Raw genomic sequence first — 72089 nt, 5'->3', positions numbered from 1 at the left:
GGGAACTTCGACACTAGGAATCCGGAAGAAGCTATGGGACTAATTGAGAACTTGGTGTCTAGCAATAGCACTAAGAACACTGATTTTGAGAGAAGAAAATCGGCTACACGAGGAAAGGAGGAGTCGAACAATGTTAAGACCAAGCTGGACAGTGTTCAAAAGCTTCTCAAGAAGCAAGTTAACTTTGCAGAATATATGGAAGCTGTAGAGATCAACAGTGATGGAGATCTAGAAGAAGATGTGAACTTCATCAGTGGTATAAGCTTTCAGAATCAAAGGCCTGGGAATCAAAGTGGATATAGAAACTCCTATGGGAATGGACAGAGGAGTAACTTCAACCAGAATTCACAATTCCAGAAACCATACAGCAACAACTTCAACAACAACATCAACAAAAACTATGGAAATTCTTCCTATCAGAACGTGCCACTGCAGACTTGAGAGAGCAAGATAGAAGCAATGATTGACCAAGTTCTTGAGGGTCAGCAAAAGCTTATGGTGAATTTCAATGGGAAGATAGATACTCTCTACACTGAGCTTAATTCAAAGTTTGAGACTTTGAACACACATATGAAGAAGTTAGAGACACAAGTGGTTCAGACAGGACAAGCTGTTAAGAAACAAAAAACTTTCATCAAAGGTAATGAAGCACTGAAGTACCACGTCAATGCTATCATATAATATGATTTATGGCACGTGTCCAAAGAGGAGAAGCTTCAGGAGAAAGACTTTGATGTTAAAAGCTCCATGAGCTTCGGCGGTTCACATTGGTGTCGACCGACACCAAGCGATGAACATCAATCGATGGATTGGAATGAACACCGATCGACATCTGATGTTCAACATCGATCGACAGAGTCAGTTGCATTATGCGAGATGGTTAGAATCATGACCCATGACGAGTTCGCAGCTAAGCACCCTCATCCACCCAAACCATTTCATGTCAACATCAATCGAAAAAAGTGAGCAAACTGCCGATCGACAGAGAGAATTAACCGCCGATTAACAGCCAACCTTAGTCCTCGATAGACGAGCACCTCTTTGCTACCTAGTGCAACTACCCAAGATAAATTTAGCACGACTATATGCACTCAGAAATCCATCTCAACCTTCAGAGACACCTACAGACAACATCAGTGAGCAATCTAAAGATGCACCAGAGCCTATGCAAGTTGATCATGCTACTGTGGGAAGAACCTTTAGGAAGAGGTTCCCAAGCCTCTGAAGAGAGGAGCTAATAATGATAAGGAGATGGAGAGTTTCAGAAAGAGGATTCTAATTCATCTCTTTCACCACAAAAAACACAGCCTTGTGTAACTCTCCAACTTCGCATCCTTACTCTTGTTGAAAGTCTGTCCAATATTGCCAACCAAGAGATAGAAGCAAATCAAGGAACTCCCTGAGGAAACCAAATGATTTTGTCCCATTCAACCTTATTTTTAGGCTGGCGAACCTGATTCCAAGTTCTTACTGCTGAAAAACTTGATAGGGACTTATCATGTCGTGCTTCCAGAGAAAGATATCATTTCCATCTGCAAGGGTTGGAGGTTTGATAGTCATAATGCGGTCATAGAGATCACTGTGGAGGCGACGCCTGCGATGACCAAATTTCCAATTACCATTGACAACTGCATCACAGACATTAGCATCCATAGACAAGCCCATGTAGTGTGTACCTGCAGTCCATATTAACTCCCTTAATTTACCCAGCCCTAACCAGTCAACGGACCAGAAAAAAACGCAGGAGCCACTTTCAATCTCCGCTCTCAAGAAGCAATAGGCCGAGGCCTCAACTTGAGAAGCTTGCGCCATATCCAAAATCCCATGTTATTTTCCTTGATCTCCCAAAAAGAACAATGGCAAAGAAGATTGCTCCGAGTCCATACTACCCATAGAGAGCTTGGGGAAGAGAATAAACACAAGATGAGTTTGAGTGCAAAAACTGTATTGGTATCTTTGAATCTCCTGAAACCAAGTCCACCTTCAGCTTTAGGGGTGCATATATCTGCCCAAGCCACCTTCACTTTATGAGTATTGTTGGGAGAGCCAGACCATAAAAATGCATTGCAAAGACACTATATTTACTCAAGACAGCCTCGAGGTAGGATGAAAGCAGAACTCCTGAAATTCACAATGCCCGAAATCACAGATTTTAATAGCTGAAACGACAAGCATAAGATAAAGCTTTATGAGTCCCTGAGAGAAGCCTCTTGCGAACCTCGTCGAGAAGAGGTTCATAGTCAAGCTTTGTAAGATCTTGAGTAGTAAGAGGAAGCCGGAGGTATCTTATAGGCAAATGTCCTACGGGTAAGCCCAACTCTGAAGTTGTATCTTGGATCGCTAGAACCCACTATCATCAGCATAGATAGAAGATTTTGCAGTGTTGATGTAGAGACCAGATATGATAGTGAACATGTCCATTACGTCCAGCACTCCCTTAAGAGAATGAGGGTGTCCATCTATAAACACAAGGATGTCGTCTGCAAAACTAAGGTGAGTGAGGTTTATAGCCTGACAAGAGGGATGATACCCAAACTCTCCAGCAGAGGCAGCAGCATTAAGCATTTTAGAGAGGATATTTTTCAGAATAACGTAGAGATAAATAGAGAGAGAGAACAGCTCTGGCGAATACCTCTTGCACTGGTGAAGAAACTTCCAGCTCACCATTAATTAACACTGATAAAGATGTTGTGGAAATGCAAATTCACTACCAGTTAGACTGAGACAATGAAGGACCAATTGATAGTATCAAAATCTTTTAATATATCAAATTTTATTATGCTCCTACCAGTTGAGTCAGCTTTGTGATACCCATTAACTAGATCTGAAGCTAAAATGACATTTTCAAGAAGGAGGCAGTCCTTAATGAAGGCAGACTAGTTCATCTCTATTGCCTCTGCAGGGATGACTGTTTTTAAGCGATGAGCTAAGACTTTGGAGATTATCTTATAGAGAAGATTGCAGCACGCAATCGGTCAGTAATCCTTCATGGTTTGTGCTGTCTCATTTTTTGGTATAAGAATAGTCGATCAAATTTTATATTTTTAGACTATCTATTGCCGGATCTAAGACCACAACTGTCGCTTGTTGGTCCTGAGAAAATGTTGATCGATTCCAACAGCATGGTGTCGATCGATACACCTTTTAGCCCGTCGTTCGATACAACTAATGAGTTGCCGATCGATGAACCTTCCAGGGAGCGTTATCGCACCGGTTTGACTTGTTCACTAGTTTTAACTAAATCAGCTTCCGCTTGTTTCTAGAAATCCTAGCATAATCTAAACTAATTCAGACAAAGAACCGAGCTTCCGCTTGCGCCCTAATATATATAGGCAAGGTCCAAGTTAGCTACTTTAGAACACAGACATTAAGAACAGTTTAGTTGATTCATATCCTAACACTTAGCAATTCTATATTTTTGGCTAATCCCTCATGAATATCTAAACCTTAAATGCAACAAAGAGAACTATTCAGACATGACTAAGAAATTAATAACAACAAGATATAAAAACTGCATAAATAGAATAGAGTAGAAAACTGGAGTTCCAATTACAAATCTCTGAAGGAGTTCGTGGATCTTCTCTCCAAACCTAAGACTCTAAGTGTTTTGCTGTATGAAAGTACGAAAGTAGAAAAGTGTGTGTTGCCTAGAATAATGGCAGAGCACATAAATATTAGGTTAAAACTCGTCAGGGGTAATCTGGTATTTCTTGTGGGACTTGGGCTTAAAGTCTGCTGGAACCATTCTGGCCTCTGCGCGCTTCGCTGTCGATCGACAACACAGAGTGTGTGTCGATCGATTATCATCCTTGCTCATCGATCGCTAGGCTGCTCGATGGTCAACCACGGGTCTTTATCATTTTATCTCCAAAATGCACCGAAATCACCACTTTCCTCTAAATCACTCCAAAACCTGAAAATATACTAAAAGGACTCCAAAACAACTAATATGTATTTACCATGGCTAAGATGAGTAAAATCCATGGTATATCAATTTTACCCATTTTCAGCCATGGTATATCGGTGTTTTAGGAACTATCTATGTTGTTTTAGAATCTTTTTAGCACTTTTATAGGTTCATAGATGATTTGAGTGCATTTTGGAGATAAAATGAGAGGAAGCTCGAAGCTGACCATCAAACAAGTTCAAGGTTGACATTCAGAGTCTACCATCGATCGATGCACAATTTGTGCTGTCGATCGTCGGTGAAGCGCGCAAAGCCCAGTCGAATAACTACCTTGTTCACCACTGCAATTTACAATTTACTTAATTAACCTGACTTAAATCATAAATTGTTTTAAGAACTTTTGTGCGTCCCAGCTCCTTGTGGATTCGATCCCTAGGTACTACATTTCAACCTCTTATTTGAGAGAGTATAAATCATTTAGGGTAATTTGAGTGATATCAAATACCTTATAAAAGTAGAAACTGCATTTGGAAAAAAATTAGCTAACTTTACAAGAATTCGCATTCACTATATTCAGAAGTTTAATTAAAAGTAGATTGTTCGTTTAAAAAAAAATGTAAATGAACTTGTTTAATCTGCAATTTAATTTCTACTAACTCATTTTCCGTAGAAGACAAAATCTACTTTAGTAGAACGGAATTTAAAATTTTAGTTTATGAAGTTTTTCAACCAAAATATACCAGTTTGTGTATATGAGTGATTTATTAATTGTTTCTATTTTTTAAAAAATTTTGATTCATAAGACTAATTATTTCATTAAGTTTTAGAAATATAAAGGATAAAAGAGACAAAAATGGACAAAAAAAATTATACCAAAAGGACAACCATGCTGTTTTTTTTCAGTTTTGACAAATTTTCCTAACTAATTTCACTTGTTTAGCTTTTAGTTTGTTGTAACTTTCAACTTATAATCCATGATTGTTAATTTATAATTGATCAACTTATATTTGTTGGGTTATAACTTAGTTTGGACTATCAGCTATGGGCTGTTGAATAAATTATTCAATAGCTTAAACCAACGTAAGGTAGATGTTGAATTGAAAAAATCATATGTGAATTTACAAGTGTTAAAAAATTTCAAATAGCTGAAAACAAATAAATTGGGCTCCACCCTTACACTGTTACACATCTTCTATTATTATTGGTTATCTAGTTTTTGTTCTTTTTTTAGTTTTCACTCAATAATTTAAACTTAATTAATTCATAGTAAAACACTTTCTTTAAAAATAAAAATTATACCAAAAATTAACATTTTTAATGATCTATAAATAAAGACTAGTTTCATTTCAATTGGATATAGAATAAAAATGTCAATTTTTCTTATAATTTCTATTTTTTACTAATATTAATTTTCTGAATTCTATTATGTCATTGTATATTTTTTTGAAAAATATTATTTTAATACTATTTTCTGAAAATGGTAAAGAATATAAATAAAAATAAAATATATTTAAACTATGTCATTTTTAATTATTTACTTTAGTTACAATCAATTTTTAATTAATATGTGGCTATTAAGTTATATAAATTAGAACATAATTAGGGTGTTGAATGTTTTACACAAAACCATTGAAGAGATAAAATTTGTATATGTGTTGAATTAATAGGTTGAAGAAGAAAAATACGACGTGGATTGTGAAAATATGTAAATTAAAGTGTTAGAATTCATGTACATGGTCTTACCGAGTAAACTCCGTAGACCACTAAAACACATAATAGACTCCCTAGAGTGTTAAATTATTAATTATTATATAATATATATACATATAATTGAATAATCCATCTTCCGAGGAAGTTAATTAAGTAATGCACTAAACAAATTGACGTAGCATTACAATCTTTAATATTTTAAAACTTCTTCCACATTTTCTAATATTTTATTATTTAGATCAAATATATTAAAACAATATCTAATAATTTACATATTTAAAATAAAAGATGCATTTTGAACCCAACTTAATTTTAGATATCAACTTTCCCACAAAAACTTATAGTATAACTCACAAAATACATTAAATTGAAGAATAAATAGAGAAAATTCATACAATAAGTATGAGAATCCATTTGAAATTTTGCGTCTTTCTCACTTCTCATCAGAAAGATGTCAAAAAGCAGTTTGAGAAAAATTTCCATTTTTGAAACATCAAACTCAAAAATTGACATAAAATGATGGACACTTCCACCCCCTATGTATTAATAGAGAATCATTTAAAAAGTTGTAATCTTAAGTTTGTATTAATTAAAAAAAAAATTTGCTTAGGTGTCACTTAATTAAGATGTCAATTTGACCTATGTGGCAATCTAAAAATCAATTGAAAAATTAGTAAGTCCAAAATCTAACTGCTAGGAAATTTATATTATCCCAAACATATATGAAAAAATATCATACTCGACAAAACTATGGTAACGCATCTATTTAAAAACAAATATTTTATTTTCTGTATAAAATTAAACTGATTATTTTCATGTACTCATAGTGCAAAAACTATATATGTTACGTCATAGATGTTAGAATTATTTCATATTCTGTAGAACCACTAACGAAGTAAAACAAGTATGCTCTGTCTGTATAAAGTTAAACTGATTATTTTCATCTCATTGTACAAAAATTATAGATGATACATCATATATATGTGATCAAAATTCCCGATAGTTTACAAGATCTCAATATCAGTTGCAACTATAAAAAATATCATACTTGACACTCTCGAAGTACTTCAACAACTATGATCAAATTATTAAAACAGAAAAATTACATTAGACCTAACTGTTGTTTTGTAAGTTCTTAAATTTAATACACCCTTTACGTGGGATTGCGTGTAGTAAAAACACAAAATAATAAAATGTAGGTATTAGAAATGGCCCAACTTTCATATTGAAATAATTTTAATATAGCCTACTAAATACAATACACTGCCATTTTACTCAAATAATTGGCCCAAACAGATCAATGCTATTAACAATATTAATTAATACCAAACATCTTTAAATTAGGTAAGAAAGATAGATTATATAAATAAATCACAATGCACATAAATATATAAAAATTAAAAATACCATAATATAATGTTATTATATATGTTAGCCAGAAATAAAATATTAGTTAAATTATTAATAGCAGAATTATTTATTTAAATTTTAAAAATTATTAATAACTTGATACATATTCCCGCATGATCGTGCGGGTCAAGATCTAGTAACTGTTTATAATTAAGGACTAAATACAAACAAGAAATTATTCTAATAATAAACCTATAGTAGAAAAGAAAAGAGAAACTAAGGACACAAAATATGTTTTTACGAGATTGCTATTGCAAAATAAATGATATATAAACATTAAAAACAATATTAACTAAAGGTATATCAAACAAGTAATAAAAAGGGGATATGAACCTCAGTTAGGCCATCCACGTCAGCTTGGAAAATCGTCCAATAAGGAGTTTGCTTTTTGCCACATCAGCATATGTGGGTCGCACTCAATAAAATCTGATTTTATTAATGAGCTTTGTGATTTATAGCCAACTCTATGTTTTGTAAAAACATTGGGCCTAAATATTTTCAAACCTTACTCTATCCTATTTTCATTTTAATATAAAATAAAATGATAACCCAAAAACTCAAAAAAAAAAAAACAGCCCACAGAAAAGTTTGTCGACATAGAAAAAGGATCGCCAGTGCTCACTATTCTTTGTATTCTTCCACTTTCCTCAATCGTATCGTAGCCATTGAAAGCAAAAGAAGCTCAGACACTGAAAAGCCAAAAGACCAACGTTTCCTCTACAGCTTAAAAAATCGTTTTCAATCCAAAACTTCTTATTCAATTCCAAATCATTTACCTCACTATTTATCATCACTGTAATTCCCACTCCGGTCGTTTCATGTTTATATCAACTTCCTTTATAAATTTAGGGTTAGAAACTCGAACCACACCCCATCATAAAAAAACTGCACTCATCAAATACAGCCCTCTATTAGTCACCGTTCCTGCTTCTGCGCCTTACGTCACTTTAGACAATCTGCATCTCAGACGGTCTTCCCAACAGATTTTTAAGCCACGCATTTGTTTCTGATATTCTCTGTTTTTGTTATCTTTCTTCTCGTTTTGCAGCTGTAGAGTTAATGATCGCAATCTGAGTTTATGTTCTTTTAATCTAATTTTTTTGATGTATTATGTCAAATATGTTTGTCTTGGTAATGAATTTAAATTTAGTTTGAGCAAAATCTTACTCAATTCGAAATGAGAAAGTCGTAGGATTTTTCCACATGTCATGTGATTCCCTTTGTATAGGCCATAGGGTAGTGGTGATCTTTCAATAGTGCAAGAAACTCTGCTGTATATGAAGAACTCATGGATGGAAAACTGAGGTATGAATGATGGTTCTTTTTACTGACTTTTGGCAGGTGAATTTTCGGAATCTAAAGATGGCGTGGTGAGTCTCGCGACTTTCCCTGATATCCACCCCGATTCTAGAGAAGGTAGGCCAGTACTTATATTGTTCTCTTCAATACTCCAAGTCTATTATCTATCTCACTCTCTCACCTTGTGCTCTACAACATGGCTTTGTAGCATGTTGACTCATAACAACGATTTGTAGATACCATTTTTTTAATGTAATGATTTACTAACTCTCAACTAATCTCTCACTCCACTGTTCTGAACAGAGCTCTTTGGTCAACGTATTCATCCAAGCTGCATGAGCCAACCACTATCGGCATATCTTAGAAGAAGGTCTCAACTTCAACATTGGATCACAGAGTTTTCAAAGTCTTCCGATGACAAAACTCTACAAAATCATCAACCACTCTTTCATCATCTGATTCATCCCTTCCAGAACAACCACCAGCTTGACTACCTTCAAGCACCGGAACACCTAATCAGCGATAAGGTGAGGTTGCATATATGACAACTGACAAGGACAATGTGGAGACTGACGAAAAATAGTTCTTAATGAAAATAGGTAAAGAATATTATTATCTTTTTTTTTTTGAGAAAACAATATTATTGTATCTATGATTTATAATTAACCGATTAATGTGCAGACAGTATAATAATAGTCAAAAGACTACCAAAAAAATAAATGAAATCTAGGGAACACTGCCATACCACTACGCGAAAGCCATAGACCCTCACTCGAACCTTTAAAATCGCAATGGAAAAAAGAAGATGGACATACCAAGATTTTCAAATTAGAGATGTCTATGTGTTATGACTTTCTCACAGGTTCTTTTACAACGGAGGCTGTGGTAGAGTCGAGAGACACAAGGGATGGTGTTCAACATGAGAATGAAATTACCTCTAACGTTCAGGACATGTGATATGTTTTACCTATCTAATAGCCATGGAATATATATGTACGATCAACATAAGAACACATTACATTTATGAGGGGAATCAACTGTGAAACTCAAATACATTGGAAAATATCACAATGTTTTACTAGAGTGAAAGAAGGAAGGAAAAAAACAAATATGTCTAGACAAGAATAAAATGTGATGATTTTGGGAGTTGGTGGAATTGATGGTCAAGGGAAAATTGTGGTAAGAGAACAAATTGGCAAAAACAAATGATCAGGGGGCACAACAACAAAATTGAAGAACTGTAACAGTTGGTTTAGAAAGTTGAGTTATCACAAGAATCACTCAAACTCTTAGCAAAGATAAAAAAAATATTAATGTTTAGGCTAAACAAAACAATAAAACCCAGAAAAACATGTTATTGTTATAAAAAAACTAGAATTTTATTGTATCGAAGAAATTTAAATAAGGGCAAAATTTTATACCCGTATGAGAAGATAACACTGATAGCAAGAGAGGATGTGTTATTAGAAGAAGAAGGAATGGTGTGTTTATAAACGATCGAAACGATCGTTTATATAGAAGAGAAATTAACTGTGCAAATAGTGCAACGGGCCCCACATCCTTTATAATTTTCAACATATGCGGCTCATAACACTCCCCCTTGGGGACCGGTGTCACTATCCACTCTCGCTTAACGTCTTCGTTGCCTCGTTAAAAACCTTTCTAGGAAAACCCAATGGGAAAAACCATAGTAAGGTAAAAAGAGTACAACTACGTAAGCTCCCCCTCGAATGAGCAGTCATAAATCCTTCTGATGATGCATTCCAATGTTACGAACATGTTTTCTGAATATCGAAGTCGGAAGTGATTTTGTGAAGAGATCAGCTGCATTGTCGCATGATTGGACATATCTTACTTCAATCTCTTTCTTCTTCACGAGCTCTTGAGTGTATGAGAAGAACTTCGGATGTATATGCTTCGTTCTATCGCTTTTGATATATCCGTCCTTTGTTTGAGCAACACATGCTGCATTATCTTCATATAAAATAGTTGGCTCCGTATTTTCGCCAATCCCGCTGCTTGAACAGATGTGTCGGCTCATTGATCTCAGCCATACACATTCTCTACTTGCTTCATGGAGTGCAATGATCTCAGCATGATTTGAAGAAGTAGCCACGAGCGTTTGTTTCTGGGAACGCCAAGATATAGCAGTGCCTCCGATCGTAAAAACGTATCCTGTTTGCGATCGGGCTTTGTGTGGATCTGAAAGATATCCTGCATCTGCAAAACCAACCATTTGACCTTTTGAACTTTTAGGATAAAATAAGCCTAAATCAATGGTCCCTTGGAGGTAACGAAAAACATGTTTGATCCCATTCCAATGTCTTCGGGTTGGAGATGGGCTGAATCTTGCCAAAAGATTCACAGCAAATGATATATCAGGCCGTGTACAATTTGCAAGGTACATCAGCGCTCCAATTGCACTTAGATATGGTACTTCCGGACCAAGTATCTCTTCTTTCTCCTCAGGTGGTCTAAATGGATCACTTTCAATATTAAGTGACCTAACGACCATCGGGGTGCTAAGAGGAGTTGATTTATCCATGTTAAATCGTTTCAACACTCTTTTAGTGTATGTGGATTGATGCACAAATATACCATTTTGTGAATGTTCTATTTGTAGGCCAAGACAATATTGTGTCTGTCCAAGATCTTTCATCTCAAATTCTCCTTTGAGATAGTCTGATGCCTTTTGTATTTCTTTTTGAGTTCCGATAATGTTAAGATCATCAACATATACCGCGATTATTACAAATCCGGATATTGTTTTCTTGATGAAAACACATGGGCATATAGGATCATTCACATATCCTTCTTTTGTTAAATGATCACTGAGACGATTATACCACATACGTCCAGATTGCTTTAACCCATATAATGATCTTTGCAATTTTATTGCACATAACTCTTTAGGTTTGGAACTTAATGCTTCTGGCATTTTAAATCCATCAGGAACTTTCATGTAGATATCAGTATCTAATGATCCATATAGATAAGCTGTAACAACATCCATGAGACGCATCTCTAGATTTTTATCAGCTGCTAGACTCATCAGGAATCTAAATGTAATGGCATCCATAACTGGAGAATACGTTTCTTCATAATCGATTCCAGGTCTTTGAGAAAAACCTTGAGCCACTAGACGAGCTTTGTATCTCGTAATCTCATTTTTCTCATTTCGCTTTCGAACGAAAACCCATTTGTACCCAACTGGTCTCACATCTGCAGGTGTGAGCACAATAGATCCAAATACTTTTCGTTTATTAAGCGAATCAAGTTCAGCTTGTATTGCATTTTTCCATTGTTCCCAATCATGTCTCTTTTGACATTCATAGACAGATTTTGGTTCTGGATCATCGATTTCTTCATTTATTTCACTTGACACAATATATGAGAAAGCATCATCAAGGTCATTTTGTTCATTTCTATTCCATATCCTTTTATTATGGATGTAATTAATAGAAATCTCATGATTATCTTTCGATTCATGATGCTCTGATTCATGATGCTCTGATTCATCAGAATCCTTATCATTTATTTCTTCCAAAATATTTTCTGCTATTTTGGGTGCATCATATATTTCAGCTTTCTTTTGTTTCCTAGGATTCTTATCCTTAGAACCAACAGGTCTACCACGCTTCAGGCGTGTTTTTGGCTCTCGTGTGTCATCCTCCTTTTCTTGTTCATTTGGCATTTTGATACGAGCAGGAGCATTTGCAGCTGGTATATGAGATTTAGTTACCGTCTTGGTATCTACAAATGCATCAGGTAGCTGGTTAGCTATACTCTGTAAATGCATAATTCGTCGAACTTCTAGTTCTGACTCTTTAGTAGGAGGATCAAGATATAACAATGATGGTACACTCCATTTTATATCACTTCCAACATTTTTGTTTTCTCCCCCTAGAACTGGGAATACATTTTCGTCAAAATGACAATCAGCAAAACGTGCTGTAAAGACGTCACCAGTCTGTGGTTCTAGGTATCTTATAATTGATGGGGAATCAAAACCAACATATATTCCCAATCTTCTTTGTGGTCCCATCTTTGTACGTTGTGGTGGTGCTACAGGCACATATACCGCACAACCAAAGATTCTAAAGTGGGAAATGTTTGGTTCTCGACCAAACGCTAATTGTAGTGGGGAATACTTATGGTATGCACTTGGTCTGATCCGAATGAGTGCTTCTGCATGCAAAATGGCATGTCCCCATACAGAGGTTGGAAGTTTTGATCTCATGATCAATGGTCTTGCAATCAATTGCAGACGCTTAATTAAAGATTCAGCCAAACCATTTTGCGTATGAACATGAGCAACCGAATGTTCAACTTCAATTCCCATTACCATACAATAGTCATTGAATGCTTGGGATGTGAATTCACCAGCGTTGTCTAGTCTAACTCTTTTAATAGTATAATCAGGAAACTGTGCTCGCAGTTTGATTATTTGAGTTAGAAATCTCGCAAATGCCATGTTTCGAGATGATAATAGACAAACGTGTGACCATCTACTGGATGCGTCAATTAATACCATAAAATAGTGGAATGGTCCACATGGTGGATGTATCGGTCCACATATATCACCTTGAATTCTTTCAAGGAACTTTGGTGATTCTTTATCGATTTTGGTTGGCGATGGTCTTACGATCAATTTTCCTAGAGAACATGCAACACATGTCATTTTATTCCCTTGAGAAATCTCCTGGATTTTCAGTGAATGACCATGTGAACTTTCTATGATTTTACGCATCATTGTAGTGCCTGGATGGCCAAGGCGATCATGCCATAATGTGAACTCTTCTGGGTTCTGTTTTACTAAAAGATTTGATTCGATCTCATCGATATAAGTATGATGTAACCCCGAAGGAAGTTCTGGAAACTTTTCCAATATGTGTTTTCTGCCACATTTCTCAGAAGTTACATACATGTATTTCTTTCCATCCTCAGTTGCAGACTGAGTATCATATCCGTGAAGATATATGTCTTTAAAACTCAACAAATTCCTTTTAGAACTTGGAGAATATAGAGCATTATTTATGGAAAATTTTGTTCCATTCGGTAAAGTAAAATTTGCTTTACCAGTTCCTTCAATCACGTCTGCAGGACCTGATATTGTATTGACGACAATTCTTGTCGGTTTTATATCAGAGAAATATCTCTTTTGTCTCAGAATAGTGTGCGTTGTTCCACTATCTGGTATGCATATTTCACGAATCCGTTTCTTGGATTTTGCTTCATTAGCATTCTGATCCATTTCTGAAATTGTCATAAATATAAATAAAAGAAAAACATAAAATTCATTCATATAAGGAAACACATAATAATTATACAATAAGATGATGTTAAAAACATCATTATTTGTTTAAAACATGAAATATAATAATTATACATGGTAATACTGAAAACTATTCAATACTCTTATCATAGGCATAGCGATTCTCTTCAGGAGTAATCTAGTCCAGCTCATTAGCGAAGTCGGAGGATTCAAGGTATGAAGTCCCTTCAACATTTTCTGTGAGGTTCACCTCTTTAGCCTTTCCTTTTATGGACTCTTGATATAACTTGCACAAATGTGGGGGAGTACGACAGGTACGGGACCAATGTCCTTTACATCCACATCTGTAACATACAGTCTCACTTTTCTTTGTGGTATCCTCTTCGGTTTCTTTCCTTTAGGAGGTTGTTCAGATCTAACCCATTTGTTAGATCTAATACTTTTAGGATAGTAAGGCTTTCCACGTTTGTTGTTGAAACGCCGACCACGACCTCGGTTGGTCTGGTTTCTCCTTCCCGAATATTCTACCGCCGTAGCATTCACTTCGGGAAATGCCTTGGCTCCCGTAGGTCGGGAATTATGGTTTTTGATTAGTAACTCATCGTTCTTTTCAGCCAACATGAGTGTTACCATCAATTCAGAAAATTTGGTGTACCCACATTTTCTGTAAATTCGGGATAAGACGTTGTGTTCTTTGTGGAAAGTATTATATGTCTTGTCAAGCATTTCTGCTTCGGTGACAGGGTTACCACAATATTTTAATTGTGCAACTATCCTCAAGATAGTGGAATTGTAATCTCTAACCCTTTGGAAATCCTGAAACCTCAGGGTTTTCCACTCTTCAAGAGCGTGAGGGAGATTGATTTCCTTTTGATTATCGAACCTATCTTTCAAGGCTTGCCATAGTACGGCTGGGTCCTCAACGTCTCCATAGTCGTGAGTTAGATTCTCATCTAAATGCTTCTTCAGGAAGATAATCGCTTCGGCTATATGCTCGGGTGGCGATTTGTTACCGACTTCTATCGTTTCAGTTATCTTTTTTATTACAAGATAAGGTTTCACATTTGTGACCCATCTGACATAATTTTCGCCGGTTACTTTCAGAGCCGGGAACTGGAGTTTCTCGATGTTTGCCATTTGAATTTCTAAAACACAAAATAATAATTTTATTAGAACTTCATAATTTAAAAACCGTTTACATTAATCATACAAGCAATTACAAGGAGAAGCGATGTAAAGAAAATTAAACCGATATTCATCTTAAATTCACTCGGAGTAAATTCTCCAACGAATAAACCATAAATAGAAACACAAATAAAAATGGCACATAAAAACAAAAGTGCTCGAATCATCTTTCTTGAAATGAAAAATCGGAGGAGAGCGATATGAAATTTTTTTTTTTTTGAGAGAAGATGAAATGTTTTGGATGATGAAATGGAGTGAAAATGAGTTGTATTTATAGATGAAAAACACTGTTCATAACCGTTGGAGAAAGGGGAAATTTTTGAAAAAAAATCTTTGTGACCGTTGGGGTTAAATCGAGTGCACTAAAAACCAGTCTGAAAATATCGCATTAAACGGTCAATCAAATCTATAAAATTTCATAAAAGTAAAAAAATATGACAATAAAATCATGCGACGGCTCAGCCGATCAATGCAGAGTAATAAATAAATTATACGGCGGCTCGGCCGACCAATTAATAATAAACACAATATAAGGCGGCTCGGCCGACCAATAAATAACAAACACAATATAAGGCGGCTCGGCCGACCAATAAATAAATTAAATTAATAGTAAATAATATAGGCGGTATTCCGGCCATTATAACATGATATAAATAATAGTAGAGGCGGTATACCGACCATTATAACAGGGTATAAATGATACAAATAAATTTTACCGAATCGCAGAGTGATCGTGCTGATAACGTGTTATAAAAAAACTAGAATTTTATTGTATCGAAGAAATTTAAATAAGGGCAAAATTTTATACCCGTATGAGAAGATAACACTGATAGCAAGAGAGGATGTGTTATTAGAAGAAGAAGGAATGGTGTGTTTATAAACGATCGAAACGATCGTTTATATAGAAGAGAAATTAACTGTGCAAATAGTGCAACGGGCCCCACATCCTTTATAATTTTCAACATATGCGGCTCATAACAGTTATATTATTTTTGACTTACAAATATTATTCTCGACATGATACCCCGCGCTTGTGCGGGGCTAAGACCCCTAGTATACTTAACAACACAACATGGGTAATTCAAGAACTAGATTTATTAGGTGCATAACAACTATAGAAGGTATATATAGATAATTACAATAGATGCATATATGAAAGAAAGAATTCCATTTAAAAATATTATATATATATATTAAAAATATTATATATATATATATATAAGTTAAGAGAAAATGTATACACGGAAAATGGAGGAGAATGAGAGGAGAATGAGCAGCGGAATCAACAGAGAGAGATGCTGGATCTACATGGCAGGCTAAGGAGCACATGAGATCTGCGGAACCGGAGAGACGCTAGAAGGACGTCGTTCAGATTCGCAGATCTAATCGTAGACCTAATCGCACCTTCTATACTTTTTTTGCGGCTCTTAATGTATAAATTGTATTAAAAATCAATTTTAGATATCAGATAATTTTTTATATCACTTATGGAAAATTTCTGCCATCATTTCTTAAATTTGTTTTAAAAAAAATGAACAAGTAATATTCAAAGCATGATCACTATCTTGAGGATTTTAGCTGAAATTTATGTAATACACAAAAAAAAAGAAGAAGATTAAAGTCTGTTGACCGAATGATTGGTTAAACATTAATATCAAAATGATCAATGATCATGGGGGGGTCGTTCGCAATGCATGGGCCGCACTACCTTCCACTTGTAGTTTGAATAAATCCATAACGTTTAGTAAAAAAAATGTTTCTCAAAAAGAAACGTTTAGTAAAAATCATGATATGCACATATACATATACACTTAGAGCATCGTTAACCCACAAACCCATTTGGGTCTCTTAATAAATATTTTAGTAATTAAATGTAATTAAAAACTCTAGTTAAGAAACACATTGATTTTTCACTCCAATGTTAGTTTCTTATTTAGGAGTTCTTAAAAACAAAAATTTTAACATTGAATCAAATCAGTATACAAACTCTTTATATTGCAAATCCAACACTACATCAACCTTACAAGAGTTTAGTTGAGTATATAAGAATCAGGGAGGAGCATGATTTCTCGTTTTATAGGTAAGAACATCTATCACCTATTCTCAAATTCTAACAAGTGTATATTCTGATCAGACCAATAGATACTATTAAACTCAGAAAAAAAAGACAAAGTGAAGAGAGAACTAGTGTACTTGAGCGAGTTGGGAATGGGTGAGATTCTTCTCCCCTCGGGCTTGCATGATTGTTTTCTTCAACTCAGTAGGCACACGTTCATCTGATTTAAAATAAAGCTGAGCGATTTCCAACCATCCCTTGCTAGCAGCATAATGAAGAGCAGTGCGACCACCATTGTTTTTGACATTCACATCAACACCTGAACAAACACAAAAAAAAACAAATCCATCATCAAACGTTAATGAGTAGAAGAACAACAAACTTGAACATAGAACTTATATGCAACAAATCTATATAACTACAGTGGGTGAGACAAGATCACAAAACTTATTTAAAGGAAGCTAACAAGATTGCAACACAAACCTCTAGTCAATAAGATTTCAACGAGCTCCGCCTTGCCGATGCTAGCAGTAGAATGTAGGGGAGCCTATCCTTCATCATCCTTACTATTGATTACAGTCTTTGATTCATGTACACTTGATAGCAACTTCACTATCTGCAAATCCCACAACCATACGCTTTTAATATCTGACTTTTTCTCCTTTGTAAAACTCAAATCGCTAAAAAATTTGCAACAACACAATCCATAATGCTTTTGTCTAACTATAGATTCTAGTACTTGGGGTAAAGGAAGCAAACCTGAGAATGACCGACGAAGCTGAGACATGGAGGAGGGAGCGACCGTCTTCGTTTCGGAAACTGATAGATTTCGCGAGCTGTTGAAGAGATAAAGACATGAACACCGAAAAATCACCGGATTCTGCCGCTTTGAATAGTTCTTCGTCTCTGATCTGTTGCTTCGACTCTTGTCCCTTCATCGCATCAGTTTCAGCTTCCATGGCTTCTTGTCTAAGATTTGATTATAGCTTTGGGGGTTTTCTTACGTATCACCTCTCGTTGCGATTAAGGCTTCCATGACTTACCGGATCGCATTGAGAGTAGAAATCATCAACATCTGGCAAAAAAAATTGAATTAATTTAGGTATTAATACGAAGAAAGATTGGCATCAACATCTCCAAATCCTTCGGCTGCAAATTCGAAAAGAAGCTCTAAGGAATTCGGAAAATTGGAGAGAAATCAATTAAACCATAAAAGATGAGAAAATGATAACCTGGGAGGATTTACAGAGGAAAGGAGATGAAGAGACAGAGGAAAGGAGATGAAGAGATTACACCAGAAAAATCCTACTCCTGCCATGGCTTCTTTTTCTTTCTTCCTTCTTCACGATAGACAGAGCGAGAAGAGACGTCTCTTCTTTTGCTTGATTAAGAGACGTAATTTCAAATAATTGCTATTTTTCTTTTTTTTTTTAATTCTGAAAACACTAAGAGACGGGACTTAGAGAACCCGTTAATGATGTTCTTAGTGTAAGATACGCTGAACGCAAATCCATTGGAATTAATATACTAAATTTGGAGAAATAATGGTTGAAAATGAAGTTCAATAATTGCGTTTTCCTCTTCCAATTAAGTTCAGTGATTTTTTTTTTCCGTCAGTCCAGTGACTAACTAGAATATAGGTAGCATGTCTATGTGTATATTATAGATACACATACAACGTTTTTTTTTTCCAAGTAAATCAGAGAAACCCATAAGAATTCGAAAGGTAGGAACACTTAAAGGCTATTTCGTCGGTTAATACGTAAATAAAGTTTGAGAAATTGATTTTAATACCATAAATTTGACTATAAATTTTTAAAAATAACTCTAGTTAAAAGTATTTTAACATTAGGATTAGATTACTATTAGAGTTTAGTATTTACTGTATGTGATTATGTTAATACACTTTTATAAATGATTATTAAAAATTTATAAATTATATAAAATAGTCAATTTAGTTTTATCACAAATTTTAGATAGTTATGAAAATGGTTATCATTTAAAGGTAAATTGGAAAAGTAGTATCAAATTTGTGGTAATATTAAAATTCCCTAAGCTTTTTAAACATGTTAATGAAGAATTTTCATTTGATAAGAATATAATAGGCATTTGCCTTCGGATTTGTTGGTTGGTTCGTGTCGGTTCCTCTTGGATTTGGATCCTTTAGGTTTTGCACATTTTGGTTCAATTAGGTACTTGAAATTTTTCGGTTTGGATAAATTTCTTTGACATTTAAATTTTTTATACTACTTATAAATTTGATAAAATAGTAATCAATATTGCAAACAAAAAGATAGCAAAACTAAATCATAAACTAAAATATATAAAATAGAGCATCCAGAGTTATAGTTTTAGATATTTATATTTGGTTGAATATAAATAGTTTTTTATCAGGTCGGATTTATTCAGATTGTTTTTTTTTTAATATAAATCTATTCGACTTAGTTCTTTCAATTAAAAGAATTATAAACTTAATTAAATACTTGTAAATTTTCAGTTTGATTTCAGATCTAGTATTTACGGTCTGATTTGGTGTCTGGATAAGATGACCAGACCTAGAATATAACACGTGAAAAACAACTAGTGATTTTCATGGCCGTAAAGGTTACGGCCTGTATGATTGTAACAACAATTAGAATTTTAAAAATAAAAATGGTATCTCAATTATTAGTAGCACTATAAATAAGTAGCTAGGCTTTAGGTTGCATGACTCATAAATCACCCATAGTCACTTTTTGCTTGGGCAAAGCTTCTCTTCTTTTCATATATTGCAAGAATGTCCAAGACCAATATGAAATTCTGCAATAGTTATTTTCTGGTTGATCCGACCAAAGCAAGTGTTTTTGATCTCATTCTTCTTTTGTTTTTCCCAAATCTTATCAGCGCAAGATTCATTGATTCTCCACCGGATACGCTCAATAGCGCCCGGCGAAGTTTCGCGAGTCGATGGATGATTGCATTGGCCATTTTTCTTCAGAAAGTATTATTATTCATAAGAACACCCTTGGCATTCATAGGTCGTATAGTCACCTATTGGCCCAATCTTCTTACGGCAAATGGAGGTTTCTTCAACTTGATACTTAACCTTTTGACAGGTGTGAAATCTAGCTTAGCATGCTTTAATATTCCGAAATAAAAATTTTGAAAAGACTTTAACATACTATCTCTAATGATTGTTACCGATCTTGTTTCCTTATTTTACATATGACACTAATCCCCCCACCCCACAAAAAAAAAAAGTATACATCAATAATTCCCTCGGGTTTTTGGACTTAACCAATATGACACTTATCAGTTATCACACGTCAACAAGATTTGTGACAGAACGAGGATTAATTACTCTACATGCAAGACCCTGTAGCACATATATTATAATATAAAAATATTTAACAATATATTGCCTTAATATTTATTTCGAAAAAAATAGTGTTATAGGTTTTAAGAAAATTAATATTTTGTTGTTGTTACAGGAAAGTTGGTGAAGCCTGACGAATCGTCCGCGACATATGCGTCGTTTCTGGGATGCACAGATCGAAGAGTAGAGCTTGACCAGAAGATAGAAGTTGGCACGATCGAATACAAGTCGATGTTATCGATGATGGCTTCTAAGATCGCTTATGAGAACAAATCTTTCATCACTTCCGTGGTCGAAAACACTTGGAAGGTTAACTTTATTTTCTGTCTCTTTTTTTCTAGGGTTTTTTGCCTCTCTTGTTTTAATTATTAATCAACTAAATATAACAATACAAATACTTCTTATTATCATCCCGTTTTACATTACTAATATTTATTTTTAATTATAAATTACATTATAAAATATTTAATATTCATGATTATTTATAATTTATTTTTAGTTAAAGAGTAGTTATAATTTGACGCAATTTTAATTCATTTTTATTGGTAGCTTTTTTATCAAGAAACAATGTATATTTTTATACTGAATCTATTACTATTTTAAATCTTTTCGAAGTTACTTTTAGTTGTACAAAAAATATAATTATATATTTATTAGATTAAAATAAGATCATATATCTATTTAATCCGTCTCACATTGATCTAAGATTTTTAATTCTTTGTATAGTAATTAAAATTACCTAATTCTTCCTTGGAACCCGTCTCACAATAATTAAAATTCTGATTTAATGTGTTCGTAATCAAAATGTTAATCAATCATTTTATACATATTCTTCATATTTTTATTTTGAATGTTTTAATAACATAGATGATATAAAAATTTAGTGGATTTTCTAGTAATATTGATTTGGTGACTTTACATATACTAGAGATTTTTCCGGGTTTCAGACAAATATATTTATATTTAATATATAAAATACATATACATTATGAATTTATAAAAATATTAAACTAAAATTGTTGTTCTTTAATATATAAAATACATATACAAATACAAATACAAACTGTCCATTGAATTTTAAATGATTAAAAATTAAACTAAAATTTGTATATTTTAATATCAAAAATATATATGGAACAGTGAAGGTGAAAATGAATAAAATGTTAACAAAACTGTAGTTATAATTCAAATTCTCATTTATCTATTTATCTGGCGTATTGGGATTCTCATGAAAATATGTTACTAATCTCTACTTATCCAAACGTATGCACACACACCTCATAGTTTCAATAAAACAATTCAATACGTAGTCACTCTTTTTTTTCTTAAACAACACAGTCACTCTTTATACATTTCTCTCTCTTTTCTAATGGATCACAACTTTGGTTTAATATGTGAATCACTTTGTAAGAAGAGATTAGTAAGTTAAAATATGAATGGGAAATAGAAAGTGTTCGTTACAATTAAAAAACACACTAATAACTTATATTTTAATAAGGGTTTTGAGTGACACAACAAAACTACTTGAGTATGAGTAGCTTAATTTTTTTTTAACTTAAATATTTTTAGATCAGTCATATTAGAAGATCTAAAGATTATATGTTTACACTTTGTTTGTTGCTTACTTACTAATAAAGGCTCTTTGCTTTCGAGAGATGAATATATGATCATTAAGCTACAAATAACAAAAGGAAGACTATTCTCTAGCCAAGTAGCATGCCACAAAATTAAGGTGAACTTCCTCTCTTGCCCAAAACGGGATATTTGTTTTCTTGTATTGTGATGTGTGGTTTATTTCCTTTTTCATGCCGACATTGTTTTGGCTTTCAACATTGGTTTACTACTTTGGCTTTGATTAGTCTTCAATGCCATTAAGAACTCACGCCACTATCTGTGATTAAATGTATTATTACTGTAACATTCGTTTAACCTTGTATAGAGATGGTCACACAGATATGTCAAAACACATGGCAAATTTTATGGCAATGGGAAAGCCAATACAATTTCTTCCAACAATATGTAAAGGTAACTCTTTATCACTGTATTTACTCATATTTCCATAATTGAGCTGATTTCTTAATTGATGTGTGAACATTAGTCTATGCCTCATGATCACAATTATGAACAACCAAAATGTCGCCAAGGACCACAATCCGTAAGTGTTAACTATACTTGTAATTTACAGGAGGACAGAAAGGTTGCTGATCAGCCTATAATATCAATGATAAAGAGATTTTGCTCAAAATTCTTTTAAGAATATCCTGAACATCCCTAAGGACGATTGGTTTAGGCTTGTATATCTTATTCCTCTGTATTTACGTTCTGTTTTTACTGACTCGACTGATAAGGTTATTTGGCTTCAAGAGCGCTGTCTTTCAGCTTCAAAGAGTAAAAGCTCCAGAAACTATTTGCTACCCAAAAGCATACAATGATACAATGTTTAAGGCGATGTACCTCTCTCTACTTTCTCTTACTTCAAACTGGATGAGCCAGTCCTCTGGCTTGATCAGCAGTTTGAGCCTGCCAACTATTTCTGTTTTTGTATCTTGTCACCATCCAAAAGCAGAATCTAAGACGCAACATTATCAAAGCTATTTAAACACACATAAAATAAATAAAACACAAACATACTGCCAAACGCAAACTCAAACACACAGAAAACAACTCAAGCCACGCATAACTACATCAAAAATCTAACACAAACAGCAAAACCAAATACTATTGTAAAAAAACTTCACATTCCACGAACTTGAACACTCCCTTACCTATCGAAAGAGCTATCATTGTTTCCACTAATAAGTTTCCGGTTATAGAGAAGGCCTTGTTAAAACTAATACATACTATCGAAGTTTTGATAAATAGTCTGCGGCTGTGGTTGCTATCGACATACATTTCATCTATTGCTCTTGTCCATGTAAAATCGTTTACATACAGAAGTTATACACAAAGAAATTCTAAAACAGGGCACTAAGAGAATTTGAAAATGGACAGTGATAAAACCTAATAGCTCACCAGATTAGCTCCAACATGGCTTTGCATGACTCTACTCCGATGATAACGCGAAGCCAATCGCTGGTCTCGAGGTTCAGAGCCAGTGGCAGTGGGATAAAACAGTATTCAATGCCATGTAGAACCATAGCTCGAGCTGCCTTGGGAAACCATTGGATCCCAACATATAGCGGACTAAGACATTGTACCAATAGTTCTTCAGTTATGATTTCATCAGGTTATAAATCATGCGAAAAGTACACATGAAATCTTGACTAGCTTACCTACTTCAATTTTTGCAAACATTTCCTGAACAACCTATTGATAACCACAGAGAAGTATTGAAATATGTTAACCAAATATCTTGATTAAGTACGAAAAATGTTTAATTTGGGGAACTTCTACTCAAAACTACCTTAAAGCCAGTGTTACCAGGATTAACCTGAAGTCAATAAAGTATCAGCAAAGGGAGGTCGAGCTCTTTCCAACTCCAAACTTGAATCACCTAGTCTTTCAGGAAGATGCAACCTTCTATAAATCTTGAGGTCACTTCATCAGCGTCAATAATAGAAGTTGAGTTGTATGTACATTATTTGCTTCCTCAAAGAAGCTAACCTGTATCACTACACTAAGCTCTTTTGCCATCTTCTGCATCATGTATTAGTAACCCATATCGAGCACAACTATATAACATATACATCTCTAAATGGCATCTCACCGTGTTGATGAAAGCACAAACTTGACAGAAGTATTATACCTCAAACACTCTCATTTAGTCATGGATGTTAAAGAAAAAAACAAAAAAAGATAGGGGATACTTGTGTTCATCTTGTATGGTAATCATTTTGTAATACTCAAATAGTCAGGGGAAGACAATATAGATCACTACATGACATGACTCTTATTGACTCCGGAGACCCCAAAACATCAAGTCAATACTTAAGGCAAGTGATGTCAATGTAAATGGAAACATAGCAGAGATACCGCCTTCTAAGAAAACAAAATCTGAGAAATATTTAAGAGCAAGAATGATCTGAATAAGAACGATGTGTGCTTCTTTTGCGTATGCTTCTCTGACAAGAAACCAAAATCAAGAAACAAAAGCTCAGCCTCATTCTCTCTATCGCTTGTCTTTCTCTCTCTAATTGTCTAAATGAGAATGTTATCTCAGCTCCAAGAGGCTTTGCAACACTGAGTCTCATCCTTGACTCTGCTATATTACCCTTAAGAGAAAGTACAATCAAAATTGATTCATAAAATATTAATTCCAATCAATCTTTGTTTCACAACCCTAAAAGCAGATGAAATTGTTTTTGGTTCACAAAAATCAAAAAAATCAGGAAAGCGGTTGATAACCTCGTGATAATTGATAGTTTTGGCGGAATCGATGTTGAGTTTGGGATAGAGGCCTCTCTTCTTCACAGTATGAGTAGATTGAGAAGGTATTTTTGGATTTATATTGCTACTTTCTCGGTAGATGGAAGAGGGGAGAAGGTGAGGAGGTTTTCGTATGTGTTTTTTTAAGTTGAAGAAAGCAGTCAATGAGGACGATAAGTGGAGAATGTGGTGAAGCCATGGATTTGTAACGGGTCAGAATTGCTTAAACGGCAAGAGACAAAACTTCAAAAGTGGTGATAACGTCGATTTACACAAAACGATAAGGGATAGTGTGACGTTCGATCCTTAAGGATAAAAGAGATGTGGGCTTGATATGGGCCACTTAGATTTTTTATCAGCCCACAAATATCCATTTAGACCAAACCACGGATGACATGGCATAATAAAAATTTCTCATTGGTTGATTTAATTAAAGAATGTGGTATAGCTCAGAGGGCTTCATATTCTCCTTTTAGTATTGTAAGATCTCTAATGTGTAACTTTTACTTCACACTTTCTCTCATTTTACATTTATTCTGTGACGCAGATGGACTTTGTGGGTTACTACGACTGTTACAACGGTAAGCTAAATGCTGCGCTTTATTCTTCTAGGAAATATTTTTTCTTTCCCACTTCAGTGATTATGGAGTCCTCTGTGTATGGAATAATTATACCCTTTTAGTGCCTAAAATAAAGCCTCTGAAGTACCATTAATACAGAAAACATAACCGTGTGGATATAAATATATGGAACAAGACTTAGGTTCACTTTTAGGGTGCAGGGTAAACCTTTAAATTCATCTCTCCTCTTATTACCAATCAAAATGCCACTTAGATTAATAATAAAATAGATTAAATTTATTTAAAAAAATCTGAAATAATTGAAAAAAATAATAACGCGAATTTTAATGATACTAACACCATTAACTAAACCCTAAATTTTAAATCTATACCCTAAACCCAAACCGTAAACCCTAAACCCAAACCGTAAACCCTAAACCCAAATCCTAAACCCTAAACCCAAACCGTAAATCCTAACCTTAAACCCTATATCCTAAACCCAAATCATAGACTCTAAACTCAAACCATATATCCAAACTTAATCTCTACATCCTAAACTCAAATCGTAAACCCTGAACCCAAATCCTATATCATAAAAGTTTGGGTTAATGGTGATGTTGTTTCTTTAAGGTTTAAAATTTGGGTTTAGAGTCTAGGTTTGGGTTTAGGATCAAGGAATTAAGTTTAAGGTGTAGGGTTTGGGTTTAGAGTTTACGGTTTGGGTTTAGGGTTTAAGATTTGGGTTTAAGATATAGGTTTGGGTTTATGGTTTAGAATTTGGGTTTAGAATTTGAGTTTAGAATTTAGGGTTTAGGGTTTAGATTTAAGGTTTAGGGTTTAAAATTTAAGATTTAGAGTTTAGTTAATGGCGTTAGCGTTATTAAAATGAACGTCATTATTTTTTTTGAATTATTTTAGATTTAAAAAAAAAAAAAATAATGTATTTTATTAATAATCTATGTGATATTTTGATTGTTACTAAGAGCGGCGATGAATTTAGGTTTAACCTAAGTTTTGTTCAAATAGATGTACGTGGGACAAAAAGCATTCTTGCGATGGTAAAAATGCTTTCATTCACTTTTTTTTATATAATACGACAGAAATAAGTCTACGAGATCATGATGATATATATGCAAATTGGTCTCTGTACCATTTCATATCGTGTTGAATAAATGAGCAACGGACCCTACTGATTTTAAATGTATCGTCTGACGGAATTATAAAATAAAGTGTACTTAAAGATCCCAACTAAATTTTAAATGTAGTCTTAAAGTTTGCTATTTTAATTCTATAGCATAAATATACTAAACGTAATGCTATTTGAACTCACTGTTACTATTTTTATTACGCAAATCTGTCGGAGCTCAAAAAGATTAAAGGCATATATATTTGAGTAAAGTTTTTTTTGAACTAATTTGAGTAAAGTTTTTTTAAAAGATATTTTCTCTTCTCTCTTACTTTTGTATTTTTCAATTTTTTTTTTTTTTTTTTTTTGGAAACACTTTCAATTACTTATTAGTGAAAGATTCCATGTAAGACAGACGATATCGTAACTAATCGATTACATTTTTCCGACAGAATTTAAAATATATCTGATAATGAAAATTAATTTCATAATTGAATTCCTGTTTATTTTGTAAATATACCGATGCAGAGAATGCACGTAAATCTTAAGTTTACACATTATTTTATAACTATGTTTAGGTTTATTTAAGTTAGGTGCATATCTAATCTATGCTAATTTACCAATTAGATTTCAATATGTTGGGCATTTTCCCCATTATTAATCATATGTTAAATGTAGTTGTATTTAGAATCAAATATTAGAAGAATAATATGGGGACCAAGATCAAAATTCATGTGTTTTGTCAGGGGTTAGCAGCCAATTTTAAAATGCAAATGCTACATGAGATTAGATCGGTGTATTGGAAAAAAAAAAGTTTATTTTGTATTATCAGAAAAATCTTTAGTTACTTGAATGATGAAAAGAGGAGATATAGATTACCGTCAAACAAGCTCTATTATTCTGGTGCGCAGAATATTTATTTGTATGTTAAATACTTGTTTTTTTTAACCAATTTTACTTGTTTGAAAAGCCTATCAGGTTCCTAATTTTTTTTCTTCAAATTATAATATTACAACATCTAAAATTTTTAATCTGAAGAACCTATCAACATTTGCAAAAACGATTGATAAGTTTTTATTTTTGTGGTCAGCGTTCCAAGAAAAAAATCTGACACAAGCCTTTGTGTTCAAAGCATCGGACACAAATCCGAACCTCATCGTCGTCAGCTTCAGAGGAACCGAACTTTTCAGCTCTGATGATTGGTGTACTGATCTTGACATCTCTTGGTATGTGTGTATATATATAATTAAAATCAATATAATTAAATACTTTAGTTCTTTTTCTTTTTGAACACAAATACTTTAGTCATATATCATTTTTCGGAGTTTTAAAATAGGTATGAATTGAAGAACGTTGGCAAAGTTCACGCCGGGTTCTTGAGAGCTCTAGGCCTCCAACAAAATGGATGGCCCAAAGAAAATATAAGTCTCATACACCAATATGCTTACTACACAATTAGACAGAAACTTAGGGACATGCTTGCCAGAGACAAGAACCTTAAGTTTATTCTAACGGGTCATAGTCTCGGGGGCGCAATAGCTGCTCTGTTTCCTGCGATTCTTGCAATTCACGGTGAGGACGAGCTACTTGATAAGCTAGAAGGAGTCTATACATTTGGACAGCCACGTATAGGGGACGAGGAGTTTGGGGAGTATATGAAAGAAGTAATGAAAAAGCATGGGATAGAGTATGAAAGGTTTGTTTATAACAATGACATGGTGACTAGAGTCCCCTTTGATGACAAGATTCTGTTCGGATACAAGCACTATGGATCTTGCAATTACTTCAACAGTCTCTACAAAGGAAAGGTAAACTAAAGTATCCGCTATCCAAAGTATTTAAAATGGCACAAAAATAGGAGATTTGAGGTAGTCAAGGAGAAAACTCAACTTGGCTTTTATGAGATTTGTCATTTACATGAAATTAACGTGAGATATAATAAGCTATCATATTTAAAAAAATTTTTTGTCCTTTTCAAAATAGTACTAGCACTAGCTTTTGTCTGCGAAAACAGTGAATGATATCGAAAAAGCCATGTTTGTATATGTATTCTTACAATTATTGTAAATCTGAAAGTAAGAGAAGATGCTCCTAATGCCAACTACATAAGCATGTTGTGGCTAATTCCAAAGCTGTTGAGTGGTGTCTGGGAGTTTATAAGGAGTTTCATAATAAGGTTTTGGAAAGGCAATGAGTACAAAGAGAATTGGACGATGAGAACTGTTAGAATTGTTGGGATAATAATCCCTGGTGTATCTGATCATTTCCCACTTGATTATGTCAATTCCACGCGCTTGGGAGGCTTGGCTCGACCTGTTGCTACTACTACCCCCCAGGATAAACTTTATCTCATTGCTTGAAATAACATGATGACTCGTCCCACTCAAGTCAAGCAGAATAAAGTCCAAGGTGTGTTGAAGAAACCCAATTTCAGATGTATCGAATAAGTTTTCAAACTAAATAAAGGATGATTTCATTTACTTGTTTTTATTTTCCCTTACTTCCTTAATTAGAGAAGGAATACTCTTGAGTTGTTACTTAAGGTGTTGTTTTCCCTGTAAGAATCGAATGGTTCTAATTTCTTTTCATAGAAACAAAAACAAAGCAAACAAACTCTTACCATTTATTTTCGTTGGGCCTCTCTTGGTTCCCTATCATTTGATTTCCGAAAAAGGAGACGTATTGATTATGTCTACTTTTGTAAGCTTATGCGTAGATGCTCACACCAAACACATGTATAGAGATTTAATAGCTTTACTAATTATTGACTCGCCTCTCATTATTTAAGCTCAGACAAGTCACATTTTTTGTGTTCATAATATAGAGAAACCTATTTTGGTCACAAAAAAAATATTTTTGCCACGATTTGATAAAGAGATATTTCAAAGTTAATCCACAAAATATTTATTTTCCATGATTTAGTCACAATATTTTTTGTGACTATATAAAATAGCCATTTGTGGCTATATAAAGTAGTCACGATTTTGTAACAAAATATCCTTCAACCCTAAACACACTTTGAGCTCTAAATTCAAAATACAAACCATATAATTCTGGTATCTTCATTTTATTAACCTAAAATCTTAAACTTCAATTCAAAATTTAATATTTTTAAAATTTTAATCTCAAATTTTAAACTAAATTCAAACATTATACTTCAAACACTCAACTCTAAACCTAAACTATATACCCTAAATCATAAACACTTAAATTTTGTATCTTACACTTAAAACTTCTTTAATTTTATAACTGTAACTAATAACAAATACCTACACCCTAAACATAACTTAAAAATTCTAAATTCTAAACACAAAATTTAACATTCCAATGATAAACCATCAAACCATACATGTACGTATACTTTAAATTATTTAATCTTAATATGTATATTTAATAATCTAAAATTTATAAACCCAAAATTTAAAATTCAAATTCCATACCCTATATCTTGCCTCAAAATCCTATATTCCCCAAAATTCAAACCCGAAATAAAAAATAATCAAAATCAAAATCATAAACATAACTCTTTAACTTTATATTTTATAATTTTTAAACTAAATCACCATACCTTTGTGAGGGTTTTGTTCCAAGCCCCCTAGTGTCTGAGGCCCGTGCTCTTCATGTATTTGGGCCGAAGACTACTCCAACCCCACTCCAGCTTAACGTCATCACACATGCTTATATATGTGTGTAATTAATGTGTTGACTAGGTTAAGGTAAGTATACGAAAATAATATACAGACATCAGAACACGTTGAAGAATAAGAGAAAGGAGACATCAACATAAGATAAATAGCCTAGGGCAAAGTCTATTTGATCTTTACAAGGTTGGTGTATTTTCTTGTTACTTCTTGAGTCAAACTATTCGACATGACTTATCAAGATAACTTTCTCTCTCGCGACTCAAAACTAAAATACATATAGCTCCGGCATCCGGCCGTGCGTGCGAGCGCGTACCGGCGCCGGAGGCGTCATCGTCGGCTTAGTTTCATTTTTTGTTTGCTACTCCATCGTTCTATGTTATTCTCTTCCGATATGCACGCGGATCTGGACTAGGGTTTTGCTCCGGGAAGGGCTCGATTCGCGATAGGTCTCGGCTCCGACGGGGACACTGCTTCCTCTGGTTTCACGGCGAGGATGTGGAGTGACGGTTCGTGGTGGTAGTCGGCTTTTTGGGCTGAGGAGGTAGATCGTTTTCAACTCAAGATCTCTTCCGGATTCATTGCAAGTGCGGAGGAGGTACGATTAGCTCTTCTCGTCTATGGTGGAGGGTCTTTGCCGGTTCTGGTTGGTTGTTCTGACGAGAGTGGTGGTGTCATTTTCGTGCTTGACGTGTCGTTGAGCGCTAGTGTCTTCCTAGCCGTTCTCAGGCGTGCTATGGTGGTTCTCATTAACACGGTGGCGAATCTTGAGACCTTGTATGCAGGCGGGATGATACAGGTTTCAGTTACGGTTCGTGTAGTTTCTGTGGGTGGCTTTGACAGGCGGTCGTCTATGGCCCCTCGGTGGCTTCTCGCGGTGCTTCCTCGCCTCGCACCTCCTCTACGCTACTTCCTTTCTATTTACCTCCGAGAGAAGGCGACGGCTTTCTTGTTCGGAGTGCTGTCTCTAGTTTATCATCGTTGATCTGTCTCTCTCGACTCCGGAGACTGGATCCTAACGGCTCAGAATATTGTTCTTCGGTTCTCGAAGACTTCAGGTGTTGTGACGGTCTTGAGTGCAGTCGCAGATCGTCTTGGTGCCACGCTTGGTCTATGCTCACATCCCAGTGCCTCACGAGTTCACTTGAGTTTGTGTGGTGGTGTTGCTTGACTTTTCTGTGCAGGTTTGGAGGCTTAATGGTCAGAGAGTTGCGATGTTTCAACCCGTTTCTTGCACTGTTCGATGCGGCCAAGCGGGTGTTCATCTCGGTCCGGTGTGTCTCTTAGGTGATTCGGGTCAGTAGCTGCAGGCCTGTCTGTCCGTGACGTCTTGGAGAGGTGGTATAGTTCTCGTTGTGGTGGCTCGACTCAAGGTATGGCTACTCCGACACCCTCTTCAAGTGTTCGTCTTGCGCTCATTGAAAATGAAGATTATAGACTTTGACAAGATCCCGAAGCCCAGCTACCTCAGGCGTCGTCCTGAGAACGCCGACATCCGAGGAAACGAGGTTAAACCCACCAGTCTCGGGGTTTAGCGATAACGGTTGAGAACGGGAATCAGTTATCTAGGGATTGTGGATTTGTCTAGCGGAATGCGTCGGTTTACGTGGTTGATGCGAAGCTAATCATATTATATTTGAGTCTAGATAAGCTTTTGGTCGAAGTCTGGTCTGTAATCAACATTGTATCCCCGTTTATCGGGTTTTAAAATTTATAATATTTCAATTTAAAAAAAAAAAAAAAAAAACTATTCGACATCACTATTTGGCGATTGTTCAAGTCTCTTTGATCTAGTGAAATTTGGGAGCACAAGTTCTCCCAACGTACAGGTTAAAGTTGATTGTGTCATTCTTTCAAGCTTTAGTTCTAGGTGGAACGAGTTTTTCCCAATAACCATGAGATTTTCCTAATAACCATTAAGATTTCAGGTGCATCAAACCACCTGTCAATTTTAAGTAGAGGAAGTAACATTTGGCTGAATAGAATTCAGATCAATCAAAACTTGATATTTGGAGCACTTAGCCATTTAAGTAGATGAAGTTACAGTTTCCATTTTCTTACCCACAACAACAGTTTTGGCTTCAGTGAGTTTCATTGTTCCAAAGCTTTTACCTAGTTAGATCAAAGAAAAACAGTTAACGAGTAATCATGTTCTCGGTAAGTGAATAGTTCTTCGGGAAATTAGTAAATATAGAACAAAACAACAAGTACATTGTCCCTTTGCCATAATTTGAAGTATAAATTGTCCATTTAGTACATCTTTTGTATAAACCCAATTAAACCCCTAATCTAAACCCAAATTTATTTTCGATAATTCACTTACTTAAGAGAAAAAGGAATATGTTATAAATTAAACATTGAAATGATCATCCACTTCTTTACCAAACTCAAGCACTATGATCATCCACTCCTTTACCAACTCAAGCACTATGATCATCTACTCATCAAACACTATGATCACCCACTCATTTACCAAATTAAGAACTATCTTTGTTATTTTATGTATTGTTGTTCACTATAAATACCATCACTCATCTCACTCTTTTGTACACCATAAACAAGAACAAGAGTTTATAATCAAAGAATCATTACATCTTCTTCTTCTTCCTTATAATAAACTCTCTCCCTTATACTAGTGTTATTTGCTTCCTACGGGTATCAAATTCTACTCTTATTTAAATTTCTCGATACTATAAATTATAAGTTATTTCTTAACACGTTATCAGCACGATCACTCTGCGATTCGGTAAAATTTATTTGTATCATTTATACCCTATTATAATGGTCGGTATACCGCCTCTACTATTATTTATATCATGTTATAATGGCCGGAATACCGCCTATATTATTTACTAGTAATTTAATTTATTTATTGGTCGGCCGAGCCGCCTTATATCCTGTTAATTATTTATTGGTCGGCCGAGCCGCCTTATATCCTGTTTATTATTTATTGGTCGGCCGAGCCACCTTATATCCTGTTTATTATTTATTGGTCGGCCGAGCCGCCTTATATTCTGTTTATTATTAATTGGTCGGCCGAGCCGCCGTATAATTTATTTGATATTATGCATTGATCGGCTGAGCCGTCGCATGATTTATTGTCATATAACATAAATATTTCATTGTCATAATTTTTCACTTTTATGAAATTTTATAGATTTGATTGACCGTTTAATACGATATTTTCGGACTAATTTTTGGTGCACTCGATTTAACCCCAACGGTCACAAAGAATTTTTTCAAAAATTTCCCCTTTCTCCAACGGTCATGAACAGTAATTTTCATCTATAAATACAACTCATTTTCACTTCATTTCATCATCCAAAACATTTCATCTTCTCTCAAAAATTTCAAAATCGCTCTCCTCCGATTTTTCAAGAAAGATGATTCGCGCACTTTTGTTTTTATGTGCCATTTTTATTTGTGTTTCTATTTATGGTTTATTCGATGGAGAATTTACTCCGAGTGAATTTAAGATGATTATCGGTTTAATTTTCTTTACATCGCTTCTCCTTGTAATTGCTTGTATGATTAATGTAAACGGTTTTTAAATTATGAAGTTCATAATAAATGGTTCATTTTAAAATTGCGAAATTCTAAATATATATATATATATATATAGTCATTTTAGACAATGATATATATATATATATCAACGCTTGTCTATATGTAAGAATAATAGTTATTTGATGAATTAAATTTTGCTTATTATACTTTAATATGCTTCATGGTTTAATGGTATTAAGGAAACATACTTTATGATTCATGGTCTAACATCATAAAAGAAATTATTTGTAATCGGTTAGTTTTGTGGTCGATTAGTCTTTGGTCTAATATCATAAAAGAATTTGGATTATATGTTGATATTTACTAATGTAATGGCCATGTTTATATGAGCAAAAATTTAAAGTTTTCAGGATTGTGTATTCTCTCGGAAAGATATGTACAAGTTATCAGCCAATTCAGAAACGTGAACAGCTGAAACTTTCATCGCCGATATACTTCTGTTTATAAGATAAGTATTTTTATGCTTTATATACAAGTTTAACAAACTTGATTAGATAAATCAATGCACATGAAGTTGGCAGTGATATAAATTTGTTCATTAAATTGATTGATAGGTTAAACTTTGTTAAAAAGCATGAGAGTAATAATATAGTCTATATAATAATTACTATGAAAGTTTTATTTATTTTCTGATATAATAAGACACCTTTGTTAATACATATTTATATATATTTGAAATATTTTGATTTTATTACCATTTATATTGAGGATTTTAAGTTTAAAGCTTGACTCTAAAAGATCCATAAGTTTTGGAAGATAATATATATAAAAAATGTATTATCACCTGAAGAGATTACCTAAAGCTCATTTTGTATTTTGCATTTAAAGATTACAAGACCTGAAGTCGGTAAATAAAGCCAACTATGTTGGATGTTAAGTTTAAAAGTAAAATTTCTTCAAGAAATTGTTTTATGATGCATATATATTGAAAAATATCTATTGATAAATCACGTCTAGTTGATTATGATTCATTCTCCTGAAGAGAATATGACATTTAAAAAACTCATAAATAGTGGTTTTAGACGTGAGCATAAATGAGGTCAAGGTCCAAAGAGTTTTTTTATAGAACTCATACTCTCACTTAAAGTTGAGAAAATAAACATGGTAATAAAGAAAAGAAATTATGAATTCATCTGAAGATGAAAGAAAATTTATTGTGTGTACAATACAAGGTAGTAAAACTTATAGAATGCTTAAAAAGAGGATATATATGATGCTCCAGAAGTATACATAGTATTACTGCACATAAAAATTTAATTTAAAGTTCTTAAGAATGCAATTTAAAGTTCTTAAGGTATTGTATTTTTATAAGTATCAAAAGTTAAAAGGATCTACGAAAAATACATAACCCATGTAGGATATGTTGTTGATTAAGAAAATGAGATACATTCGAGATTGATAAACCTGTAGTATTATACTCTCGAGGGGAAGAGTTAAAGAATCTCACTTTTTATGATAAGTCAAACATCCAGAAGATTATGTTTACACTAAAACTAAGATTAATGAATTTTTCTCAAAGTAAATCCGTAAGATTTTGAGACACTTATGTTGAGACAATAAGCAAACGAAATGATATATACATTTCAATCAGAAATAATTCTCAAAGCAGTATAAGTATTTTAGAGAAAATATCTACAGCCTCTTATATATTGTACTACACAAAGATTAGTATAATGAAGATAAATGTATAGTAAACTAGAAGTTTACATTTGGCATGAATCAGTTAGACCATTTTGGTTCATTAATAATGCGAATATATACTTAAAGGTCATATGCATAGTCATATAAGAACCAGAAGATTCTTCCGAATGATTTGACATATGTTGCTTACCCATAAGATAAAAGGGTAATATGGTTTTCACCAGCCAAAATAAGATATTGGCATAAATAACGAAGATGTTAGTGGACTGATCACCCACTATGCATTTTTATAATATTGGTGAATTCACTTCTTAAAGTCTTTAACGACTATAGCACATTCACTGAGATAAGTGCTAAACATTTTGAGCAACATTGGATCGCATCAAGCCAATAAATTTTCACTAGTTCTCCCCATCATTGGTATAGAATCAGAAACCAATCATTTTCATCTAAGAATGTTGGATGTTGCTCCGCCACAGAGCTTCAAATGAAGATGTGTTTTCAAATGAGGTTGGAAATATATGTTGGATATAAATCTCTATTGACACTTAAGAATCCAGAGCCATCCCCGAAAACTATAAGTAAGGCTATACATGAATTCTAAAAGTGAGTTAGTACTTCCAACATAAGGGGGAGAAAATAAACAGCTGGAAAAGAAAATAAGTTGAAATGAATTATCATTGATCCTCGGGCTAAACACAATGTGAAATAGAAGTCCAAAAGATAATTCATTTCAAAACTTACTAAAGCAGTTGCCAGACACGACCCATATAAATATAGTGATCAAGTCACATATACCAGCTGTAAATGCTCCAATAAGAATAAATGTTCTACAAGAACAATATCAAACTGCTAGTCACGCCTGCAGCGTGGTAGACAGATTGGTTCCAAAGATAAATCCTCGTAAATGAAAAAGGAGCATATATTGATAATGGTCAAAACGAGGCAATATAGTTTTGTATGATCTCCAGAAGAGAAATTAAACATGACTGACGAAAATTCAGGTACCTGAGACAAATGAAGAGATCTCAATAAGTTATGTCATGTATGAAACAAAATGGAACCGATAAGAAAATTGACGTCGATGATATTATACATGCAAAGTAGCAGTTGATATAATAAATGAGAAAGAGGATCATGAAAGAAAGTCTATTGAAAAGTGTACACAAAGAAATGATTGGCCAAATCAGAAAGATGCAATAGACAAAGATATAAACTTCTTGTGAAATAGAGAAGTATTTGGACCAGTAGTCCATACACTAAAAGGTGTAAAACAAGTGAGATGTAAATGAACCGTTGCACACAAAGAAGGATCAATATGAAATTGATTGTGAAGAGACATAATTTCATATGGTAGATGCAACTAGTTTCAAGTTCCTTATAGTCTGGTAATAAAAGAAGAACTTGAATAAAACAATCCACTTGAAAAATGTTAATCCCTGAAAGTATAATCCATGAAGGATTGATGATATCAAAATCATGTTCCCGGGAACTCTGCATATTCGATCGAATTGAAACAAACTATTTTATGGAATATATGAAATATTATAAGGTTAACAAATGTATCCATTTGTATTTATCAAGAGATTATAAATCAATAGAATCATGATTTGAATATAATCAAAACTCCTGAAGAGTTATAGAAAAATTATATTTTGGAAGAAAACTCTTGACAATACTATATTGTTTTATGTATTCTAAACTGGAGATCTAAAACTAAGATGTTATCATAAAGATCCTTAAAGTATTTTATTTAAGACGCTCGTATATGTTTGGTCCTGAAATACCATACGTAAGAGTGTTATTTAAGAAAATTATTAATCTTTTTCATTACTGAAAGATGTAATTTCATATGAAAAGAAAGAAAATCATAATAGTAACTTCTATAGTTACAAATGAATAATTCGTATGTACGAGACGAATTTCTATACGATTATATGTAAGAAATTTGGTTTGAAATCCAAATAGACCAATAAACTATTGTCTAAGTCAAAAGAGAATTATGGACAAGAAGTCTAAAGGACCTAGATATCATAATAGAAATGAATAGAGTTTATTCTCTTAAGCTTAATTCTCTGAAGAGAGTTGATTGGAATGCATATCCTGAAGATATTGTTTCCAGGGAAAGAAATATGATAGTAAGTGTGATTGTACTCTTTTTCCTTATCATGTTTTTTTTTTATCCCATTGGGTTTTTCCATGACAAGGTTTTAACGAGGCAACAAAGAACATACAAAAGATAGACAACCAAAGAGAATGTTACAATTTGAGAGATGAAAATCTATCATTGTTCTAAAGGTTCTATGACTACTCATTCGAGGGGGAGCTTACGTAGTTGTACTATTTTTACTTTTACTACGGTTTTTCCCATTGGGTTTTCCATGACTAGGTTTTTAACGAGGCACCACGTAATACAAGATGGATGATCAAGGGGGAGTGTTATAAATTAAACATTGAAATGATCATCCACTTCTTTACCAAACTCAAGCACTATGATCATCCACTCCTTTACCAACTCAAGCACTATGATCATCTACTCATCAAACACTATGATCACCCACTCATTTACCAAATTAAGAACTATCTTTGTTATTTTATGTATTGTTGTTCACTATAAATACCATCACTCATCTCACTCTTTTGTACACCATAAACAAGAACAAGAGTTTATAATCAAAGAATCATTACATCTTCTTCTTCTTCCTTATAATAAACTCTCTCCCTTATACTAGTGTTATTTGCTTCCTACGGGTATCAAATTCTACTCTTATTTAAATTTCTCGATACTATAAATTATAAGTTATTTCTTAACAGAATAATTATTTTTAGGCCAAAAAAACACATACATTATCCTAATAAGATAGCATTAATCTGAAAATATAATTAAAAGTAATTTAGATAATTCATGTCATGACTCCTCTTTTTATTCTCTTCGACTCCGTCTTCTCCGGCAAGATTGTTTTCACAGATCTTTCATTGCCTCCTGTTTCAAACTCGTTGCCACCGGACGGCCTTCGCCTGAAACGCTCTTTCTTCCTCTCCTTCTCAAGATTCGTTTCGCTTAGTTTTTTTTTCTCGAACTTTCTAGGGTTCAGTTGATCGGAGAAAACTTGAAAGTTAATGTTTGTTTGTAGATTTTGAGTTCGAAATCAATTTTTAGTTATAGATCTATGTTATTTACACTAAAACCACAAGTTTAGCAAGGAAAACACTGAAATCGCAGGAAAATAAATGTTCTACCAGAGACAGAATTTGCAGGCATAAGAGGTTGAAGATGGGGACAATTTTGTCATCTCTGTTTCATTAACCTAAAAATAAAAAGAAACAAAATACGCTGTAAGACGCTCGAACTGAAGACATGTGCGTTAATGAAGGAGTAACTGACCAGTAGGCCACGATTAAACAAAAAATTACGAGGACAATATAATATATAAGGCTTAAACTTATATGAAGTCATTATAAGAACACACGAGGCGTACTTAAAGCATTATGGAAGAAATTTTATGAAAAATCTAGGAAAAACTTAGGTGTTTGAAGAAAAAAAAAGGGCTAATGACAGTTTTTTAATATTTTTTTTGTTAACAAATTCGATTTTTTAAACATGTAAACAAAATATTTCCAAATATTTATATAACTGCACTTCTCAAACTTAGGAAAATAAAGATTTAGAATGTATTTTCTTAACATATTTTGGAGAGATTTAAGGAAAATATACATTTCGAATATGACAGAACTTACATTTTGTTGTCCGTAGAATATAGAAAACATGGTAGATTATGAAAACCGGCTGCTGTAGGATAAGGTATTTTGGTAGAGAAAGTAATCTTACTTTTGTAGAATATTGGTACATAAACAGATTTTGTGATTTCGTCTTCGTAGATATATTGGGAAACAATAGTTAATGAAATCTACCGTAGTTTAGAAATAAGGGAAATGGCGGCCGATTTATTCTATGAAGTTAGAATTATAACCATTGGTCGATTTTGATTTCTACAAGCTGCAGATATCCAATTAGTTAACAGAATCTACAATCTACGAGCTCGTAACCAGCAGATCATGTTTTCTACCATTTGTAGATCAAAATATGAAATTGTGTTCTACTAATATTTAGTCAACCAAAATATTTTTTATATGATTGTCTCTTGTTTGTGTACATTTTGTATATTTTTCCATATTTTTCTGACTTTTAAAATAATTGATATGAATTTTTGAAGTTAGTCAGGGGTATCTAAATCCAAATCGCACCAAAAAGAGATTTATGGTAAAGGGACAATGTAGTTATTTTTCGATTCCGTTTTGGCAATTTTTTCTAGTTCTTTTAAATGTAAGAGACTCAAATCATATATCTTGTCACTAATCCTGATGAAATAGAGAGCCTTAGCAAGATGAGCTTCACGAATTTAACTTTCACCCAAATTTTTTTCCGCATCTGTAATCCTAAACAAAGCAAAACACAATTTTCTCCAGAATTGTCAAAGAGGCGACTTAGTTCTTATTAAACTCCTCATTGTTACTCGCACGCATAAAATCAAGCAACATTTGATTCAACTTCTCCTCAGCATATCCAATTTCAAACTTGTCTTAAAAGTCTAGGGAAGAAGAAAGAAACCACAACTATGGCAGCAACAACTATTGATATCTCAGCTCCAGAAGTGGAGTTCTTTGTTTCAAAGCAATAGACCGGGTACTGATAGGAGATTTTCAAGGAGAACGTTCGTTCTCTGAAGAGAGGATGCAATGTTTGTCTTTGGATTCCTATCAGTCTAATTGGGTGTGGATTTTCTGATAATTCTGAAGTTGATTGAAAATATAGAAATGTAAAATGGTGATGACCCCCTCTTTTCCAGAATTGAGTATGTTCATCTTCCAATAAGTTTTTGACAAGTTGGAGATTATGGATTCTAGAAAATGCAACTTTTTGGAAATGTATTAACACATTTTCCGCTTATCTCTAGATTGACATACAGTATCTATATAACGACTTTCTTCAATCAATTTTTGCTGAGTTTCTTAGATTTTTTTTTTTTAGGGTCTTACATCTACTGGTGTTTGGCGATATCTTGAGACGATGAAGACCATACTTGGGTCTAAATTTCCTACTGTCACAGAGCATGAGTCAGAACAAGTTAAGGGTGCAATCGATTGTATAGGACTGATAATTACACGGCACTTCACTGTCAAGGATAAGTCTACCTCTCTGAAACAAGATCTCCATGTTTTCAACATAGACAAGGCTGTGGAACTGACCCATAAGTTATATGATATTGTGGAATATTAAAGCAAAATATATGGCTCACTGATTGCTTCAATTGGCCAATACACCATGGAGACTGAGCATTCAAAAATGAGGTTCTTGATATTTACATAATTGATCACTTAAAAGAGAGAGACTAATGTTTGGTTATTTTTTATTTCAGTGTGCATACACCATGGAGACTGCAACAAGTACTGTTGTATATCATAGAAAACTACGGCAACCCTCCTATATATATATCACATATAGTATTTTCTCTCTCTTTACTTCAGTTTGTTTCATGTCTGTAGTAGCTCTATCTCCGGTAAATAATTCTTTGTTTACAGGTCAGACGACTCCTCAAAGCTTATCACTTGAGGACAGTAGGAAAAATAAGTATCTGAGCTCACACACTGAAGCAATGCTTCATTCACTCGGGTAATTCTACAATAGTACGTAGCACACAAGTTTTATGAATGTGTTAGACTCTAAGATTCAATATCCCAAAGCATGAAAGGATCAAACTTAAAAAGGTATTTCTAGTGGTCGTTGATGGATTTGTATGATCTACTTGAAGGGTATAAAATGAGTTATGGATTATATTACGTGGACTTCAAGGTTCTATTCCTAAGAGATACCCTAAACTTTGCTCACTGGTATCAGGAGATCACTTCACCATCGCTTGCGTGCTTCAACATCTATTCTATTAAAAGAGAAGTCATGACTTAACTCATATGTGATTTTTTAATTTGGACCACCCCTTAGAAAGTTGTTAAAATTAATTTTTGTATAAATATTTAAATGATTTGAATTGTTCTAAGACAAACAAATCAAATAAATATTTCTATATTTACTCTAAAATTATATATGAATAAAATCTTTTTATATCTTTTCATTTGCAATATAAATAAATATATATATATATATATATATATATATATATATATATATATTTCATTTTTATTAAAATAAACCTTTTAAATATTTAAGTAATTTCGTGTTTGTTTAACATAAATGTATATTCATTTTTAACTTTAACAAAACTTTTAAATATTTAGTTAATGTCGTGTTTATTTTAAAATTAAATTTATATTTTCTTTTAACTAAAACGAACTTTTAAAATATCTAACTAAATTTCTAATTATAACTAAACACATGTACAGTTTTGTATTAATCTACGATATTAATTTAATATAATATTTTTCAATAAAGTTTTTGATCTTTCACCAGTAAATATTTTCAATTTAGAATTTCGTATCACATGATTTAAAATATGAAAATTTTGAAACAAATAAATTAAATTATTGCATGTGAACTATAAAATTGTTGTGTTTTAAAATATTATATTAAACATTAGTAATATGGTTAATATTACAATTAATCATGTAAAACAAATAATTATGTGTGTAAAAATAAAATAATCACCCGCACGGTTGTGCGGGTCAAAATCTAGTCTTATATATTAAAACAGAAGTCACAACCTTCATTCATGTGTGATTTTTCAAAAATAGACCTAATAGACCTATTCATAGAAAGTCATGTTACATTTAATATCTAATCTTATCATTTAAATTTTGGGCCAACTAGAAATTTTTATTGGGCTATCAATAATTGGATTTAAACAATAGATGATCCATTGGATTTATAGATAGTATAAATTAAATAGATTTAATTTAATGTTGTAATACTATACCTCTATATGCTAAATATTTAAATATTTGTCGATGTTAACTTTTATATGCTAAAATTATAAAGATTTTTTTTTAAATAACAAAAATCATATATCTAACAATGATTAATTTTTATTACCTTAAACCAATGAAAAAAAAATTTTAAACTACATAGTTCGTTTTAAAAATTAAACAAAAACTAAATGTTTAATTATTTACTCGATAATATAAATCTATGAAGCGAAAAGTTTAATTTTCTAAAAACTTTCTAAATTTGTGAAATGTTACAATATCTTTGAATATGACAATAAAACAATATTTTAGTAATATTTATATATATAGTTACGATTTTAATAATGAAATAATATATATATAGAAGAAGATACAAATACATGTGAAAGTTTGAAACAATCTATTCAATGAAAATAATATACAGTAAACTTATTATGTTTTAAAAAATGATAGACACATAGATATTATAAATATACCAATTTAGAATTGAAAACAATATATTTATATAAAAATAAATGAAAACAAAAATCCGCGCGGTTGCGCGTGTCGAAATCTAGTCTATATTATTAAAATTGAAGTACATTTTGATATTGTTTGGAAACATGAATAACAATATAAATGAGAATTGTTTGGAAACATGGATAAAAGTATAAGAAAAAGACATATAGTGTTCTTTTAATAATTTCATTAATATAAATACTTTAATTGTCTTTCCATAATTCACTCAGTTTAACAATTTCATTAATTATATTACTTTAACAATACATCACATCACTATTTATATTACCAAAATAATAGTAGTGCAGATTTTTATTTATTAATTAATCAACATTAATTTAATTGTCTTTCCATAATACACTCAGTTTAACAATTTCATTAATTATATTACTTTAACAATACATCACATCACTATTTATATTACCAAAATAATAATAGTGCAAATTTTTATTTTTTAGTTAATCAACATTAATTTTTTGTCAATTATAAAATCAAATAACTGTGTTTTGCATATGGTTAAACGTTCAGTTTATTTTGTTTTACTAAAAATTTTTTATTTTAGTTTCAATCGGTGAAAAATTACGTAGCTAAGAATATAATTCAAAAACATGTTTTTGTTAATTAAATAATAACTTAAATCAAAATAATAAAAATGTATTACATTTTTTGTCACTTAATTTTTCACTCCATAAAATTACTAAATAAAAAAACTCTTTCTATTTCACTTAATTTAGCCAAATAGATATAAATAGTTATTTTTATTAGTTTATAAAATCAGTTAGACATGAACATTGACTATTCATTTAGGTACGAGTTGTTTCTTTCAGGTATCATTTTCTTATTGAAATTAAGCCCCGCTTGAATATTTATAAATTTATGTGTGGGTTTTGAGTTGGTCCTTCTCGATCTGGATGAGTTGGGTTTTGATATATAGGAACCTAAAAAAATATCTAAATAACAAATGTATCTGAAACGAGTTTGGACACATCTAAAATAATTACGACACATCTTAGATAATTACAATTAGTTATATTACGACACATCTAAAATAATTACGACACATCTAAAATATATGACACTAATTATGAAAAACAAATATCAATGTATAAAAATGTAAAAACCAATATCCGCGCGAGTGTGCGGATCAATCTCTAGTTTATGTTAAACATAATCCCTGGATCTGAAGAAACATTTATATCTCAAAACCTAAATGTTGTCTGAATAAACATTTATGTCATTGTGATTACTTGATATTTCCCACTAACAATATTATGCCCTTTAGTCACTACAAATTTCATATGATTAATTGAATTTTTAATGGACTCAAATATTCCCATTACAGACTTCAATTTCTCTCCACTTCTCATGTGTTGAAACCCTTTGCTCTACAGCTAAGCTAACACGCCATGTTCTCCGTTTGCCACATTTTTGCGATGAAAATAAGAAGGTGATTATATTTGAAGTAAGATATCTAAAAGTTACACTTTGTCAAACAAGTAGTTATATCACAACTTCCATTTTTCTCGCTCATTCTCATGTGAACGCCAATTCTTTTCCTTGTAAATGCTCTTGCACAGGTGAATTGAATTTTATTTTATGTCTCACGGTCCCAGGCATAAAGCATGTTGTCATGTCCATTGACCATTTTCTGTTTCTGAGATAAATCTTATCATTGATAGCCAATGATATGGAATTCGACGCAGAGGCAACAACTACATTATGCATTCCGGTTCTACAAAAGCTTCTATATTATTAAAATTGAAGTACATTTTGATATTGTTTGGAAACATGAATAACAATATAAATGAGAATTGTTTGGAAACATGGATAAAAGTATAAGAAAAAGACATATAGTGTTCTTTTAATAATTTCATTAATATAATTACTTTAATTGTCTTTCCATATTTCACTCAGTTTAACAATTTCATTAATTATATTACTTTAACAATACATCACATCACTATTTAATTTATATTACCAAAATAATAATAGTGCAGATTTTTATTTATTAATTAATCAACATTAATTTAATTGTATTTCCATAATACACTCAGTTTAACAATTTCATTAATTATATTACTTTAACACTACATCACATCACTATTTATATTACCAAAATAATAATAGTGCAAATTTTTATTTTTTAGTTAATCAGCATTAATTTTTTGTCAATTATAAAATCAAATAACTGTGTTTTGCATATGGTTAAACGTTTAGTTTATTTTGTTTTACTAAAACTTTTTTATTTTAGTTTCAATCGGTGAAAAATTACGTAGCTAAAAATATAATTCAAAAACATGTTTTTGTTAATTAAATAATAACTTAAATCAAAATAATAAAAATGTATTACATTTTTTGTCACTTAATTTTTCACTCCATAAAATTACTAAATAAAAAACTCTTTCTATTTAACTTAATTTAGCCAAATACATATAAATAGTTCTTTTTATTAGTTTATAAAATCAGTTAGGCATGAACATTGACTATCCATTTAGGTACGAGTTGTTTCTTTCAGGTATCATTTTTTTATTGAAATTAAGCCCCGCTTGAATATTTATAAATTTATGTGTGGGTTTTGAGTTGGTCCTTCTCGATCTGGATGAGTTGGGTTTTGATATATAGGAACCTAAAAAAATATCTAAATAACAAATGTATCTGAAACGAGTTTGGACACATCTAAAATAATTACGACACATCTTAGATAATTACAATTAGTTATATTACGACACATCTAAAATAATTACGACACATCTAAAATATATGACACTAATTATGAAAAACAAATATCAATGTATAAAAATGTAAAAACCAATATCCGCGTGGGTGTGCAAATCAATCTCTAGTTTATGTTAAACATAATCCCTGGATCTGAAGAAACATTTATATCTCAAAACCTAAATGTTGTCTGAATAAACATTTATGTCATTGTGATTACTTGATATTTCCCACTAACAATATTATGCTCTTGAGTCACTACAAATTTCATATGATTAATTGAATTTTTAATGGACTCAAATATTCCCATTACAGACTTCAATTTCTCTCCACTTCTCATGTGTTGAAACCCTTTGCTCTACAGCTAAGCTAACACGCCATGTTCTCCGTTTGCCACATTTTTGCGATGAAAATAAGAAGGTGATTATATTTGAAGTAAGATATCTAAAAGTTACACTTTGTCAAACAAATAGTTATATCACAACTTCCATTGTTCTCACTCATTCTCATGTGAACGCCAGTTCTTTTCCTTGTAAATGCTCTTACACAGGTGAATTGAATCTTATTTTATGTCTCACGGTCCCAGGCATAAAGCATGTTGTCATGTCCATTGACCATTCTCTGTTTCTGAGATAAATCTTATCATTGATAGCCGATGATAGCAACAACTACATTATGCATTCGGGTTCTACAAAAGCTTCACATTTGAAATCTGAATCTCTGCCAAATGTAGTTTGAAGACCATGGAAAGAACAAGTTCTTTATTTAATCGCTCATCTATTAACCTTTTCGTTTACATTGTCCAATAATATTTTAATTATCTATCTTGATTAGAAAGTATACCCACATCGAATTCTTCAATAAATAGCATTTCCTCACTTATAATAAAAGTCCAAATCTTATTATATAAAGGAGTGTTTACCTGGCCCTCCACGTAGAAAAGTGGCTGTGGGCGTGACACTTGTCCAACTAATAAAACGCTCCCTTTCATTTTATTTTTCACGTCAGTCCGTTGGGCCTGTCTTAATAATTTATATGGACGTTTTGCATTGTTGAGCCTATACCGAACCAGACCGTGATATGATGTATTCTAAACGCTGCGTTTTTAATTATGCCTTCTATCGCTCTCCTTCTCCGCCGTAGGTGCATTTAGGGTTTCCATGGAAACTGATTCTTCTTCCTCAGGATCCAGCAATCAATCGGCGCCGTAGTGAATCTAGATTTTCCAACGAGCTATTCATCTTCTTCCTACTGATCAAGTAATCAGTCGATTACGGAATCGTTGCTATTAAATTCTCTCTTTAAATCAATCTACACGATATCTCTTCAAAAGCGGTGGTGGTTCGACTATAATAAGGTTAACATCCCTACAATCTATAGCATCCTATCAATCTATTAGAACAAAGTAATCTCCTTATTTTCTGAAAAATTTGCTAATGCTCGAGTTTTCCTTTCCGATTTGAAATCTGGCAGATGTTCTTCCACAGTGGAGGTTAGGTTATTGCCTTTCTGAGAGGCAAGGAACATCAGGCGAGGTGATGAACTGATGTCCGTAGATACGCTCCTGCTTCCGTTTTAGAATTCCGATTGTATGTATATAAGTTGATTTTCCCCAAATTATAAGAATTTTCACTGAGCGTTTATTAGTTGTGACTTTCTACGATTTACTTTCAAGCAAATCTTATGCCAGCCACCATTGGTCCCTATCTCACGGTGGGGTCGATGTATTCCATAACCGGTTTCGATGTGGCTCGGTGTAACCCAAACTTCAGGCTGTCGGACTCCTCTTCATTTGATTCATTGGCAAACTCCTCTCTCCTTCTTACTGACTTCAAAGCCGGTCGATGTAGCACAACCGTCGAAGTGCGGCGACCTCATCAGTCTCCGCTTGCTTTCTCCATCGACTTTAACCTAACGTTCTTGCTAATACTGCTCACCTAATCATCAGCAGACGCGTCCGGGGATGGGTCCACCAATCGTTGTCTCACTGATATCGGCTTTGGTCCTCTCAGATATTTTTTACAAATTTTCTAAAGCTTTAGAGAGATCTCAAAACGTCGACAGCCATGGCGACCACCAAAGTCCAGAGGATTATGACCCAGCCAATCGTATGTTTCCTTAGATCTTTTCTCATCCATATGTATTGTTATGACTACTTTCTCTGTATTCTTTGACTGAATTTTGCTTTCGTTTTCTATTGGTTTCGTGGCAGCTACGTAACTGAGTTTTAGGGGTTTCAAAGTGTAAGCTCCATAACAATGGATTTCCAGGTTTTCAATGTGTTTTCTTATTTATCTTCTGGTTTTTATTTGTCACGCAGAAAGTTCGAGTCCATATTTGGCTCTTTTGAGCGGAAAGATCTGAAGACTTAAGAAATAATTAATGTAAGTCATCTTTTTTTTTCTTGCACTACACATTGTTTAGCTATGAATCCGTTGCGAACAGAGTACTCTATAATTCCTAGCTTAGTTTTCTTTGTAAATCAAGTTTAAATACAGAAACAGTGTGTATATTGTTGTGTTATTGACGTCTCTTCGTTTTTGCAAGTGTTCAGGAATTCATGGTGTTCTCTTTGTGCTACTGAATTCATGGAGTACAAACACTACTGAGTAATTTCATCAACACACTTCTGAATTTTTCTTAACTTGAATATCTATCATTTTTTTTGATGCATATGTTATAATATAATCCACCACCATTGGATCTAATTTAAGTAGTTTATAAGATGATCACACAGAGGAAACACTGAACTGGAGTTTGAACTATATTTTTCTTTGTGCTTAAAAGTATCCATTGTTCATGTGTATGAATGATTGCAACACCATTGGGTTCACTCTTGGGTTCATACCTTCTGAGATCATTCTTTCAACCCCTTCTATGACCATTTTACCAATCATGTCTTTTAATGTATTTATCTATAATTTTCTTATTGAGTAATAGAGGGTTGCTTCACATTTTATTTTAACTTAAGGTCATGTTCTTGATTCACCTTTCTCCTTCACATTATGTATCTGCGGTTGATCAAAATTACATGCTTATGGTGACAGGGGCTATGTCTTGATGCATGCATAAGCTACATAGATGGTGCTTATGATCTTTTCCAACTTGCCACGCTAAGCTATATGTTAATTTAGCGCAGACATATTAATCTTTATGTTTTTCATTTTCCTCTGCTGTTTGTCGACAGAATTTGAGAGCTAATATGTATTTGACTACATAGAGCTTCAAGCTATATTTTCGAAGTGTGAAGAGAGTTTATTTTTAGCAACTTATTTGCTTCTTTTGAGATATCTATATTGATCATTAGAACATAATAACTTGCAGAAAAGGTAGCAAGATGGAACAAGGTGACCGAGAAGTATAAAAAAGTTGCTTTCGTCCTGGACCTGGATGATAGATTTGGATATGTATCTATGCCCAGCTTAGGCCACAAAAACTTCTCACAGGCCGTAAACATACATGATCGTGACACAATCGCATATACTGGTATCGTTGGTATAATGGATCACTGGAAGTTAGATTGGGATGAGGTAGTGATACCTCTCTCTGAAGGGTTATGAGCCGATTTGAGTCCATAGGTGCAGGATTAGTAATGTCACGAGGTGATACAGATTTGAAGGAGTGGCTAATATATTTCCACCTTTGTATAACGAGTGACAGTTTGTAAAAGGTAAATTCCATGCATGCTTTTTAAATGTCGTAATTAGCAGCTTATGATGAATAGTTATATTTAAATTAACTTCAGATAGTTTTTTTTTTTTGAAAAAAAATTAACTTCAGATAGTTCACACAAAGGATTATATCTTTGTTCATAGGTTTTCTAAGCTTCATTTCAACTTCTCATCAGCCCCTCCATCATTAACCAAACAGATTTATGGGCGTACGAAAGATAAACAAGTATATAATAGGTGTATAGTTAGAGAACAGGTGTGGCATATACAAAAAGAGAAGGAGCCTGAGAGCTTGACTCCATAAAAATCCAGTAAATTTAAAAACGAAAGATAAAAAAAATAAAAAATAAATAAATAAACGAAAGATACGTACATATAATCTAGAAAAATACACTACCATAGCAATAAAAAAAGTTTTGGTCACAAAAATAGACCACAAAGATGAAAATTACCAAAATATTTTATTAAAAAAGGAAATATATATTTATACCCATAGAATTAATTAATCCAAACTTAGGGTTTAGAGTTAAAGGGCGAAGATTTGAGATTGAGGTTTAAAATTTTATAAAATAAAAAATAAATATTAAAAATTTGAAAATAAAAATTTTAAAATTAATTTCAAAAAGTATTTTCGAATTACAAAAATAAAATTTGAAAAATAAAATAAAAAAAAATCGATTTTTTTTTAAAAAAAATCGATTTTTTTTTAAAAAAAATACATTTTTATAAAAAAAAAATTCAAATTTGCAAACATATAATCTAAAACTATATTTTTTTATTTTTTTTATTTTTTATATCTAGAGTATTAGTTTCATTTTACCTATTAAATGAAACATTTTGGTCATTTTCCTCTTTGTGCTCTATTTTTGTGACCAAAACTTGAATTTAGGAGAATTGCGCTATAATCTAAGTGGTGTGTGTGTGTTTTATGTTATTTTACTACTAATAGTGTTTTCTTTCTCTATTTGCTTGACTACTTAATGGCTAAGATTAAGGATTTCCAAAGAGCTTACTTTGTATCTAGAGTAATTTGATGCAATACAAAAAATTTCTTCGTTACTCTTCCAAATTTTCTTTATTTTCGATATCTGAGGATCCATTTCTAACATTTCCATACATTTTTCAATCACTTCTATATAATTGTAACTTAACTTATTAGTAATTTGGATTTGGCTCCAGTTTGTAAATTAAATCTTCGTTTGCAAATTCTGGATTAAAATTACTTAGCTTATACACAAAATTAGCCTTAAACATTTTACCAAATAATATGTCTTTACAGACTCCCAACGGCAACGTTACATAAGCATCTCAAGGGTATATAATAACAAACACGCTATTACATTCCAATCGACATTTCTCATCCACAAACTAACGTTGAAAATGAATACGATTAAGTCACTAAACAAATGGCAAATATTCTAGCACGAACCAGTCTTAAATTATACTATTTATATTTTTAATAGGTTATGCTATTTATATATTAAATAAACATACAAAATATAGAATCAAAATTAAAATTTAAACAAAAAACACAAACTAAACAAAAAATCCGGACCTAGCCCGGGCCGACCCTAGTGGTAAATGAAAATATGATCTTGTCTTGGAGCTGTCCCAATAACAACTCTCTCATTCGAGACAAATGGCAACAACATTAGACTACTAATACTAAATAAAAAAAATTCAACTAACCATTGCAAAATTTCTAGAAATTGTATTATTTATCATAAGTCAAAGTGTTAGCTTAGAATATAAAAAAATAGTTTTCCAAAAAAAAAATATTATCCAACATAATTAAGCTATACTCTGTGCGTAGCACGGCGAAACCATTAGTATAGAAATAGAAAAAACATATCTAATGCAAATCATATGGGAATTATATTAGGTAATTTAAAATTTTAAGATATTGATATTTGGTTATTCAAAAAAATTTGTTCAAATATTTTATAGATCTCGTCAAGATATTTTAAGTAATTTAACGTTTAAAGCTTAATATATTTCAGTGGCACATTTGCAAATACTAAAATAAATCAAGGAGATCTCAAAAGTCTCATATTTTAATAGTATTGATTAATTTAATTGCACAAATTATAATTATTAGGATGAAAGAAGGGGAGTGAAAACTGAATATGAAATAAAGATAAATCAAATGTAAACAGGAATTAAAAATGTAAAAAATAACGTAAATCAAACTTTTTACTTTCTTCGTTTTAACTGGAAGATTTTTTTGTTATGCACGATCAAACGAACAATAATTAAATTCATTAATTTATAAACTTATATCGCCCAATTATTTGTATTTTTATTTTTAACAATTGGATGAAATTCTTTTGATTTTTATCGAAGGGTCCAAAATTAAACTCAATTATCCATAAACCTATTTTCATCAACCAAACAACAATTATTAGTTTCACTATTTCTTTTTTTAACCAGGTGACCGAGTCCATTTACAAAAGGACAATTTTGTCCTAGCAAAAAGTGTTCATCCAGGTCAATGTGTTTGTACATGTAAGAAAACACAAATGTGGTTCCATATGTAACTCACTCATAAGACTTGATAAAACTTGTTTTAGCGGTTGTTTAACTTAGTTAAACTTGTTTGTTTATGTAACTAAGTAACATATAGTAAAATTGATAATGGTATACCAACTTTAGTAAGAGTTCGAGATACTTGGTAAAACTTATTTGTATAAGACTTTTTTTTAACACAACAATTTTTCATTCATAAGCTTAACCTGATACAAAGATAAGAGCAACATCAAGAACTCGATGTGCAGGTCTAATGGAAATTTTATAAACAAGGCCATGAAGATATAGAGACACAAACTTAGACAAGTTTGATAATAAGTTGAAAGAGATTCTAAAGGTACCACACACACGAGCAAACTCACAAAGAGATTACATTGTCCTTCAAAATCTTCAACCGTGGAAATAGTCACCGTCACGATACCCCGATTCTCATTTGGATGAGTCTCGTTGTACCTTTTAGTCCCAAACGAACCATTACACAAGGCAAGAAGCGGTAAGGAAATCGACGAAGTTTCTTGGCTTTGAAGCCAAAAGAAAAGTACCTCACATGAGGAATTTTGATGGAACTTTTCACTCCTACAAAGAGGAGGAAGATGGAAAAGGATCTCTCATGGCTCCAGCATGATGAAGTTTTGCTAGCCATTTTGAAAGAAAAAAAGACTAAGGTACTACAATCTTCAAGCTTTAAGAGACTCCAACCTAATATGAACTTGATTTGATACTAGCACTTGTTGGAGTTGGACGTTGATGATGAACTTTGCTTAGAAATTTGGAGTTAACTCCAAAGATTGCACCAAAGAAAGAGACGCGTACTTCTGAGCTTTTCATATTCACATCGGACAGATAGATGGGCTTAACAATAGATTCCAAGAGAGTAAGCATTGAGTTCAGGCAGAAAACTCCCACTCCAGCGCCAACGCCGAGCCGATGGTCAGTGAAGTCTAGTAAGCTTCGATAGAATGAGCATTCATCGGTATGTGCAGCTGCAAGCGGATTTTCTGGTGAGAGTCCAGAGCCGAAGAGGCTAACAGATCATGTCTACAGAGAAGCAGAATGGTATGGCTGGTGATACAAGTCTGAGAAGGGAACGTGTCTTCACCGGAGCAGAAGAGATGACCGGCAAAGAAAGAGCTGTTGGATTGGAGGTGGAGACAGAGCGTCGTGATTCCATATCTGGTTGCCGAGAAAGAAGTCGTACACATCGGAAGACAGATCTACAGTTGAAATCAGAGCACTTGAACAAGCCAGAGAATGACGAGTGAAGACCATGGACCAAAGGGCTTGGATGCAGTGTTGAAGTTTCAGATCTTGCCACAAGGATAAGTGTGGAGCCCCACACACACGAGTAGCCATACTTAGATCTGAAGCAAGTTTTGCAGATAACGGCGGAAGGGTGTTACAGGTGATGAACAAGAGCCAGAGAGCTTGGGTGTGGTAACGGCGACGAGGACATTATTGAGTTATTCTTGTTTATGAGTTATTCTAGGTTCACCGACCAATAAAAAATTATCTATGAGTTATTGTTGAGTTCACCTTCGGGTTAATTCGTAGGTTCACTAACCAATACGAATTTGTTATTTGATATTTAGTATTTTTTTAAAAAAAATATGTATTATCAAATTATATTATGTTTTTAAAATAAAAACATAAAATAAATAAATAATAGGAATAGTTGCAAAAAAAAAAAGAATTTTAAAAAATATATTTTTAATACTGTCAGCAAAACACTAAACCCTAAATTTTAAACTCTTGGATAAACCCTAAACCTTTGGATAAATCTTAAACCCTAAATCAAAAACACTAAATACTAAATCTTAAAAATCTTAAATCATTAATCCTAATCCCTATATCATTGGATAAAAACAAATAAAAATAGTAATAGTTTTTTTTTTTGAACTGGAAAATAGTAGTAGTTGCTAAAAAAAAAGATTTTTTTTAAATATTTTTAACGTCGTTGGCAAAACACTAAACCCTAAATACTAAACACTAAACTCTTAACCCTTGAATAAACCATAAACCCTAGGGTTTAGGATTTATCCAAGGGTTTAAGGGTTAGGATTAAGGGTTTAGTGTTTTTAAGATTTAGTATTTAGTGTTTTGATTTAGGGTTTAGGAATTATCCAAGGGTCAATGGTTTATTCAAGGGTTTACAGTTTAGGGTTTATGATTTAGCGTTTAGTGTTTTGCTGACGGCATTAAAAATATTTAATTTTTTTTTGCAACTATTACTATTTTTTATTTAGTTTTACTTTTTTATTTTAAAAGTATAATATAATTTGACAACATTTTATTTTTTTTAAGATAATAAATATAAAATAACAAATTTTTATTGATTGGTAAACCTACATGTTTACCCTCGAAGACGAACCCAATAATAGGAGGTGAACCCAATAATACCTCTTTGTTTATTGTTTACCATGCTTTACTTTCTGATTAAAAAATGCTAAGTCCTAAAATTCTGTTTATTGTTTAGGTTTTTAAGCTTGTGATTACTTCATAGTTCACTAACATGTAGACTAGTTCGAACTTCTAATAAGAGGCCTAAAATAATAAAAAGAGTCTCTGAGTAAGAGGGATCAAAGGTTAGAAGACGTGTTTCGAGCTCTGAACGTAAAGTTGCCATATATATATCTATAATATTATTTGAGAAGTCAGCTTCCAATGTGTCGCGTTCACGTTAACTCTCACGATGGTTGATTACACTGATACTTTTAATGAATTTAAAGTATTACATTTAAATACTATTACAGATTTTTTATTTAGTTTCCTTTTTAAAATTTTTCAAATAACATATATAATAAAAAGAAAATATTTATAAAGTTTAAAAAGTAAATTTAAAAACGAAAATATATGTATATATAATATGATTTCATTAAAAAAGAAAGTTCAGAAAATAGTAATATTCCATTTAAAAAAATATTTATAAATAACATAAAATATACTTTTGAAGTAATAAAATAGTTTATTTATACAGTATATATATTTTCTTTATATGAATATATATATATATATATATATGTGTATATAATGTGAATACCAAAGAAAATCAAATACTTACATAATATTTTAAAATAGCATAACACTATATACTTTAACGAGAGAGATATATTATATTTTATCATTATTAAAATTATATGTTTTCTTAATATATAATTTGCTTTCAAATTTTTATGTTTGTAGAACTTAATATATAATCAAGATACCAAAGAAAATCTGAATTCCCATTTTAATATTATTTAAAATAAATTTCAATTTACCATTCAATAAATCTAAGGCATAAAATTATTTAGAATTTAGAAAATATTTTAATTATTGTAAATATTAATATGATGTTCATGAACTTCCAAAAATGTATGAGTTACTTATGTATGTACATATATATATGCATGAAACTTTAGAGTATTATCGTTATATTAATTTATGTAATTTGGAATCAAAGACTTTAGTTTATTTTTTATTTTATTCTAAACACAATATATCTTAAGGTACACTTAATTTTCCTAAAATATATTTACATATTTAAGATAACAACAAGCGTAAATGCATATAAGAAAATTAATGAAAATTTTAATATATTTTGAATAAAACATTTAATAGTTGAATTTAGAAAAATATATGCAATCGAATATACCCAAATGATAACTAAATAGACTATAAAAAAAACTCGACTAGATATAACATATCTAAAATAATATGTCTAACTAAAGTAATATAATATTATTAATATAAATTATAAATTAATTTAAAATTAAAAATAAATAGCAATCAATTATTATAATATATTTACTTTATAAATATTTATATCCGTGCATGAGCACGGAAAAATCAACTAGTAGTTCAATATATATTATTTTATGTTTTTGTCGCAGATATATATATATATATATATATATATATACTTTTTTTTTTTTTTTTTTTGCTAACTGTCTCAGATATATTTGACGATGCGTTTTAATCAACTATCAGTTTATTCAAAGATCACACGATTGCATACATTATCGATACCTGGGCTAGTCTATAGAGAAGCAGAATGGTATGGCTGGTGATACAAGTCTGAGAAGGGAACGTGTCTTCACCGGAGCAGAAGAGATGACCGGCAAAGAAAGAGCTGTTGGAATGGAGGTGGAGACAGAGCGTCGTGATTCCATATCTGGTTGCCGAGAAAGAAGTCGTACACATCGGAAGACAGATCTACAGTTGAAATCAGAGCACTTGAACAAGCCAGAGAATGACGAGTGAAGACCATGGACCAAAGGGCTTGGATGCAGTGTTGAAGTTTCAGATCTTGCCACAAGGATAAGTGTGGAGCCCCACACACACGAGTAGCCATACTTAGATCTGAAGCAAGTTTTGCAGATAACGGCGGAAGGGTGTTAGAGGTGATGAACAAGAGCCAGAGAGCTTGGGTGTGGTACGGCGACGAGGACATTAGAGCATATGCAATGGTCATCCCCCAAGGGGAGTCCTTACCATTTTTTTATTATTAATTTTTTTTTTTAAATAGTTAAGGATTTATATTAAGAAGCTCGGTGCAATGGTGATATCCGATTAGGAGTCGTTAGAGAAAAAAAATTTTGTTTTTTAAAAAAATGAAAAATTATTTTAAATTATTAGAAGTTAAAATATTACAATACATAGAATTTTTTTAAAAAAAGATACAATGATAAAACTTAAAATACCCTAATTATTAATCTTCCTCACCAAATTTGTTCCAAATATTTTCGATTAAATCATTCTTCAATCGTTCATGTATTTGCCTATCACGAAGATCATTCTGATTGGGAAACATATTATTCAGATTTGTAGGCCTCTCGGTTTCAACCTCTGAACTTCTGGTGACGTCTCCTTCTGCAAATTCTGAAATATCAAATGTATCCATCTCGTTCATTTTCGACTATCATATTGTGTAGTATGATACATGCTCTCATAATCTTCCCTATCTTTGCCTTGTTCATTGAAAGAGCCGGGTTTTTCACAATCGCAAACCGGGCTTGTAGAACTCCAAAAGCCCGCTCCACATCTTTACGGGTTGCTTCTTGAACTTTAGCAAATAACTCTTGTTTAGGAGTTTGGGGGGAGTGTGATAGATTGGATAAATGTTGACCATTTTGGATATATCCCGTCTGTGAGGTAGTACGCCAATTTATACGGATGCCCGTTGACCACGTACTTTACCCTGGGGGCACGACCTTCTAAAATGTCATAAAAAACAGGAGACCGATCGAGGACATTGAGATCGTTTAAGGTACCTGGAGGACCAAAAAAGGCGTGCCATATCCAAAGATCTTGTGAAGCTACAGCCTCTAATACAATTGTCGGTTTTCCTTATCCACGTGTGTATTGTCCTTTCCAAGCGGTCGGACAATTTTTCCACTCCCAATGCATACAGTCAATGCTCCCGACCATCCCAGGAAACCCGCGTGTCTCTCCAATATCGAGAAGTCGTCGAAGATCCGTCGGTGTGGGTCTTCGTAGATACTCATCTCCAAACAACCGGATGATTCCATCAGTGAACTTATGTAAACACAAAAGTGCAGTGCTCTCACCAATTCGGAGATACTCGTCAACCGCATCAGCTGCAGAACCATAAGCAAGCTGACGAATTGTTGCCGTACATTTTTGAAGCGGTGTATGACCAAACCTCCCGGTTGCATCTTGTCTATGTTGAAAGAACGGAATGTTCTCTGAGAGTTCATAGACAATACGCATGAATAAATCCTTATTCATGCGAAAACGCCGTCTGAACTGTGCCGAGTATGTCGCGTCTACGCTGAAGTAGTCATTCCATAAACGGTTATGGCCTCCTTCACGATATCGTTCTACATAAGCACGTCTCCGTCGATTATTTGGTTGGGGCTCCACAATATCATTGTATGTATCTTCGACGATTTGGTCGATAATATCATCCAATCTTTCGTCGACATCATCAGATGATGATGATGATGACATTAGTAGATATTCCTACGGTCAAAAAATATTATTATTTTCATTTGATCAAAAAGTATACTAAGAAGTAATTTAATGAATTATTTTGACTTTACATACCATACTACAAGTTTACAATTTTAATGAAATATTTGGCTTTACATACCATAGTATATTTCTGTACATGAAAGTTTCAGTTATTACATACCATACTACAAGTTTTAGTTGTAAAATGGAAACAACAATTAGATAATAACAGAGGTAAGGTATACTGAGAGGAAACATGTAACTTCGTAAATCAATTGCATTGCAAGAAACATGTAACTTCGTAAATCAACTTGATTAAGCAAGAAACAAGTGCATGAAAAATAAATTCAAGCTTAAACAACAAGAACCATAGTTAAAGAGTAAACCTGAGTAGAGAGCTATTACAAGAGTAGAAGGAGATCTTGGTTCACAAATATTACAAAGCTTTCTGATGTTTAGTACAATGAGAAACATAGAGAGCTATTACATGGCCGAGTACTTATAGTACCTAAAAGTGGAAAACAACTACCCCGTCACTTGTGAGCTGGAGCTACAATCCAAAATGCTCTCACTACTCCAAATGTATCCGTGACTACTTCATCTTGCTAAAGACCAAAACACTTAGACGCCTGTGACTACTTCACCTAACCTGCAACAACATATTAAAAACATGTTAGCTTAGCTGTAAAACAACATGAAACAACATAGTACACATGGACTACTAAGCAACCTCAATCAACACAGAGTTCACATCATATCATTTCAGACATTAGCTTCAGTTTAAGTGATGTTTCGATATCAGATAAAGGCTCTTTCTTCGCCAGCAAGCGATTAAGGAGTTTGTTTTTTGAAAGTTTTTCCTTAAGTTCTAACACACTTGGACAACTCTTCTTCTTTACCACTCTTCTTCTTCTTCTTACTGCCACCTTTCGCAGCCCTTACCCCGATTGGTCTCTCCTCTGGATCTCCCACGTCCGCTTCTTCTGTATCAACCTCCAAGACGGACCTCCGCTTTTCCTTTCCACCTTCCTTAGCCACATAAATCGAGGCCCATTTCTGGTCATGCCTCAGCTCCCTCCAGCAGTGATCAAGTGTGAACTTGTAACCATACTTGGTGAAGAATATATCTAATGCAGCTTTCATCAGATCATCATCATCATTTTCCCCACTTTTCTGCGTCCTCAAAGCTGCATCATAGCTTCCAGTAAACTGCATACTTCCCCGTTGATCCTACTCCACCTCTGTTTGCAAGAAGTAATCTCTCGCGCTGTTTGACCAACGAGCAGAGGGCTTGCGTTGTAGTACTCTACAATACGCTTCCAGAAAGCCCCAACTCTCTGCTCGTTGCCAATGATAGGATCCTTACTGGTGTTAAGCCAAGCACCAATAAGGATCTTATCTTCTCTAGGAGAATATTTCCTCCTCTCAGCAGACTGAGCAGGAACTTCAGACCCGAACCAATAAGGTTCGGGTGATTCAAGGTCTATAGGTATTTGACTATGCAGAAGGTTTGTGAAACCATCCATCTCTCTAGTTTTTATTCTGTGTTACTCTAGTAGTTACACAGAGGCTTAAGTAAGCCATGTTTATTTATTATACAATTAAAGTTGAGCAGTTAGGAAGATAGGAAGCAAACTACAAGCATTTAACAACAATGAAATCCTAAGTACTATACTAGCAAACAGAGGTGATGATAGGAAGCATACTAGCCTATTTAAAACCAATCAAATCAAACGGGTTGGAAAGACATAAAGTAATTCAGTAGCATTTATTACTCTTGTCCTAATTTTTATTCTACCACCAAACACCATTCAAACCATTCTAACAATATGAATTTCTTTTGAAGAGAAAATCCAAAGTGAAGTGATTAAAACCATAGTACCTGACTTATTTGGCCACTTGTGCGGTGATAGAATAGTCCCGTTTGAAGCCTTTGAAGGAACTCCTGCAAAAACATAAGATAATGCAGTCAAATGTTGTAAAACCATCGATTAATCTATATATTAATTCCAATGAACTCTAAAACTTACCACGTAGAACGAAGAATAGCAAAGCTATCACCACTAGTACGCACACCATTAGCTTAACTCGTGCTAAATCCTTTCCTAACTCGTGCACACTCTTCTCTAGCAGCAGCAACTTCTGCTCTCTCTCTGTACCTTCTTCATTAAGCCGCCTTAGCTGCGTCTGAAAGTCCCTCATCTCCTCCTGAACCGCTTTCTCTATATCGAAGCTACTCTCTGCCTCATCCGCCGTTGCACGTTCCGCGTACAACCGAGCTTCATCCGCGTACAACTGAGCTTCTTCTTCGAGAAGTGAGGTTACGTCCACCTCCGCGGATGATGAGGACGGCTGGCTGTAGCTATATTGTCCCATTCTCGTTAACCTCGACCATAAGAGAGAAACAAGGAGCACAGATTAGCAACGATCTTCATAAAGAGAAAGACACACAAACATATCGACAAAGACACACAAAATCGAGAAGAAACGAATTGAATTCCAATGAATCCTTTATCTAACCAAAATCGAGAAGAAACAAAATGAACAAAGCGATTGAAACGATTTAAACCAAACCCCCCTTTCGTTTAATACCAAAATCGTATTCAAACCGTAATTTTGAAACGAAAAATCCCAAAATCGAAAAAACCGAACCCTAGGATATATTGAATTATTCTTGTTTATGAGTTTATGAGTTATTCTAGGTTCACCAACCAGTAAAAATTTGTTAGGAGTTATTGTTGAGTTCACCCTGAAGTTAACTTGTAGGTTCACTGACCAATAAGAATTTGTTATTTTATATTTAGTATTTTTTTTAAGAAAAATATTATTAAATTATATTATGTTTTTAAAATAAAAAAATAAAATAAATAAAAAATAGTAATAGTTGTAAAAAAAAAGAATTTAAAAAATATATTTTTAACATTGTCAGCAAAACACTAAATTCTAAATCTTAAACTCTTGGGTAAACCCAAAACCTTTGGATAAATCTTAAACCCTAAATCAAAAACACTAAACACTAAATCTTAAAAATCCTAAACCCTTAATCCTAATCTCTATATCATTGGATAAAAACAAATAAAAAATAGTAGTAGTTTTTTTTTGAACTGGAAAATAGTAGTAGTTGCTAAAAAAAAAGAATTTTTTCAAATATTTTTAATGTCGTTGGCAAAACACTAAACTCTAAATACTAAACACTAAACTCTTAACCCTTGGATAAACCATAAACCTTAGGGTTTAGGATTTATCCAAGGGTTTAGGAGTTAGGATTAAGGGTTTAGTATTGTTAAGATTTAGTATTTAGTGTTTTGATTTAAGGTTTAGGAATTATCCAAGGGTCTATGGTTTATTCAAGGGTTTACAGTTTAGAGTTTAGGATTTAGGGTTTAGTGTTTTGCCGACGGCGTTAAAAATATTTAAATTTTTTTTTTTTGCAACTATTACTATTTTTTATTTATTTTTACTTTTTTATTTTAAAAGCATAATATAATTTGACAATATACTTTTTTTAATAACAAATTTTTATTGATTGGTAAACCTACATGTTTACTCTCGAGGGCGAACCCAATAATAGGGGCTCAACCCAATAATACCTCTTTGTTTATTGTTTAACATGCTTTACTTTCTGATTAAAAAATGCTAAGTCCTTAAATTCTGTTTATTGTTTAGGTTTTTAAGCTTGTGATTACTTCATAGTTCACTAACATGTAGACTAGTTCGAACTTCTAATAAGAGGCCTAAAATACTAAAAAGAGTCTCTGAGTAAGAGGGATCAAAGGTCAGAAGACGTGTTTTGAGCTCTGAACGTAAAAACTAAGAACATGATTAACCCGGAGTTCTTAGAGTGAAGTTTTTAGCGCAAGTTAAAAAACTGTTTCTTAACTTTTAACTAAAAAAGCTAATAACCGGTTTTTAAAGTCCTTATTTAAAAACCGGTTCTTAGCTTTTTTAGTTAAAACTTAAGAAACAGTTTTTTAACTTCCGCTAAAAACTCCACTCTAAGAACTCCGGGTTAATGATGGTTTAAAGTTACCATATATATATATCGTTCAATATATATTATTTTATGTTTTTGTCGCAGATATATATATATATATATATTATTTTTTTTGCTAACAGTCGCAGATATATTTGACGATGCGTTTTAATCAACTATCAGTTTATTCAAAGATCACACGACTACATACATTATCGATAATTGGGCTAGTCTATAGTAAAGGAGCTTGGGATCCATTGCATGTCTAAAGGACTACAATCGATTTCCTTTACAGACTTGTTTTATTACTATTATATATTTTTTTGCAACTACTTGTATTATAAAAAGTTTAGTGAACATCAAAGTTTACAACGAAACAGAAGATTCCAGAGACATAATCAACGGTATAACAAAAACAGAAAGCATTACAACATACGAAAGATATAGCCATTAAAAGACGAGTCATGCTCAGCAACACAACGAAAGACTTGTTTTATTCATTACTAATATTAAGCATGCATGGAAGTAACGTGCATGGAGTACCAAATTGTTAAGTCACTGCCCTTTCCGATTTAATGTCTTCGGTTACCAATGCCACCACCACCACCACCACCAGCTCCTCCTCCTGCACCACCTCCAGCTCCAACTCCTACACCAACATTTGCTCCGCCTCCTACACCACCGCCGACTCCTCCTCCACCCGCTAGACCACCACCAGCTCCTCCTCCTGCACCGCCTCCTGCTCCAACTCCTACACCAACATTTGCTCCACCTCCTACACCACCTCCCACTCCTCCACCACCACCGCCAAGTCCTCCACCTCCACCCCCTCCAACACCACTGCCAAAACCGCCTCCACCGCCTCCACCACCTGCACCACCACCAGCGCCTACTCCTCCTCCAGCATTTCCTCCGGCACCACCTCCCACTGCACCACCACCTCCACCGCCTGCACCTGCACCACCGCCAACTCCACCTCCTGCCCCTACACCACCGCCAACTCCACCTCCTACACCACCGCCTACTCCTCCTACTCCTCCTCCAGCATTTCCTCCGGCACCACCTCCCACTGCACCACCACCTCCACCGCCTGCACCTGCACCACCGCCAACTCCACCTCCTGCCCCTACACCACCGCCAACTCCACCTCCTACACCACCGCCAGCACCTCCACCACCAACACCACGGCCTCCTCCACCAACTCCACCACCGACTCCTCCTCCACCTACTACTCCACCGCCAGCTCCACCGCTACCACGTCCACCACCACGGCCTCCTCCACCAACTCCACCACCAATTCCTCCTCCGGCTCCTACACCACCGCCAGCTCCACCGCTACCACGTCCACCACCACCACCTCCTCCACCAATACCACCACCTGCACCACCACCTACTCCACCTCCGATAGCACCACCTCCACCATCTCCGACACCACCACCTGTACCACCACCTACTCCGCCTCCTCCACCAACTCCACCACCAATTCCTCCTCCGGCTCCTACACCACCGCCAGCTCCACCGCTACCACGTCCACCACCACCACCTCCTCCACCAATACCACCACCTGCACCACCACCTACTCCACCTCCGATAGCACCACCTCCGACACCACCACCTGTACCACCACCTACTCCACCTCCGATAGCACCACCTCCACCACCTCCGACACCACCACCTGCACCACCACCTACTCCACCTCCAACACCACCACCTACTGCACCTCCAGCACCACCACCTACTGCACCTCCAGCACCACCTCCAACACCACCTCCACCAAAGCCACCAGCACCACCACCTACTCCACCTCCGGAACCACCACCACCTCCAATCGAACCACCAACACCTCCTCCAGCACCACCACCTACTCCACCTCCGGCACCACCACCACCTCCAATCGAACCACCAACACCTCCTCCACCGCCAATACTTCCACCACCTCCACCGCCAATTCCACCAGCACCAGATCCCCCACTACCCCGTCCACCACCACGTCCTCCTCCACCAACACTGCCGCCTCCACCTCCACCTGCGCTTCCACCTGCGCTTCCACCTACACCACCACCAAATCCCCCTCCAACTCCAACGCCACCACCTCCACCTACACCTCCCCCAGTACCACCACTACCACGTCCACCACCACCACCACTACCACGTCCACCACCACCATGACCACCAGCACAGCTTCCTCCATTACCACCAGTACCACTTCCACCCCCTCCACCACCAACTCCTCCTCCGGATCCAATACCACCACCTCCACCAGCACCACCACCACCGCCTATGCCTCCTCCGACTCCAATGCCACCGCCAGCACCACCTCCTGCTCCGATACTACCTCCAGCACCTCCACCTCCACTAGCACCGTCTCTTTTGTTATTGTGATGTCGGTGTTTGCTCTTGGCATGATCATCTTTGCTAGATAATTTTCCCAACACTTGAGTCGACATCAGTAACATAAACACAGACGCCACTATCCAGCCCCTTCTTAAAAACATCCCCATAGTCTCTCTTTTCTCTCTCTCTCTCTCTCTCTCTCTTAATAAAGTTAATATACACACACACACGAAACTCACTCAATTGAGACAGATTCCCAAACAATATAAGCTCGATCAGAAATACTTATTTGATTATACCATGGCGACAAGCCCTATTTATAGCAAAACCTCCATCAACAGACGCAAACACGCGTCCTTTAATCCGATGTTCATGATAAAGATGAAAACCCCACTCAAGACTCGTAAAGGCGTCTAGAGACTCCTTTGGTCGACGTGAATACGCAATATAGTCCTCTACAAGCACTAACATATACGTTAAAGCAGATAATGATGATCACTTATAGAAATATCATACACTATTTTGCTCTGGAGGCTCCTTGGTCGACATGAATACGCAATATAGTCCTCTACAAGCACTTACATCTATCTTATTAGAATATAATGCTGTTCGAAAACATAGATACCATTAAGTTAGGAAAAAAAAGGTGATAGACTTATGCTATTAAAAAAATTGTAAGTCCATTACAATATATTAAAAAGTAATGACCTTACGTTACTTGATAAACATATTCAAATCAAAATAATAATTTAAAATTAATTTATATCAAAAATTTATTCAAAAATATACATATATTCAAAAATTGATTTTTACTAACATATTTTCCAATAACCATTCTAAAAATGTTTTAAATATATATAAGAAAAATACAGTACAAAGCCCAATCTTAAAAACCAACTTAAATTATGGTTTTTATATTTCACATTAGAATTTAAAAATATAATATATATGATTATTGATATGATTGTACGTATAAAATATTATTAATTATAAGATTACTTATTTGATGACACATATAAAATATGATTAATTATATATAAAATACGATTAATTATATGAATACAAAATCTAGTATTCATTAAAGCTGATAATTAGGGGTGGGCGTACGGGTTCATTTTCGGGTCTGTTTGAGATTTCGTGTCCGGTTCAAATCTTTGATTCAAATCTTTGAGTATTCGGTTCAGATTTGGATAACCAATTTAAATATTTTAAAATATATTAAATTTATTGTATGCTTTAATTTTAAAAAAATCTATAAGCAAAAAAATATATTACATATAAATTGAATAACATATGTCAGGGTACCTAACTCAACATATAAATAGGTTTGATTTAAATATTTGGATAGATAATTAATAACTATTTAAGTATTTTTGGAGTTTTGAGTATATTTTAACTATTGTAGATATTTACGTTTGATTATTTGTATATATTTTCAAGTATTTAAATGAACTTAAAAGTATCATATATATTCTGGATGTTTTTATATATATTAAATTTAAAGTTAATTAATATATATAAGTATATAATTCTATTTTGGATACCCAAAATACTTCGGTTCAGATCGGATTATGTTTCAGTTCTTCAAATACCAAAATTTTGAATAATTCAAATATTTAATCAATTTCGGTTCGGATTGGAACTACTTATTCGGATTGAGATCAGTTCGGTTCTTCGAATTCGAGTTTTTTTGCTCAACCCTAAATAGTGACATAAAAAACAAATAACATCAGAATACATTTGCACGGACCAAAATCTAGTATTTATTAAAGCTGGTAATGATGATCACTTGTAGAAATATCATACACTCTTTGCTGTATTTATGTTTCAGTGGTTTTTAGTTAGTGGACTATTATACGTGCCTCGTTTCACCTCCTGCCAATACGCACTTCCATAAACCATCATGGTATTTTTAGTGTCGCTTTTTCATGTTTTGGACTTTTATCTATTATAGTTACAACTTACAAGGTCAAAAGGATTTCTCTAATATGCAATACGTGGCACACAAGGTTTCACACTACAAAAATTAAACTGCGTTCTTAACAGGAAAACGTTTTAATAACTATTTTTGATTATAATTTTTTCTGTATGTATATATATTTATTGTGAAATAGATCGGATGGAACTGTTTTTCGTCACTAATTCTCTCAAATAGTTGAGAGTATTTGAGATCAGAATTCTGGTTTATTTCAATCACGGTTTGTGTACTGACATAGATAACTTTTTCCAAACTAAAAGATACAGCAAACTCTAACGGTCTCCCTTCTTCCTCTTGGTTTGTTCCCCTATTGTTCCTTTCAGCCTCGGTCTTGTTCTCGTCTCTAGTTCCCGGCGTCTTTCTGGTGAGGTCCTCTGAAAAACTTTGAGCACAGATATTCAAATGTAGAACTCAAATGAATTGCAAAAACAATACTTTTATTAGAAACTCTTTAAACAAATTACACCTAATTTGTTTAATCAGGTTTACTTGACTTCACAACACGTGAATCAACACTGACCGGTTTCTAAACACTTCAGAATAGAATCATAATGATCTCTCTCTAACACAACTTTTTCTTTCTTCAAAATCTCAACTCGCTTGAACACTCAGCATCACCTTTTAAACTCCCATTCGGTGATCAGATCTTCTTGTTAAAGATAATCTCAAATCTTCAACTCAAATCCTAGAATCCCTCGATTTGATGTTTATCCTCGAAAGTGATAAGTCTTCATTTGTCACGTCATCTCCTAGGTTTGAATGACTCCCGCTAAACATTCAGACTTGATCAGCATTGTTTGGTGAATTTCAAGTCTCAACAATCTCGCCCTTTTTGAGTGTCTATGATCATCAAATACATGAGAACACGATGTACAGTACTACCAATCCTCACACACACATTAGTACTAATTAGTCACTGAATTTCATAGCATTAAGTCCAAAGATCGTTTTAATACAAAGCCGCAAGTGACTAAACACTGCACACAATGTAGAAAGTAGGAAAAATACAACCAACCGCTAATTCTCCTATCCATCACTCCTAAATAAAAATATCTCCCCTGGATACATGCTCAGCCTAAATCCAACAAAAGGAAGGAACCAAAAAAAAAACTAGTCTCCCCCTAAACACATCCATCGTAGAATTATTCACTATGACGCTCATGGTCTTCAGTGCCTCCTTCTTCATTACTGCTACTATCACCTAGGTTAGACAAATCACCATATAGTCCCCTTGTTTGGTGGCATAGACACTTTAAAAACCACAAAAATCATTCCAATAAGTGGCAATAAAACGAGAAGAAAGCTACTTACTTGATGCCCTGCTAATGACTGTGTGTCCAGAAGGCGATGAATGCATCCCATGTCCTTGTTGTAGAAGTACCTGACAGAATCAGTTCCAGGTGGTTTCTTAGGCAAACCTTGCTTCCGACCTAAAATCATCTTGATTGGTGCTACAGGATCAGCATCTCCACCACGAACTGGGATTGGATGTTGAGTATCAAGAATATGCTGGATCAGATTTGGAAACAACAGTTTGTTGGACTTTCCAGAGATTGCTTGTTGTCCGAGTTCATAGAGCTGATCAAACACCATAACCCCGGAATCAAGTGGTCTTCCTTCAGTGATCATGTGAATGAACTTGAGATGATCAATGGTTAGAGTAGATCGATTTGCAATCGGCATCCAATTGAAAACACAGAATTTGAACAGAATGTTCATCGTAGGGGTCACTTCAAGCATGCTCAAGTTACCCCATTTCTTCTTCTTACCACGGGTCATAGTTTTCACAGCATCATCAAGACTTTCACTTGCCCATGGCATCCGAGGAAAGTAAGCTTCTTGGCAAGGAGTTTTAAATATGCTGTTGATTATGGCCGGAGAGAACTGATACATATGCTTCCTCACATATACGCAAGTAGTACCATCACACTTAATCATGTTTCCAAGATTAGCATAGAACTCGTAAACCACATCAAGAGTATAGATGGGCACATCTAACACCGTATACATCAGATTTTTCAATGATTTTTCTTGCATCTTCCAACTTAGGAGCATCAAAAGGCAGGAACCTTTGGTTCAGAACGGTTCTAGTGATCAGATGTTGGTACCTCTGATTCACGGCAGATGAGTAGAAAGTGCATTAAACGGATGCCGAGGTGGCTTTCTCAAAGCCAGTGTTGCAGCCATACGCGCCTGATGCTGGGCCCTGTGGCTCTTCACACGTTGTTCCAACTCTTCTTACACAAACTCAACCTCTTCAATTCCATCAGATCTGGACAGTTTCCGTCATGCTGTTGAGTCTCGTCTTCACTATCAGTTGCAATTTGATCTTGCATGTCATCTTGTGATTGTTGTTCTTCATCCTCGCTGTCAGCTACCACCTTAAAATCGTGATCTTCCTCTGTGGATTTTGGTATTGGATCCGGAAAGATTTCATCAATGGTCACAGTCTTCTTCTTTCGGCAAGGTTTTGATTTTGAGGGTTTGTTTTGAGATGATTGGCCAAGATCGATTACGCCAGTTTGATGAAGTTTCTCAGGAGATGGTGTTGTGGAATTTCTTGCCAAGTTCTCCACCAAGGCTGAAAGCACTTGTCCATGGGTTCTTAGTATTTGGCCGTCGCTCATGTTTCTTTGATGAGAAGAGAGTGAGTGTTTCTCTTGTTGTGATAAGAGAGATGCCAAGATACGACTTTTATAGCTCCTCCACCTAGAGTAACCCTAAAAACATTTATTAGACCCAAAACTCTTCCACATGAGCCAAAAAGAAAAAAAACTAGGTTAGTAACCCAATTAGCCCAATTCAGCCCAATTGTGATTTAGTGCCTTACACATAAAAGAGAAAGCACTTCAACAAAACGAACCAAATATATTTTCTCAGTACTCGGTGAGGGAATTTTATGTGAGACAGAAACATGCTCAGAGAAAGACAATTCCTAATGAAATCTTCAGAATATTTACATACTTGTGTTGTGTTAGCCAGAGGAGAGTGTGACACCCATGTAACATATCAAGAGATAGAGATCCATTTGAGACGATTTGAAGGTTAAAAATATCAACCCATTGACTTGCTGCAATGGCTGTAGAAACATCTTTCATCACTTTGATCAAAATGCACTAGTCTTCACATCATCATACACACGAAGATATTACTTCTAATTGTGATAAAGTAGAGTAGATTTATTGAGCAGCTCCTAGTCCAGACAGTGATCTTCCTTAGGCTTAAGTGGAGTAATACCCAAGACCAAGGAGAGTGACCATCCCACTAGGTGACTTCTCAACAAGTTCTTTTGTTTATTTCACTCATTTCTCCTCATTTTTTTATTTGCTGGGAAACTGACCTTCTGCTCATAACTCTGTTTCTACTTCACAAATCCAGACATTGATGAGACTCAGATGTAAACTTTGCAGCGTCCAGATCCGAGCCGAGTGTCTTTCATTATTGAACAGTTGTAGACATCAGGCTTAGATATAAATATTGTTGCATCCATATCCAAGCTGAGTATCAACTTTGTCACACGTTTAAACTTCAAAGTAATCTATACTTTCTAGTGAATGATGAGTAGCTCTTTTTACACATGAATTGCCGACATGAGGTTTTCTAGATGAAGTCTTTGCTCATACGAATCTTTCTCCTCAATATGTACACATGTGTCACCTCTCATGGCCAGAGCCAATCAGGCTTCACAGATTCCAATTGCCTTTTTTAAGTTCAAGAACGTGTTTAGGTCAAGAGCCTTGGTGAAAATATCAGCTAATTGTCTTGATGTTGGAACATATTCTATGACCACTATCTTCCCCTCAACCAAGTCCCTAACAAAATGATATCTAATGGCAATATGTTTTGTTTTCGAATGCATTACTGGAGTTTTCGATATATTTGTTGCACTCTGGTTTTCACAATGGACCAAAAGAGGATTAGAGTACATACCATACTCGGCTAGCATGTGTTTCATCCACAACAGTTGTGTGCAACAACTTCCAAGAGCGATGTACTCGGCCTCTGCCGTTGATAACAACACACATTTTTGCATCTTGCTATTCCAAGATACCATGTTGTTTTCAAAGAACAAACATCCCCCTGATATGCTTCTCCTGTCATCTAAGCTTCCTGTCCAATCTACATCACAAAAACCAGCCAGACTTGTGTTAGTATCTTTGGTGTAGAACAATCGAAGATTTACTTTTCCTTTACATATTTGATGATTTTCTTGAGGGCATTCATATGCAACACACGAGGGCTGGCTTGATACCGAGCACATACACAAAAAATATAACAGATATTTGGTTGACTAGCAGTCAAGTACAATAAGCTTCCTATCATTGCACGATAGAGCTTCTCATCTACTTTCACACCATTTTCATCCTTGAACATATTACACGTAGTGCTCATAGGGCTCTTTATTCCTTGGACAGGTGTATGTTAAACCTTGTCACCAGATTTTTTGCATATGTGCGTTGCGAGACAAAAATATCTTCATCCATTTGTTTGATTTGAAGACCCAAAAAGTAGTTTAGTTCTCCGACCATACTCATCTCAAATTCACGAGTCATGGTTTGAACAAACTCTTTTACCAATTTGTCCTTAGTTCCTCCAAAGATTATGTCATCGACATAGATTTGCATCACAAGGATTTCCTTCTCTTTCTCAAGGATGAACAAGGTTCAGTCCACACTTCCACGCTTAATCCCATACTCAAGTAGAAAGTGTGTCAGACGCTCATACCAAGCTCTAGGGACTTGTTTCAAACAATACAAGGCTCTCTTCAGCTTGCAAACGCGATTTGGATACTTTGGATCTTCAAAAGCTTTTGATTGAGCAACGTACACCTCTTCTTGGAGTAAACCATTCAGAAAAGCACTTTTGACATCCATCTGGTATAGTCTAATATTAAGTTTGCAAGCAATTCCAAGAAGAAGGCATATGGATTCAAAGCGTGCCACTGGTGCAAAAGTTTCATCAAAGGCAACTCCTTCTATCTGATAGTACCCTTGTGCAACCAATCTGGATTTGGTCTTCACAACATTTCCATCTTCATCTATTTTATTCTTGAAGACCCACTTAGTACCAATTACATTTACTTCAGGTGGTCTTGGCACTAACTCCCATACATCATGTCTGGCAAACTGATCAAGCTCTTCGTGACATGAATCTGTCCAGATTTCATCCTCCAATGCTTCAAACACATCTTTAGGCTCAGTAAATGACATGAAGCATGCGAGCTTAACCATCTCTTTGAAGTTGATTTGCAGCTTTCTTGTGACTCTGTCAACATCTAAGTCGCCTATAACATCCTCTGCCGAATGAGGTTCAACACTACTTGTCTGAGGTTCAACATCTTAGGAACTTGTAATTTGTATGGTTCAACACTACTTGCCTGAGGTTCATCATCTGTGTTGAGCACTTTCTCATTCTGATCATGAGTCAAGTTCTCATCTTGATTAACCTCTTGCATACTACAACCACTTGTATCATCAAAGAGAACATTAACTGCATTAAAAAACATCTTCGTAGTTTTGTTGTAGACTCTAAAAGCCATGCTATGAGTAGAGTATCCCAGGAATATTCCTTCATCACTCCTTGAGTCAAACTTGCCCAGGTTTTCTCTGTTGTTGAGTATGTAACAGATGCAACCGAAAATGTGAAGATGGCTTAAGTTCAGTGTCTTCCCTCTCAGATTTCATAGGGAGTAGTTTTTGTTCCAGGTTTAACATAGACTATGTTGATTATATAGCAGGTTGTACTGATAGCTTTTGCCCAAAACCTGGTAGGAACTTGATTGTAATGCATTATTGCTCTAGCCATTTCCTACATGGTTTGATTCTTCCTCTCAACAATACCATTTTGTTGAGGAGTTCTGGGAGCTCAGAACTGGCGCCTGATTCCTTGTTCCTGGCGGAACGTTTCAAAAGCATCATTTTGAAATTCTCCTCCATGATCGCTTCGGATCTGTGCAACTCTTCCTTTTTCATTGGACAATTGCAACACTAACATCTTGAAGCTTGTAGTGTTTCTGATTTTACCCTCAGAAACCTGACCCATGTGAAGCGAGAGAAATCATCCACTAACACAAAGATGTATCTTCTACCAGCAATTCTCTCAGTCTGAATAGGACCCATAAGATCCATCTGTATCAATTCTAACACACGTTTGGATGTAATCTCTTTGACTTGTATATGTATTGCCTTGACAACATGCTTTGCAGACTATCCCTGAGGATTCTTCTAATTTAGGCACTCCCCTTACTACATTGGCTTTGACAATTCTCTACAAACCATTCACATTCATATGCCCCATGCGCTTATGCCACATATCCAATTGAAATTCTGAGGCAGCCTTACACACATTTGATGGCTTCCACATGTAACAATTGTTCCCAGATCGAACACCTTCAAGCACAACATTTCCCTTGGTGTCTATCCCTTGGCAT

General features: G+C 34.0%; 2 protein-coding genes, 2 long non-coding RNA genes and 3 pseudogenes across 7 annotated transcripts; 3 read left to right on the top strand and 4 right to left on the bottom strand.

Moving 5' to 3' along the window:
* Positions 1-7643: 7643 nt before the first annotated feature.
* LOC106422583 lies at positions 7644-9389 on the top strand. Its single transcript, XR_001284500.3, has 3 exons — positions 7644-8443; positions 8630-8925; positions 9008-9389. It is a non-coding gene; the product is annotated as an uncharacterized LOC106422583 (long non-coding RNA).
* Positions 9390-16729: 7340 nt separating this feature from the next.
* LOC125588944 lies at positions 16730-19307 on the bottom strand (annotated as a pseudogene).
* A 226-nt stretch (positions 19308-19533) lies between these two features.
* LOC111207169 lies at positions 19534-28790 on the top strand (annotated as a pseudogene).
* Positions 28791-46279: 17489 nt separating this feature from the next.
* Positions 46280-48969, top strand: LOC106422575. Of its 4 annotated transcripts, none has more exons than XR_001284493.3 (6): positions 46280-46582; positions 46699-47333; positions 47438-47468; positions 47546-47609; positions 47780-47834; positions 48550-48969. It is a non-coding gene; the product is annotated as an uncharacterized LOC106422575 (long non-coding RNA). The 4 variants fall into 4 exon arrangements; XR_001284496.3 differs by having other exon boundaries at positions 48273-48969; XR_001284494.3 differs by having other exon boundaries at positions 47773-47834.
* A 6373-nt stretch (positions 48970-55342) lies between these two features.
* Positions 55343-60278, bottom strand: LOC111207214 (annotated as a pseudogene).
* LOC106422531 (glutathione S-transferase T3-like) lies at positions 57996-58900 on the bottom strand. Its single transcript, XM_022715672.1, has 3 exons — positions 58592-58900; positions 58252-58547; positions 57996-58023 (listed from the first exon to the last, which is right to left on the bottom strand). Exons 1-3 carry the CDS (start codon positions 58898-58900, stop codon positions 57996-57998), a joined length of 633 nt encoding a protein of 210 aa, XP_022571393.1.
* A 1385-nt stretch (positions 60279-61663) lies between the features above and the next one.
* Positions 61664-64115, bottom strand: LOC106422530 (glycine-rich cell wall structural protein 1-like). The gene has a single exon (XM_013863321.3). The coding sequence runs from the start codon at positions 63846-63848 to the stop codon at positions 61920-61922; it is 1929 nt and encodes a 642-aa protein (XP_013718775.2). The 5' UTR covers positions 63849-64115; the 3' UTR covers positions 61664-61919.
* Between the last annotated feature and the right edge of the window lie 7974 nt (positions 64116-72089).

This window comes from Brassica napus, chromosome C6 (assembly GCF_020379485.1).
Source record: "Brassica napus cultivar Da-Ae chromosome C6, Da-Ae, whole genome shotgun sequence".
Taxonomy (NCBI): Eukaryota; Viridiplantae; Streptophyta; class Magnoliopsida; order Brassicales; family Brassicaceae; genus Brassica; species Brassica napus.
This window is presented reverse-complemented; position numbering and strand designations above follow the sequence as displayed.

Excerpts from the sequence above, each read along its gene's own strand:
- LOC106422530 (XM_013863321.3), bottom strand. The coding sequence starts at position 63,848 with ATGGGGATGTTTTTAAGAAGGGGCTGGATAGTGGCGTCTGTGTTTATG.
- LOC106422531 (XM_022715672.1), bottom strand. The coding sequence starts at position 58,900 with ATGGATGGTTTCACAAACCTTCTGCATAGTCAAATACCTATAGACCTT. Across the intron at positions 58,548-58,591 it reads GGAGTAGGATCAACGGGGAA|AAAAGTGGGGAAAATGATGA; the intron begins GTATGCAGTTTA and ends TTGAGGACGCAG. Across the intron at positions 58,024-58,251 it reads AAAGAAGAAGAGTTGTCCAA|GTTAGGTGAAGTAGTCACAG; the intron begins GTGTGTTAGAAC and ends ATGTTGTTGCAG.